A 72,089-nucleotide genomic window follows, 5' to 3' on the forward strand; every position below is an offset into this window, starting at 1 on the left:
TTTATTTATTTTTGAGAAAAAGAGACAGAGACAGAGCGTGAGAGGCGGAGGGGCAGAGAGAGAGAGAGAGGGAGACAGAGAATCCAAAGCAGGCTCCAGCCTCTGAGCTGTTAGCACACAGCTGGACATGGGGCTTGAACTCACAGACAGCAAGTTCATGACCCGAGCCAAAGATGGATGCCCAACCAACTGAGCCACCCAGGTACCCAAAAGACTTTCTTTTCTCTGATGGTAAAAAGGTTTGTGAGAGATGAGTTTGAATACAGTAAATGAAATTAGAGTTTGTCAATTCTGATAGAATGTTTGATAATCTACAGTTCATTATGACGTTGAGGCACATAATTCACTTGGTCAGCTCTTGTCACTGGGTAAGATATCCTTCTCCAATGCTAGTTTCTAAGGGTAAAATAATTTGCTTCAATTAGTTTAAAATTATTAAATAATAAATAACATAACAAGTTCCTCAACAGTTAAGATATATGCCCAGGCTCATCTCACACATTCAAAGCTAAATGCTGTGGATGCAAACAATGATTATTATTACCAGTATTGTAATAACAATCATAATAATCCCTTATATTTACAAAGTTCTCACTGTTTAAAAACTATTCCATATTAACTTTCTTATTTGAGCCACTCAGTATTCATATGAGGAACTATTCTTTAAGTGATCCTGCCTCATTTTACAGATAAGGCAATTCAGACCAAAAAAAGTTTAAGTGACTTGCCCCATGTCATAGGCACAGAGATAAAATTGCATGCAAGACAGACATAGTCCTTCCTCTGGCTAACCTCTATTCTAATCAGAAGTTAAAAGAAGTTGTGAGCTATCTTACTTAACGTGGTGTTAAGCTAGAGCAGTACTAGTCCCAAGAACTACAAAGAAAGACTTGGGGTCAAGGAGGTAGGTAGAGTCAGGGAAATTTTCCTGAAGTAAATAAAGTCTCATTTCAGACTTAACTTTGCTGAATCTGAGAAGAATATTAGTTTTTGCTCAGAATCTACCAAGTTGATTTTGGACTTGATAGAGTAAAACTTTAAAGTCAATACCTCGTAATTAACCTTAAGCCAATGTTTCTCACACTGTGGTTCTTGTACCAACTGCATCAGTTACCTGGTATGGTTGTTAAAAATACAGACTAGGGAAAAGGGGTTACTCTGGACTTTTCTTAAACTTCTTGGGGTGAGATCCAGGAAACTTGCTTTTTTAAGTATAAATACCTTGAGGATTTTGAAGTCAATAGCAAAATCAAGAAGATATTTTTGGTAGTGGCTCCAAATGGCTCCTGCTTCAATAAGGCCTTTTTTTTTTTTTTTTTTTTTTTTTTTTTTTTTTGGTGAGGCTATGGAAGAGTGTGTATTCGTGTATTCGGGTATTTGGGAGAAAATTGTACAAGATATAGTTGGAATAAGAGTGCTACACTGTAGACTGTCAGAAGCCCCCACCCCTTACAATGCAATGTAGTTGGCTTACAATAGGTGCTTGACAAATGTTTGTTGACCTATTGATCAGACACAGGTATTTATCGCTTCCATGAGTTTTGAAAGTGTTTTAGCATTCTGCTCCAATCTTCTAGTGTCCAAACAGCAGCAGCAGTATGGATATGTGGATTTGGGGGGGGGGGGGGGGGAAGACTGAATGAATTCAAACCCTGGATCATCAACAGTGGAGACGACCAAGTACCTTACTAAAGAAGAAATAGGAATAATACTTACATCTCAGCGTTTGGGGGAGTCTTAAATGGCCTAACAGGTAGCTTTTATAAATAGGTATCAATGAAAATATTATAAGTGCAAATGCTTAGCACTGTGCTTTACGCCCTGATGTAAATGCATTCTATAAATACTCATTCAAAACCAGGCAGTACTGTACTACTTATTGTCTGTATTAGGTCCCCTTAACAGGTCGCAACCTCGGAGCAATTATCAACAAAAAATAAAGAATAAATGAACAAACGAGAAACCTGAGGCGACCCGGCCCAGGGACCATGGGCTGCAGCCCGGCGTGTTCGAAGAGGCCGGAAGGGGTGCAAGAGTGGTCTCTCCCCGCCCGGTTCCCGGCACGTGGTCCGCTCGGGCGGGAGCTTCGCGACAGTGGGGGAGGGGAGCGGCGTGGGACGACGCGGAGGGGGTCTAGGCGGCCAAGGCTATGGTTGGGGAGGCGCGACTGCGCAGACTCCGAATAGGCGCAACCACTGTGCGAAGATTGTGAGGGAGAGAGCGCTCACCCGGCGCCACACTCCCTTTAGCTACTTGTGGAGTGATAGCCTGACTATTTTTGTCGTTTCACGACTGCATTTGGCGCCGCTCTCCACAAGTTATTCATCATTACCAGGCCTCTTATCTCAAGGCTGACAAGGTTTCTTTTTTAGTCGGACCCCTCTTTCCCCCCCGTGAAGGCCACAGTGGACGCGCCCCACCTCCCCTCGGCCTCCGGAGGTGGTTTGGCTGCCCCCTCCCCCTCCCCAGTGTCGCGAGTTGGCGCCGCTGCCACCCCCCGCTCCGCGCTCTCGGCCCCTCGGCCGGGCGGTACCGAGTCCTCCCGGCACCCCCTCCTCTCCTCCCTTCGGCTGGCCCTTCCCCGCGGGACTGCCACCCCCACCTTCGCCCCAGCCCTTTTCTTTCCCCGCCGAGCCGCGGCGGCAGCAGCAGCAGCAGGAGGAGGAGCCGGAGCCCGGAGGCGGCGGTGGCCGGGGAGCCCATGGCGTACAGTCAGGGAGGCGGCAAGAAGAAAGTCTGCTACTACTACGATGGTGAGAGGCCGGGACGGCGGCAGGGTGGGCGGGCAGGGCTGGGGAGCCAGGCCGGGAGCCGAGCCGGACTCCGCGGCCGCCGAAGCGAGTGGGCGCCGGTGCTGAGGGGTGGGAAGGAGGAGGGACCGACGTCTGGCCGCATCTTAACCCATTCCCGACCCGACGCCGTCAGGGGGAGCCCCTCCGCGGCGAGCGGCCCCCGCCGGCTCTGCGGCGGGTGCCAGGTGGACGCCCCCCTTTTCCCTCTTGCAGCTCTCCCTCCGGCTGTAAGGTCCGCCGCCCTGAAGGCGGCCGCCTGTAGGACGGCGCCGGCCTACCCTGCCTCGGTGGAGGTGGCCAAGGGGATGGTCCGGCCTCTCGCCTCTCCTGCCCGCCACTCGCGGGAACGGAGGTGTTGGGGGACCCTGCTCCGGCCCCCGACCCCTCCCCCCCGGGTCAAAATATCTACCCCGGCCCAGACTTCACACAAAGCCCCGCGGCCGCGAGAGCCCCGCCCCCAGTCCCCGTCCCTCCCCCCCCCCCCCCCCCATCGCGGCTCGCTCCCGCCCCGCCCCTCCCTTCCTCTTCGGTTCTGGCTGGCCGCAGTGTCTGCTCCTTTCTCCGTCTCCAGCTTCACCCCGGACCCCTCGACCGGGTCGCGGCTGGCGAGTAGTTACTGAGGGTGGGGGCCCATGGACGCCTTGGGGCACACTCACTCCTCCGTTTCGCCGGGGCTCCATCCCTCTCCTTTGTTCGCCCGGTGCTTTCAGCGCCACTTTCTCAGGATTCAAACGAAAAGGCTTCACTTCCTCGAAAAAAATCGGGGTTTTTCGAGTTTGAGGTAGTTAGTGTTCGCGGGAAATATGACGGTGCTAGGGAGACGTGGAACTGTTACTGCTTGTGTTCGTGGATCAGACTCGATGGGTCCTGGCTTGCCTCTGTGAGAGGCGGTTACCACCCACTTCTTTGTTGCTCTTTGTTCGATCAGGAAATACACCCTGCTTTGGAGGTTTAGGAGAGCATTGGCATCTTGCTTGTGAAAGCTGTTACTAGGTGGTGGGAGTTTGGGTGTAGGAAAACTTTGAGGAGTCGTGCGGAAAGTGCTGAATAATCAGGTAAGCTTGAGCTTGCGGCACAGTAAAATATGAAAATCAGATAGCTTAAATTTTAGGGGTTCTCCCATTTGAAATTTGAGCAGAGACGTTACACAAAGACATTAACGGCAAATAGTTTCTCCTGGATTATTCTCCACAGAAGGATTTTGAAAAGTTAACAAAGAAGCCAGGCTCCGTGACCTGCTGTTTGATGTGTCTCAAGCAGTACAAATCTTGAAAGTTGTTTCCTACAAGTGGTGTATTATTTGTATTACAAAATCTTAGGTGGAACCAGACCTTAGAGATCTGGTTCAGAATGAAGCTGATTTTAATTTGAAAATGGCCATACCATATTACTTCATTTAGCAAAGATGAATCTTTTAATGCCTGATCATATAAAATGACCATATAAAATGTGTCTTTGGGGGAAAACTTCAGATCATACAGAAGAAATCTAAATTGTTTGATGTTTGATGGCTAGTACTAAGTAGTTAACAGCTGTGGTATAAAACATTTTTTGAGAGCATTGCATATATGTGTAATACAAATTGAAATTATGCCATCCTGGAGGGATAGAGATAGGAGTACATTTTAATTTTAATATGAACTATATTTCTTAATGATCAGTCTTTAAAAATTTATGCATATTTTGAGTCACTGGCAGAGCCCTTGCTCTCCATTCCCTGATCAAATTGGAAAGTAAATAACCATATGTGCAAATTAATTTTTAAAATGATATTGTTTCTAAGGTTTAAAAAGCGGGGGAAACTAGTGCTAAGGCTCTTCCTGCAGCTTAGTTGCTATTGACAGTGATAGGCTCTAATGAAGCTGCTTATAACTTCTTGTCATCAGACTTGAATTGTAGAAGCAGGAAGTACACTTAAGGAGCAGTTTTCAGAACAGCTGTTTGTTTCTGGGTCCATTTGTGATGATCCTTTGCTGAGGGAATGGGATGCCAAGGGCAGGATGCGGGGCTTGATAGGTAGAGTGGAAATAATCAAGTCTCATGAGTATCACTTATTTACTGTATACCATTCAACTGCTTTACCTGATGACCAACACCAGTTGTGTAACTGAGTTTTTGGAAATCTAAGGCTCTTGCCTCATTTTTAGAATGGAATTTTTGGTTGCTTTCATTTGGAATTTTCTTTGGATTTTTGTCGGGGGTGGGGGGAGCTAATAAAATGTTTTGGAGAAACTATTAAGTTGGCTGGGTATCATTATGCTAATTATTAGTACGTGATAGCATATATACTAAGCTTTGAACAATTAATTCAAAAAGCTTACATTTTCATTATCCCCCAAATCCTATTTTGTCAGCTTATAAAGGTAGTGGTAATTTTTCTTTTTCTAATTGTGAGGAAAGAGAAAGGTAAAGTAGCTTCTGCACCAAAGAATGGGGAGACTTGGAGGTATACAACATGGATTGGATTGAAACGAAAAATCTGCTCGCCTAAATTAGCTGCTTTTAATGTGTTGGTAAAGAGAGTAGAAGACAGGAGTGAAGCGAATTCTAAACCATAGGAATCCTATGTTTAGGCTTAGTGGGACCATTAGGCACACTCTTTGCAACACAGAGAGAATATCTAGCAAATGAAAGAGACTTCTTGAAGACATGTATTTTTCTCTGTATGCTTTATAGTGTTCAGTATTATACCCTTTAGATGGCTGGAACGCTGGTTCCAGGTGAACCTTCAGGCATTGATGGATGAGGTATCCTTAAACCTTTGAGGAAACTGCAGCAATTGTTGACCCATGCCTCCAAAGTTTCCAAAAACTCCCTTCTAAATCTTGGTATTCTTGTATGTACTACAAGATTATCAATACTATGTAAAGTGACATAACTAGTTGCTGAGATCCCTTCTGACTTTAAAATGATGTGATTTCTGTACTTAAATGTAATTAGCAAACCAAGCTGTGTTAACGGCCTTGTCTGTGATACTCACATTTATTTTATTTTTTTAAGTTTACTTATTTATCTTGTGAGAGAGAGCCCACGCAAGCAGTGGTGGGGCAGAGAGAGAGGGAGAGGGAGAATCCCAAGCAGGGTCCCTGCTACAGAGCCAGATGTGGGCCGGATCATGACCTGAGCCAAATCAAGAGTCAGACACCTAACCACTGAGCCAACCAGGGGCCCCACAATGCATTTATAACACTTTATCTAGAAATGTTAAATGTGCTTTGTTTTGAATCAAGCTTTAGGCCAATCACATTTAGTGCCTATTTTACAATGTATGTGATATAATAGGGTTGTATATATATGTCATTTACATAATTGTCTGTATAGTGCTCTGTGCTCTGTTTTTTCCTCTTGATAGTGTGCATCAGAATTTTTGGAGACAAGTGGTTCAATGAAAAGCATGCACCACTATACAAAGATAGAATATAAAAGTTATCAAGATTGCACCTCCCAGGATACTCATAAGAATTCTGTTTGGCAGCCAACTATTCACAGATTTTTTTAGATTTTTATTTGTAACAGTGGTGCCAAAGCCTTTTGTTAGATAGATAGCCTTTAATAAAACGGCATGGGTTCTTTGCTGTAGTATAAATATTATCCGTAAAATAGGTAATTATTTTTTCTAAAACAGGTTATCAGCAAATCAGAGTACTGAATGAATTACAGCAGCAGTTCATAAATACCAGTAGTCCTAATTGCACATCACTATTTAGACCTAGTACTGTGTAACACTTAAATAAAACAGTTTTTCTTATACTTGGGTCCTCTTCCCCCAGCTATTCTTTACTACTCATTTCTTTAAAATTTCACCTTATGAGACTTTTCCCTATTACCTTAATCCTCATTACTGATTTTTTCCCTATTACACTCTCATGCTGTTTATATCACCTGAATTTTGTCCACCTCACTGAATACAAGCTTTGTGAGGACAGAGTCTTGTCTGTTTTGCTTATGTCTATGCCTCCATCATGTAAATAAAAGTTAAAGGTTTTTTAAATTATTGATGAATAAATGATCAGTACCTTATTTTTATGGATAGAGCACTTTCATATAACATTTTCTTTGCTTCTTAAAACCATTCTGAGTTATAGACAGGTAAAATGAGTGGCATTTTGTCTATATTACATTTGAACATAGATTCGTATCCCTGTTTGACCCAGTCCACTCCTTATCCTTTACCACATTGACTGGTTTTAATGTCCAAGAAGAGGTCAAAACCTGGTACCTAAAAGATTTTTCTTTTTTCCTTTGGTGACGCAACAGTGGACCTCCTTAGGCTCCTACAAAAAAAGGGTGGGCCGGGGGCTTCCTCTTACAAAACAGAAAGTATTAGTAATTATTTTTCTTAACAAAAACTTGTAAATGCTTCGGTTGATAAGTATTTAAGGAGATAGTTGGAATTGGTAATCTCTTAGAGAATGATAATAGCATTGAAATATGAATGAGATCAGATTTAAAAGTTTAATAAGGATATTTGTACTGGTTAATAAGTCCTGTTCCTCTCTATTTCCATAGCAGTTGGCTTATACTTGTTTATGAAAGCCCATAGAAATATCAAATGGGTTTAATATTTGTGTGCCAGGTAGACAAAAGATTATTTAAGTTCTAAGAAGGAAATAAAAGCTGTATACCTAAGTGTGGACCTTTGCAGGCTGTTCAGACAAGGAAGGCCTGAAGGAAGAGAATGGGCCAGTTTTAAAAGAGTTTTCCTATGAGGACACATGGGTGGCTTAGTGGCTTAAGCATCTGACTTCAGCTCAGGTCATGATCTCTTGGTTTGTGGTATTGAGCCCCCCGTCGGGCTCTGTGCTGAGCTCTGGAGCCTGCTTCGGATTCTGTGTCTCCCTCTCTCTCTGCCCTTCCCTGTTCATGCTCTGTCCCACTCTTTAAAAAATAAACATTAAAAAAAAAAACATTAAGGAAAAAAGTTTTCCTATGTAGTACATTGCAAACTACAAAGGCCAAGTTAAGTTAGGATTTGGCACACTAAACAAAAGGGAAGATGTAGGGGAACCATGGGATGCCAAGGCAAGGTAGTAAAGGGCCAGACCACGCAAGACATGTACTAAGAGATTTTAACTTTGTTCAGGGAATAGAAAACCACTGAAGGTTTTTAAATAGAACTTTTTTTTTTTTAATTTTTTTTTTTTTTAACGTTTATTTTATTTTTGAGACAGAGAGAGACAGAGCATGAACGGGGGAGGGTCACAGAGAGAAGGAGATACAGAATCTGAAACAGGCTCCAGGCTCTGAGCTGTCAGCCCAGAGCCCGACGCGGGGCTCGAACCCATGGACCGTGAGATCATGACCTGAGCCGAAGTCGGACGCTTAACCGACTGAGCCACCCAGGCGCCCCTAAATAGAACTCTTTAAGTGGAAAAAGGATGGTAAAGAGTGATGAATGGAAGACTGAAAGCAAGAATTGAATGTATGTTGGTCCACATAAAATATCATGGTTGTGGCTGACAGAAATGGACACATTTAAGAGAGGTTTTGAGAGTAAAAAAAACTTGTTGGTGGATTGGAAATGGAGCTGGAACTGGTTAATGGTGATACAGAATAAAGGATGGTTCCTAAGTTTCTATCTAGATGGAACAGATTAGGTGACTCATTCCTAAGAGAAGAAGGTTTTTAGAGCAGTCCTCTTGTTCACTGACTTGTCCAAGCACCTAGAAAAGTGCCTGGCACATGGTAGTCTCTTGATTTTGTTAAATGAATGAATGAACTTGAGAAGCTCCTGATACTTAAAGGTTGGTGGAGGAGTGGTTATGGGGTAGGAGTAAAGTCCAAGAGAGCAGTTTATGGAAGCCAGTGGCCAGTGTGTTAAAGATAGTGGATTAAGCAGTATGTGGAAGATGAAAAAATTAATATTTATAATCATTATTCTGCATATTGTGAATCTTCACATTTTTTTGCTGCAAAAGTATTAATGTTTGATTATAGGCTGCTGTGTAGATCCCAGGATATCACATAATATACAACAGATGTAACAACTACATTTATAAAACCTGAAAAAAAATCTTAAATACATCTAGTCTCAAGTACTTTAGGTGAGAGTGTAGATCTTAGTAGCCATTTTGTTCTGATAGCTTCTTTTGAAGAGTGAACAGTTGCTAAAATTTTGCAGATAAAATGAATTCTTTGTGAGGATTTCTTCATGTTGACGATTAAAATTTATTGTGTTCAGGGAACCACCTTGAGCTAATTTTTCTGATGTTTGCTTCATTGGTAAAGCATTTTTATGTATTTTGATGAAAATCAAGATAACATTTAAAACGTCCAAATTGCGGGGCACCTGGGTGGCTCGGTCGGTTAAGCATCCGACTTCAGCTCAGGTCACGATCTCACGGTTTGTGAGTTCGAGCCCCGCGTCGGGCTCTGGGCTGATGGCTCAGAGCCTGGAGCCTGCTTCCGATTCTGTGTCTCCCTCTCTCTCTGCCCCTCCCCCGTTCATGCTCTGTCTCTCTCTGTCCCAAAAATAAATAAACGTTAAAATAAAATGTCCAAGTTGCATTACTTCACCACTTAGATGAGTGGAATTTGTAGGTTCTTAAAACTAAGAAAAGGCATTTTATGTTTATTGAAAAGTGGATGGCTACAAAGCAGCCTTGAGAGAATTTTGAGATATGGGATTAAACCAGAAAGAATTGGGAGATGGTTCTTTTATTAACCCCTTACATTTTGGGGGAATTCTTGGTAAACCAGTTAATACTTATCTTTGGCTTGGTTGCCCTTGTGGACTTGTGTCATTTAGGTAGGGGGCACATATTTTTGATGGGTCTGGGGCGCCTAAATTGTAGCAGAGAAAACTTGTTGAAAGCTATGTATATTCATACAAAATTGGAGGACCCTATATTGGTAAAAAAGTGATGGATTAGATAGGTAGTTTCTTATATTCATTTTCTTGAAATTAGTGAAGACCCTAAACCTTTACCATATTATATCCTTTCCTAGCCAGGCTTTCCCCTACCATTTCTACTGACTGTAAATGTCGTTGCTCTCCTACTAGCTACTGCTTAAAGATGGTCTGCGTTGTTCTGCCCACATTTGACTCTAGCTCTTCTAGCTTGGCAATATTACCGGACTCAGCTGCATCTCACATTACTTCACTATAGGAACAATAGTAATAATAAATAGCTACATCATAGGGTTAATTGACAAGATTAACAGATAATAATGTGAAGTGCTTAGAATTGTACCTCCTAGTAAGCACTCAATAAATGTTCATTGCTGCTATCATTTTTTTTTCAAACATGCTTGCTGAGAAATTGCTACTGTAGTCACCCTTCTGTAGGTTATTGGCATCTTTCCTATTATTAGATTATTAGTGGCTTTCCATTGGACTCTCAGTATGTCTATAACTAGAGTTATTTGGTCTTAAAATATAATAGATGTTAGAGACATCTCATCTTAGTAAATCTAACCAAGTGTTTGGAAGTTCTCTGAAGACGAGTTTCTTTATTCTTATTCTCATGGTCTCTTGGTAGTGATAACTTAGAAGTAACCTTCCTTGCATTAATTTGGGTACGTGGTGCTTTGTGATTCTAGCGGGCTTTCCATACCTCAATTTCTTGAGACCAGGTTGCTTTCAAGGAAGTATGTGTGGTGCCAACCATGTAGAACTGAGCTTCATAGTATATCCTTGTAAAGGTAGTTTATTTCATACATGGCCTCTGAATTGTGATATATATACGCAGAGGAATGTTACATATCCCGATAGTCTTCCTTAGCTACTTGTCTGTATTGTCTTAGCTTTGTTGTTGGCTCTTGGTTTAAGAAAGGTGGCTTTCCCTTTAAATGACTGTGTATATGTTGTTTTCGGAAGAGAGTTTGTATTGAAAATGAGTTAAGTAAATTAGTGTTACAATACCAACAAAATAAAACAGTAGTAGTATTTAGAAATAGCTATGTTATGAAAATAGGCCCATTATAAAACAGGAATGTTTGTCCTGGAGTATTATCAAGTACATGGAAGAGAGAAATGCAAGTTTTTGAGTTCTCAGTTTACATTAAACCAAAAAAGGTGGGGGCACCTGGGTGACTCAGTCAGTTAAGCGGCTGTCTTCAGCTCAGGTCATGATCTCCTCATTTGTGGTATCGAGCCCCCCATTGGGCTCTGTCCTCAGAACCTGGAGCCTACTTCCAATTCTGTGTCTCTCTCTCTCTCTGCCCCTCCCCTGCTTGCTCTGTGTGTGTCTCTCTCTATCAAAAATAATAAACATTAAAAAAAATTTTTAACCAAATGTGTATATTAGGATTTTGGAAGATTTTTTTGATCCTGAAGATAGAGAGGGAAATGGTATTCTTTATCCCTAGCTTTTACATAAACTCATGTTGAAGTGATTAACTTCAAGCCATTAAAGTCAGCTTGACTGTCCTAACAAAATTTCGGAATTATTTATTTAAAGACTAGAATTGATACTAAAATAATTTCTAATTTAATACAGTCTGTTGCAGAAAGTGCTTGTTACATTAAAAAAATAGTATATTTTTAGAGGTTTCCTTAATATTTTTATTATAAAACCACTAGGTCTTTACCTAAAAGTATTGATTTTATTGAAATTTGATAGATGAAAATCTGGTTTTGCTGTTACCTGCTCATTTTAAAATAGACCTTATGTATAAGTTTTAAAACGTTGGTATATAAGATGTCATGGAAAGGTAGGCTGGCAGTTACAACTTTTAATCATTAAGAATGAGACAGAATACCCTTTCTACCTTAAAAAATGTCATGAGTATGTGTGTCTCATCAGAGCAAAATTTTATTTACGATCTAAATTTCATTTACCAAAAATTTCTCTTATAAACTGTGATAAGGATGTATGTGGAATGTTTTAACCCACATAATTCTAACTCTAAAGGATTTCTGGAATGCCAGTAAATATTCAGGAAGTAATTGCTGTAAAATCTTTAAATAATAACAGTGAAACTCCGCGAATTTACATTAGGCATCTGAACTTGCCAGTGAATATGAAAAGTAATTATCAATTTAAGTAACAAAAACCACTTTTTTAAGTCATTACGGAGTATTTTATTTGAACTAATCCTAAATAAGACATTTTGGTAAGCTGAAAATCAGAAAGCTTCCTTGCCTTAATCTATAAATAAGCATAACATATACTAATGGAGTTATCACATGTAAACGTGTACATAGTATCTTGGTTTTCTAATATAATTTGAAAGTTGAAAAATCCAAAATCATCATTTAAGGTTTTAAATCTTATTTGGGTGATAAATGCCTGCTACTGATAAACCTACATAAATTTAGATTGTGAAGATTCTCTTGTTCGTATTATTCAGTTGATGTTGTTTTTCTATTTTAGGTGATATTGGGAATTATTATTATGGACAGGGTCATCCCATGAAACCTCATAGAATCCGCATGACCCACAACTTGCTGCTAAATTATGGCTTATATAGAAAAATGGAAATATATGTGAGTATACCTTTTGGTAAATATTCAGCAGTGATTTTATTTTTTTAATCTACTGCCCTGAAACTTTATTACTCCCTTTGGAGGGCATTTAGCAGATGAAAAAGTCTGGAAGAAAACAGAAACTCCTTTTTGTTTTATTCTTCAGAGAAAACTGGGAGTGTGGGAACTGTAGCCTCTCTTTTCCCTGCTCCTCCACTACTTTTAAAAAGTTTCCCATATCCCACCTTTTCGCATTCTGGAGAACAACTCAGTTTAGCATACTAAATATTTTTGTTACTGTAGTGGTTGACCTGGCTGTGCTGCTGAAGAGTTGACCTGGGACTATTACGGAAGAATTATGTAGAAAATTCTAGAAAATTGGCATATGGAACAGTGTGTTAGTGGACGTGCAGAATATAAATAACATTTAAGATACAACTGCTTTAAATGTTTTTGCACTGATGGGAGTATATATAAACAAATGTAAGACACAATTCTTGCCTATCTGGGGAGAAAAGAAAGACTTGAAGCAGTTAACAGTGTTGGGGGTGTGTGTATGTATGTGTGTGTGTATATATATATATATATATGTGCGTGTGTGTGTGTGTGTGTATACGTGTATATGTATGTATGTACGTATGTATATATGTATATATATATATGTATGTATATACACGAGTTATTTTCTTTGAAATATAAACATTAGAGGAGAGGATTGGATAAGACTATCTGGAAGCCTTCTGGGCTTCTGGGAGAAGTGTGTCATAAATAAAATTGAGCTCTTGGGCACAAGGATAATTAAGATAGGCAAAGGAAAGGAAGAGAGATTCTGAACAAAGACTTAAAATTGAGATTGAGTCTCATTCTCACTGTATGCAGAGCAGGTTTATGATAGAAGGTTTGTGACGGAAAATGAAAGAAAGTGTTTCTGAACATGGATTCGGTAAGTGTTGAGCCATTTCCACTAAAATAAAAGGAGTGATTAATTTATAGTTGGGGCCAGACCTGTCTAATGCTTTTAAAGGAGTAGAAATTAGCTTCAGAATTGATACGGTTTCCTAAAAACACACATTTATAAATTTGGATTAGCTTTGAAATTTATTTTGTTCTGGCCAGCCTAATTTCTTTTAGAGGACGGTTAGGGGAAAATGTATATTTTGTGTTTGATAATTCTGATATAACCAGTTGTAATTCCACAATTCTGACATTTGGTTTTCTTCACAGAGGCCCCATAAAGCCACTGCTGAGGAAATGACAAAATACCACAGTGATGAGTACATCAAATTTCTACGTTCAATAAGACCCGATAATATGTCTGAGTATAGTAAGCAGATGCAGAGATGTACGTTTCTGTGCTAAAAATATATGCTAGTATTGATAAGTGTAAATGAGTATTTTTAGAAGCTTATAATTAGAGTTATCCAAATCTAGGTATTCTGCCTGATCTAAATATTATTTTAATTATTGGTTTGAGAAGTCAATGTAAAAATATTAAAGCTACTTTGTAAAAAACAAAAGCAAACTCTACTTGAAGCCTATTGATTTGCCAAACTGCCAAAGAGCTATTTGGTGTTCCTCTACTCTTTGTTTTGGTTAACTTTGGGAGAATGGGTATTAGTGGGAAGACTTTGTTCCCTTGCTGTTTAAAAAAAGTAATTATACTTTGATTGGTCTTAGCCTGGTATATATATCTCATTTTCTTTGTGTGCTTTAGTTAATCTGGATTGTAATATATAATCTGTTCCTTCCCATTGTTAGTGACACTTTTGATTTTCTTCTATAAAGCATTTTATAGATAAAAAGTATTTTATTAGTGATCGGTTGGCTTGAAAGTGTAATGCAAAGTGTCATCCTAGAATGATTGCCACAGTTTTTTAAACCTTGTTAACTGGAGTTCATTCTTATCAGTGTTTTTATTAATCAATTTTAGTGATGATGTTTTTTTAATGAACAATTTCAATAATGCTAAATTAAGTGTAGTTGTTAGGCATCTCATACATTTATAGAACTTTGTATACATTTCTACTATCGATTATTTATTCAGTAAAATGCTGTAATGTAAATAGAACATACTATTTATACATGTTTTTTTGATGGAGATGTAGGCTTAAGATTAAAAGTCATGAGTAGATGGGACAGATGAATTAACAGGATTGATTTATTAATACATAGTACTGAATTATATTATGATTATGATTATATCTGAGCAGTAAGAAACTAAAATTTATTCATTGTAGTGTTAGATTAAGGATATATATACAAAGCTATGTAAAACAATTACCCTTACTTTTGAAGAAGTTGTAATTTGAGAGGTGGGGAGAGACTTGAGAATGGGTTATATACATATATGTCCCTTTTATCCTGTCTGTACTAAGGAACTAAATATATTGCAGTGTGTCACATATCTGTAGGTGTTGTTTTCTCGTGCTTTATTTACTCCTTTCTTCTACACCCTGGCTGTTATGAACTTAGTTAATTCTTCTCCTTTGAGATGGGGTAGGCAACCTGCTGCTTTATCTTTTTAGTACTCGCTAAAATATAGTTCAAAGTTATGGATAGTCTGTGCATGTAAGGAATTGTAGAGAGAGTAAATTATAAAGGAATTAAAGTTGCTTCAATTTTGTAGAATCTTGATTAATTGAATATTTGAGGAGAAATGCCTAAATTTAAGTCTGTGTTTTAATTAAATCAAATACGTTTTATATTTTGATTGCTACTGATTTTTTGGTAATAGAGTAGAGATGTTCTACAAATAATCCTGGTAAGATTTGATGGTGGTGTTTCACATATAATGCTTTAATTACCTTGGATAAGTGATATATTTTTAAGTAACAAACTTTAGCTTTCTACCAAGATGTTTTATGATTGCATCAAATAAAGTTTTTATAAGAAAAGGTTTCATTAATTCACAGAAGGGCTTGTAACTGAAATCCATCTTTCACAGTTAATGTTGGAGAGGATTGTCCAGTGTTTGATGGACTCTTTGAGTTTTGTCAGCTCTCAACTGGTGGCTCAGTTGGTAAGTGTCCTGATTCAGATTTAAAAATTGGCTTAGGGTCACCTGGGTGGCTCAGTTGGTTAAGCGTCCAACTCTTGGTTTTGGCTCAGGTCAAGATCTCACAGTTTGTGGGTTCAAGCCTTGCGTCAGGCTCTGTGCTGGCATCACAGAGCCTGCTTGGGATCCTTTTTCCCCCTCACCTGCTTGTGCTCGCTCTCTCAAACTTAAAAAAAAATGACTTAAACTTAGTATGTATCTTTTGGGTTATTTGTTTAGAGCAAAAGTTTTAATGGTAGTGGATTTTAATAACAAAAAAGTAGTCTGTATGTTTATGGTAGAGTACAGTTGTCTTTAAAAACCCCTGTGTTTGGGGCACCTGGCTGACCCATTGGGTAGAGCATGTGACTCTTGATCTAGGAATCATGAATTCAAGCCCCACATTGGGTGTAGAGCTTACTTTGAAAAAAAAATAAGTAAAGGTAGTTACTTCTTTCTTTAAAAATCAGTCAATGAATTCCCCATGTTTTATGGTCATAATGATTTGAAGTTTTCAGTTTCTTACTGCTATTATATTTTCACTTAGAGATTTCTCTCTTCTGCCTCGCTAGTTACCAATTTCCATATATACCCTTATTTAATCAGATCACAGCTATAGGATAATATTTATCTAAGGAGGGGCGCCTGGGTGGCTCAGTCGGTTAAGCGTCTGACTTTGGCCTAGGTCATGATCTCACAGTTTGTGAGTTTGAGCCCCACGTCAGGCTCTGTGCTGACACCTTGGAGCCTGGAGCCTGCTTCGGATTCTGTGTCTTCCTCTCTCTTTCTGCTCCTTCCCAGCTCATGCTTGCACTTTGTCTCTGTCAAAAATAAATAAACTTAAAAAATATATATATTTATCTAAGAAAAAATTGGCTGTTTGTGCCCTAGACAATGATCCTTATATTTTTGTAATTTTAAGTTCTTTTATACATGGCATATTCTATATAGGGCTTTTGTCTAGTTCTACTGTTTTTTATTTTAAACACTTTCAAAGTCTACCCTGTCTGGTTTTTTAGCTGGAGCTGTGAAGTTAAACCGACAACAAACTGATATGGCTGTTAACTGGGCTGGAGGATTACATCATGCTAAGAAATCAGAAGCATCAGGATTCTGTTATGTTAATGATATTGTACTTGCCATCCTTGAGTTACTAAAGTAAGTTAATTTGTGTTATTTTTCTTATGAAAAAAGTTTAAAACAATATGAATCTATGGCTTTAAAAAACATATCAAGTAGGTTAAAAGTAGTTATGGTGAGTCTTCTATGGATTTTTTATAAACCATTGTAGAAATGCAGGACATTTTCCCATTCCTTGGATTAGTGAGAATGAGAAATGCCTATGTATATCTAAAACTCCCATTAAATATCCTTTTAAAAAATACTAGAAGTAGTGTAGCGATTTAGATTTGGGTTATAGTTTCAACTAATGAGAAATGACATGACCCTGAAGTTCATGTTCTAACATTTTGTAAGTTTTAACTCTTGAAGGCAAAAATATGAAACGTTGTGTTAAAGGAAATTTGTTTTTTGAATGAGTTTGTGTAGTTTTACGTGCAGTGGGGCTTTGTTCTCTACTAATGGATAAAATTATCTCTAAATTACTAGAACAGTTTTAAAGTTACCCTTGATGGCAGTTTGAGAGCGGTATCTATAGAGGAGGTACTTAAGAATTTGGAAATTTATAAAGTTTTGGTTTTTTTTAACCATTATCGGTTGTAACATGTCTTAGATTCCACTTGAGATTGTAGTGAATTAGTTTTTTCTCAGTACTGAAAATGTTGTCTCTAGTTGATTCCATGCATACAGTTCATAGAAGCTGATTTTTCAGTCATGTAAAATTTGGAATTGACTCCTCATATAAACAACTAAAATGTTTCAGTGAGCTCATTGAGAGCCAGGGAAAACCATTTGAAATTATTTGCCTTGGTTTTTAATTTACTATTGATGTTGGTTCTTGTGTCTTCATCTCTTGAGTAATAGTTCTTGCCCACATGCTTATATTCTTTTTTTTTTTTTAATTTTTTTTTTTTTTTTTTTACATTTATTTATTTTTGAGACAGAGAGAGACAGAGCATGAACGGGGAAGGGTCAGAGAGAGAGGGAGACACAGAATCTGAAACAGGCTCCAGGCTCTGAGCGGTTAGCACAGAGCCTGATACGGGGCTCGAACTCACGGACCGCGAGATCATGACCTGAGCTGAAGTCGGACACTTAACCGACTGAGCCACCCAGGCGCCCCCCACATGCTTATATTCTTAAACAAGTTTAACTTAATTTGTCTAGACATATTTCTTTAACTGATGTGATCAAACATTTAATTAGTCGACAGTTGATAAGCCACTTATGAACCACTTAGAAACTTGCTTTGCTCACAGCTTTATTATTTTTGTGAAGAGATTCTGCTATGATGAGACATTCTACTTTTATTTCATAACTTTGCTGAATGGTGCTTTCCTGTGAGTTGAGACTATTCCTAAGAGTGCTTAGTTTGATAATGTCAGTTTACATTATTTTCTTTTAACATAGCTGTGGTATCATCATGTAATAAATACTGTGCTGCCATTAAACTCAATAACAGAATAATCCTCACGTTATAGTGCCATAAAAGGATGACATTCAAAGTTCACCTTCCTTTTCTCTTGTTTTGACCTGGGTGCGTGCTAGTAATAAGATGTCACATTATGATGATACACATAGCTCTTAAAATGCATTCAAGTTATAACTGTATCGCTGCAATTTGCAGTGCTCCAATCAGCACTGTGAAGTGACGAGAGTACCGAATGTGGTTTCTGTCACAACTGCTCTATTCTGCAGTTGAAGCACAAAAGAAGCCGTAGACAATATGTAAACAAATAAACGTGGCCATGTTTCAGTAACACTTTATTTATGGACATTGAAATTTGAATTTCACTTAATTGTCACATATCCTGAACTGTTCCTGTTTTAATTTTATTTTTCAGCCATTTAAAAATGTAAAAATTATTCTTACATTAAAGCTTTAAAAAAGATCCCATTGGCCAAATTTGGACTATGAACCATAGATTGCTAACCACTGTTGTATAACCCTGAAAATGTACTAGAGAGATGTTTTAAAGTACCAGTTCTAAGTATGGTATAATCTTCAGTTGTTAATATATAGGAACATGTGCTATGTTTTTAAAACCTGTAGAATAGGACAGATTTCACAGAGAGAGTAAATACATTTTCTTACCTAGATTGGGGCTAAAGAGAAGATTTAAGGATCTAAGGCTCAAACTTGTAATTTCAGGTGTATGAATGGTCTCTTAAGCTGGAAGTAAAGTAAGAAAAGGGATTAAACATTCTGGAATGCAAGAGCTCAAAAATAGGTTTTCTGAATCCATGTGGTTCTTCCCCATCTTAAAACCCTTTGAAAACATACGGCTTTGTTTTCAGGTATCATCAAAGAGTCTTATATATTGATATTGATATCCATCATGGTGATGGTGTCGAAGAAGCTTTTTATACCACAGATCGTGTAATGACTGTATCATTCCATAAGTATGGGGAATACTTTCCCGGAACAGGAGATTTGCGGGTAAGACTGAATTCAGTCTGAATAAATAATTACGAGATAAATATTAGGAAAACTGAGGAAGCTAATAATTATATATCTAAACTAATATTGTTCTTGAGTCATTAATTTGAAATTTGTGTGCAGAATAGAGTCATTTTTTATATGTTATCTAACATATGCTAGAATTCACTTTCGTTGACTATACAAAAATTCTGAGAGGACTTCCTTTGGCTCGGTCACTTTCTTTGATTGAATAATTGTTTTTGAACATCCCTGAAGCACTAAGCAGTCTTCTTGATTGATGTTCATTTGAATCTTCAAAACCTACTTGATAGTAGTCAACATTGTCTTTGATTGTAAAGACTGGTGGAAGAAAATAAGAAAACAATAAAATCTTTTTTAGATTCTTGTACTGTTCTTTTTATGGTTAGTCTTGATTTAATAGGTCTAATTTTAATCTCTTTTTCCTTTGGGGAAAGAATACCATAGCTTATCCTGCCTGCCTGTTAAATTAAATGCAACTATTTCTTTTATATTTCTGTTATCTTCTTCCATTTGGTGGTCTTTAATGAATGTAAAAACCAGTGGTCAAATCTTGTTTCTACAAAGTTCCTGAAGTTTTTTTTTTTTTCTTTTTCTACACTAGTTTTTCTTGAACCAAACTATATGCATGTTGAAATTTATTAAAAAATTTAAATAGCTGTTTTTAATTCAGCCTGGATTATATAGGAAATTTCTCTTAGCATGGCATTCAACATTAGTTCTAAATTATTTTATTAAGATTATTTTTCATATCTGTGGTATGGAGTTTATTTTAGCAACCATGTTTTTCAAATATGTGAGTTTTCTTTATTTGACCACAAGGTGGTGCTCTTTCAGTAAGAGTTGTGATGGTGAAATCTTATAAATAGGTAGAGCGTCAGTGGTTTATTTCTGTTTAAATTATGTGGCTTTTAAAATTGAAAATTTACATTTTCACTTTCTTGCCTGTTAGCTCGTTCAGTGTCTTTCCTCACTTGGTCTTAACTTACATACTAGTGATTCTCAGAGTATGACCCTTAAACTGGCAGTATCAGTGTCTCCTGGGAACATATTGTCAGGCCTCAGAAATTCAGATTCTGTGCTGCACTGCTCTAAATCACTAGAATTCCTTTGCCTACAACCATTGCACTAGAAATTCAGCAAAAGCCTTCCTAAGTTTAAGTTTAAAAAAATTAAAGTCTCTTTTCAGTATGGTCCTAATTAATCTCAGAAATGGCAAAAGTCAGCCTGTGTTTTAATTTCTGACAGTATTCTTATGATTGAAGTTGGTGGAAAATATTGGAGAATGAATGTTTTTAAAAGATTTCAGTATGACTTTGAATATCTTCTACTCACTTAAGATTTTGCACACACTATATGAAATAGCCTCATAATATTTTTCCCTTTAGTTATTATAAAAGGTATCCCCAAAATTTTGCAAGGAACTCAAGATCAATCATATATGTTGTTATATTTGGAGTTTCATAAAACTTGTGTGTATCTTTAGATGTTAATTTGATGAACATTCCTTTTCCTTCGTGACAATTTATTCTAAATTAGAAAAGAAGGATACTTTGAGCGTTGATCATTGTTCAGAATTGTATGCATTTATTAGATCAGGAGCATAAGTAGAAGAAAAAGGGGTATGATACAGTAGTAGTTGAGGAATTAGAAATGGAAGGGATATAGCCTGGTGCTACAAGGGGAGCAGCTCTGAGTTGCCAGCCTTTGGCTGGAGTGAGAAGTGCTGACCAACTTTCTGTATTCTGAAATCTCGGTGTCAAGATATATTCCAGGAATTTGGTTTTTAATGAAGGAGTTTAGGAATTCACAGTGCTTTTAGTTTATCCACATCTGTATGGTTTGCATTTAGTTACATATAAACATTTAGAGTTCTTAAGAAAAATTTGGTTGGGAGGAGATGTGTAATCCCACTACTTGTCTTCGTTGGAAGTTGGCTCATAATAACTCTAATACTGAAGGATAAACTATGCTTTTTTAAAATGAATCAAGCTCAGATTATTATATGAGAGATCAGGGGAGAATTTACACACAAGTGTTAGTAATCCTAAGGATTCAAGTATATTGTATCATAATTTAAAACACCTGATTATCAGTCACCCCTAATCCTTTGGTGTGGCAGGTAAAGAAGTATTTTGTAGCAATTTTTTATACTGTACTGTTTCTTCAAGGAACATATATGTGTGCACATGCAGAGGTACATTTACACTCACGCATCTATGCGTGAAATGAGTATTTCAAATACTTATTTATACAAATAAGTATATGTTGTGTGTGTGTGTGTGTGTGTGTGTGTGTATCCTAAGTGTGTCTACATTGCTGAACCCAGCTCTCTGTTTCATTTGCTTCATTTGGAAGGTATTAATGCCTAGAGTGGTATTTATTCAACAAGTAGAAACATTTACTTCAAGCGCAATTAAAGAGCAGATTTTGGTGCTTTAGTCTGCAGTTGTCAAGACATCAGGACAGTCAGGGCTTATCTTTCATCATAAATAAACTTACACCAGATTATGAGCCACAAGGAGGATTCTGCATTATAGAGACAATTGTTCTGCAGGGTTTTTCTGCCCAGAATATTTATTTTCTGTAGCTTTATTCATAATGTTGTCTTACATATTCTGTTGATGATTATTTCTTGGTCTCCTGTAATATTGCCTTTAATTGTTTATGTTCAATTTCTGTTCTCCCAAGATAACCATTTCAGATTACTTGGAACTCATTCTTTTCAGCCTAATAATGCAATCCATTAATATTGGAATATGTACTTCTTCTGTATTATTTCCTTTCTTAACCTAAAAGCTGAATTCAGAATTGGATATTGTTACCTGTTTTTACAATCTTGCAGAAAAATATTTTAATAAACATGTCAAATATTTTCACTATGAAATACTCCCTAAGAGCTGTTTAATTATATATTTTAGGATATTGGTGCTGGAAAAGGCAAATACTATGCTGTCAATTTTCCAATGAGAGATGGTATAGATGATGAGTCCTATGGGCAGATTTTTAAGCCTGTAAGTATTACTATTTCAAAATCAAAATGGAGAGGCACCTTGCTGGCACAGTTAGGGCCTGTAACTCTTGATCTTGGAGTTAAGAGTTCGAGCCCCATGATGGGTATAAAGATACTTAATAAAATCTTTAAAAAAAACATAAAATCAAAATGGAATTTAAAAAGTATTTTTAGAGATAATAACTTTGGTTATCTTCATAGATTATCTCGAAAGTGATGGAAATGTATCAACCTAGTGCTGTGGTGCTACAGTGTGGTGCTGACTCACTATCTGGTGATAGGCTTGGTTGCTTCAATTTGACAGTCAAAGGTAAGCAATTTAATGGATGATAGTCCCAGGAGAATTTTTTTTTCTTCCAAGAACTTCCCATACTAGTTTTCATTACAATTTTTACACAGAGCTACATGCTCTGTAATTTTCATGGGTTTTGTTGAATGTATGTATGCATTAACTATAATTAATCTTGTTTCGGTAAATTAGGTTTTCTTTTGTTGATACATTCATCAGTGAATACTTCTATAAAGTTTCTTGCAGTCTCAACCAAAGCAGCCATTTTCAGTGTTTTTGGTTCCTCTCTTTGGTGTTTATCTTTTATTTTTTCTTTTAAGTTTATGTGTATTTTGAGAGAGAAAGAGAGGGCACACGTGTGTGTGTGCACAGGGGGGATGCAGGGAGTGAGGGAGAGGGAGGACCCCAAGCAGGCTCTGTGCCCCCAACACAGAGCCCGAGGGGGCTCCATCCCATAAACAAGATCGTGCCCTGAGCCGAAGTCAAGAGTCAAGACGCTCAACCGACTGAGCCACCCAGGCACCCCTGGTTTTTATCTTTCTAGAAATATAACATGCAAATTTTGTTACTTTCTATTTTAGCTTTGCGTATTCACTTCCTATCATGGAAGAAGAGGGATTTAGCTCTTTTTCACCACTTTGTCCCCAACACATGCACACACCCTTCCAGTGTCTTCATTTTTACAATTTAAATCTGGGTATGTATACTAGAATTTTGGTTGTGGCATTCAGTGTTTACAGTGTCATTAACGTTAAAGCACTTTTCAGTTACCAGATTTTTCTTTTTTGCATAACTTGTTTTTCTTGCCCAGTTTTTCAATTACTTAGCTTTCTCTTTACTCATTATTAAACTGCCAGTGTCTAAATAGCTTCAAATGTTCAGATGCATCAAATATTCCATCATTTTTACCTTCTTGAAGAATAGCCTTCTGATCTGTTACTGTTTGGTTGAGTATCTATCCCCTATAGATATGGTAGAACAAAGAGCTCTTTGCTTCTCTTGTGTGCCTCCCCTCCCCTATGGCTCTTTCCTCGGTCTTCCTCCTCACTTTTGTCTCATTTGGGTGGCGCACATTCTCAAGTAGCTTTCTGAGAAATGAGAAAAGATGTGGGAGATTAGTACTACACCAGAAATTTAAATTTGATCAAGTGTTGAAATTAACTTGTGATAGAAGTCCAGACCAAAGTAAAAGATCACCATCATGGAATTAACTCTAGAGTTTAAGAATAAATCTGAAACTTTATTTAATAAGGTCTTAAAATTTGTTATATGGGGATCAATAATGATGACTATCGTACATGATTTTGTAGTTGTTTTCCTTTTGAACTTTTAGGTAACAAATGGATGCTTTGAATTCCTTCGTAAGATGTGAAGAATTCTCAATAGAGCTTTTCCAGAATTACTGTTGGCTTAAATGGAATTAAATAACTAAATCCAGATATTAAAGGCTATTTTACTTAATGTTATGATTGCTTCTATACTAGTTAGCTTTAGAATTATGGTATAATCTATTTTGCTTTTATTAGGTTGAACCATACAAACTTGATTGCCCTTTTTCTTGGTAGGTCAGCAGTGGCCAAATAATAGTTTCATATGTTGGACTTAATGTGTTGATAACCATATGTTGGCCTCAAAATGGATATGTTCTTTTAAAAATGATCTACCTAATATTAGTACAAAATGGGTATTAACAGACCATTTTCCTGTCTTAGCTGTTTGAAAATGCTTTAATGCCTTCATACTGAAAAGTAATAGCATTCATAATCATAAACTATAGTGTTTTACTCTTACATTAATGTACATTTCAGCCAACTGTTACAATTTCCCTGGTATAAAGCATAAGGATATTTGCAATCCCAAATCTTAAACTTGATTCTAAGCTTTCTGCACTGCCAACTTCAATTTGTATTTCTTAAGTCTATTAGTCACCTCTTGTCCATCTCCTTTCTGCCCTCCTTTATGTTGTTACTATTGTGATCTCTGCCATTCATTTTTATCTGTTACAAGAAACACTCATTTTTCTAGTAGTGATAATAGAAATTGGGTTATGAATCATATGGTGCAACTATTGAAGAATACTTAATTAGAAATGCTCACAATATACAATTACATGAAAAAACTAATTAAACCTTATTAACTCAGAATTTGTAGGGAAATGTTTAAGGGGCACCTGGTGGTTCAGTTGGTTAAGCATCCATCTGACTCTTGGTTTCAGCTCAGGTCATGATCTCACGGTTCATGGGATCAAGCCCGATGTCAGGTTCTGTACTAACAGTGTGGAGCCTACTGAGGACTTTTCTCCCTCTCTCTCTGCCCCTCACCCACTTACACATGCACTCTCTTTCTCCCTCCCCCCAATAAAGTAAACTTTAAAAAAAGAAATATTTCAAATACTATCTTTGAATGATGGTGTTTTAGATAGGTTTTCCTTTGCACTGTTTTGATTTTTCCTGATAATCTCCAGTAAGCATGGTTTTCTTTTACAATTGAAGGGTTTTTTTCTTTAAAGATTGATTTGTATACCTAAGTAATATATCAAGAAATTACCGGTAATTAACTTATAATTGATTATTGAACTGGTACATGTATCCAAAGAAATACTTTGTTTTTATATTGGGTTTACTTTTTCCTCAAATTTCTACACACAGAAGTTTGTTGAAGTATTTCTTATACTAATAGATACTAATTTTATAATCTTAGATAAGTTAAAAAAATTATCCATAGTATTGCTGCCTGAAGATAACCCACAGTTAAACTTTGTTATATAGCTTTCCATAATTTGTATGAGTCTAGAGGGAAAATTTAGATTGTGTATGTTTCATTGTAACCTTTCCCCCCACCCCGCATAACCTCACAAGAACATAGAATCTTCATATCACAGAACTTTTTCATATGTTAATAAAAAATATTCATATTTTAATCTTAGTTGTATATTTGACTTTTCTATCAGGGATACTTGCTAAAGTAGCCAGTGTTTTAAAAATCATTGTGTGAAAGGCATATGATTGAAAAGTAAATTTTAGACTAGAGATTTCTTGAAATTTTTACATATTTTTTAAATACTTAGAAAAGCCATTTTGGTTGAGTAAAACTTTGCATTTATTATCTTTTTAAAACTTTTCAAACTGCTAAAATGTTTAGATTTGTATGTTACTCAGATCTTCTTTGTCTTAGGTCATGCTAAATGTGTAGAAGTTGTAAAAACTTTCAATTTACCGTTACTGATGCTTGGGGGAGGTGGATACACAATTCGTAATGTTGCTCGATGTTGGACATACGAGACTGCAGTTGCCCTTGATTGTGAGATTCCCAATGGTAAGTATTCTTATTATATCTTTATTGGTTGGAACTGTTTATATATACAGATGGATGGATGGATGGATGGATGGATGGATGGATGGATGGATGATTAGAGTAGATTCCAAAACCATGTATAAATAGAATAGTCACTTAATAAATTCCCTTTGTGTTCACTTTTAAATATTTTTTGGGGGAACATTTCACAACTTGAATCTGGATTTTGTGCATGGATTTGTGTGAAAACTGAACTTTTAATATGCCACTTTATTTCATTGTTTTTAATAGAATTGCCATATAATGATTACTTTGAGTATTTTGGCCCGGACTTCAAACTGCATATTAGTCCTTCAAACATGACAAACCAGAATACTCCCGAATATATGGAAAAGATAAAGTAAGAAATCATTGAATTGGTTTGGTAAACATTTCATCTTTGGCTTTATATATCAGATACTTCCTTTGTCTTATTCAAAAGCATTGAAACCTTAAGATTACTCATTTTTTTTTTCCTGAGATAATGAAAATGTATGGACCTCATAGCTCAAAAATATTTCCATTTTCTATTAAATATTTTTAAATCGCAAAGGTTCTCTAAATTGTATACTTCCTTGCCTTACATGAAAGTGAAATTTTCATTTTTGAAAACATTTTGATAAAGCTTTATTTCTAAGAACAAAGTGTTTAGAGGGTTATTGTAGTACACTGGCCTGAGTTTGTGTCCTCTTTCTTTGCCACACATTAGTTTTGTGACATGTGGCAGGTTCATTTGCCTTGAAGGCTTATATTTTCTCACCAGTGAAATGGGGGATGCAAGAGTACCTACATTATAAATTTTGAGGATTGAATGGGTTAATGACAGTCTGAGGTATCAGTGCTTTTATGTGTTACTAATTTAACTCACAGGTTAAGTCAGATAAAGATGAAATTTTTGCTTAATGTTTCCTGTTACATTTAAGAGGAACTTGAAAGAAAATGAATTTTGTCTAATACATTTGTACGTGTAATTTAGACAGCGCTTATTTGAAAATTTACGCATGTTACCTCATGCACCTGGCGTCCAGATGCAAGCTATTCCAGAAGATGCTGTTCATGAAGACAGCGGAGATGAAGATGGAGAAGATCCAGACAAGAGAATTTCTAGTAAGATAATGCCTTGATGTGTATTCTGTTACATTTTTCTGATTTGTTAAAAACATCACTACAAACTGAAGGTTTAATGGCCTGAGAACTTCACTTTGGGTCGTGTTTCCTGAGCACACCATTATTACTGGCCTTTTTTTCCATTGCTCATCTTCCATAGTTTTACTTTCATATGCCTTAAAGCCTGATTTGAGTGTCAACCTTTTCAGTTCATGTGACTGTACATAAGTGGTCAAATTTAATTATGTATATTTGGGAATTAATTAGTAATACCAATTGTCCAAAGTAGAATGGATTGAATAACATTAAGCACCTTCTGTTTGACTTTGCAGCTTCTCATTCTATTATTGATTGCTAGAGCAATAGCATAATAGTATGCTGTTGTGGTGTAGACATTCTAACGTACTTGATATTAATGATATTTTTAATGTTGTCTATCTAAAATCTTTGTATAATTAGTTCGAGCGTCTGACAAACGGATAGCTTGTGATGAAGAATTCTCAGACTCTGAGGATGAAGGAGAAGGAGGGCGTAGAAATGTGGCTGATCATAAGAAAGGAGCAAAGAAAGCTAGAATTGAAGAAGACAAGAAGGAAACAGAGGACAAAAAAGCAGGTCAGGTTTATTTTTTGGTAAAGGTGTTTTAACTCTAAATTTTAAAAATGAGCTTCAAAAAAAAAAAAATAAAAATAAAAATGAGCTTCACTGCAGTTTTTATGAGATCCTGAAGGCCATTACACAAGTAAGTATTAGAAGGGGTTGTGTGCTAGGTAGATGACTTTTTTTTCCCCAATGTAAATGGTGCTTAGCTCTAAAATCTTTTATTTAAGGCTCTGCTGATGTTACTGATCACATTTGCTCTATAATGTAGAAAACCTTATTACCTACTGTCTCTTGCTGACATAGGCATAAAATAGCAAACATTACACTATGATGATACAGACTGGGTGAGAAGACCAAGTGGTTATAGGTCCGTTTGTAGTCTGTAGGCAGAACTGAAATTCTAAGATAATCTTTAATTACCTAAAGTTTACTTGATGGGAATTAAACACAAAAGAAGAGTCATATTATCTTCAGACCAGTTTTTCACCATTGTGAAAAAGCTAGGAGAATAGACTTTGCTCAGAAGTTGTTGAATGAAAACATAAAAACTCTGAGGAAAGAGAAGGGATTTGGAAGCTGGGTTGGAGAGGAGGTATAATACTTCAATGCTTTAACTTTAAAAATGCTGTGTTAATAGCTTGTCTTTTGACAAAATGATGCTCTAAGTGGTGAATTCTACTACCAGAATTGGTTATCTTTTATCTGATTTCCCAGAGCACTTACACATACCTTGGTCATTTTGTTTAACACATTGTATTATAGTGCCTCGTTATAGGATTTTATGTATCTCCTTGCTAGATTGGGCTGCCGGAGGCTAGGGAACACCAGATCTTAAATATCTGTACTCTCAACACTTGATGCATTTCTTGATTGGATACCTGATGCCTGTATACAAGTAATGGTGATGAGCATGAGTTTAGCTGGCTGTTAATTTTAACCCTGTAGCATGCGGAAAACTGATAGAGATACTGGGCCAACATCCTTTTCCTTTTATCTATTATATCGAAGTTACATGAATAAGCTGGCTATCGTGTTCTTTTTTCTTTTTTACTAGAGAGGTTAGGATTCCACAGCATATCTGACACTTTTAGTTCTGTTCTTTTACTCATGATTCACTCCTCTGTAGGCTACCATTCTCTACCATTTTATAATTTTAACTTTGCAATGTATCACAATGATGGCTCCAGTCTGCTCTTATGTACTGATTGACATCCAGAAATTCCATCTATTTTTGAGGTAAGGAGGACTTTGCTTTAGCTGTAGGATTGTTCTAGTATTTTTGATTTCTCTCACTGTTATATATTCTTGTCATTTTTGAAGTTTCTTCTCATTTTAAAATCTTTATCTTTTTTGTGCTTTTTGTTTGTTTGTTTTCCAAACGGGAAAACACATTTACTAGAGTGCTGCTTGTCTTTAATTGCCTTTTTAGCTAAAAAGAGAGTACCTTTTGCTCTGACTTAGTAGCCTGGTAGTGGATTAATCTCTTAGTATTTAGCTCCTCAAAACTTTTGTTGCTGATAATGATAACTTAAAAAAAAAATTCCTTTGTGGTGGGGCTCTTCTTGTAAGACCTTCCGATTGTTAAAATCCCTTGTCCTACACATAAAGAAATATTACCATAGAAAACATTTTTAAAAATCTATAATCAAAACCTCTAAAGTGGGGGCCATTTCTTTTTCCTCCTCCCTTTCCCAGTTCCATTTTAGCAATTTGAATTATTAAGTTTACATATCCAAAATTAAGCCAGAAGTTGAAAGAAATGTCATCCTTATTGTCACACACGTTTGTATTGTAAGGCAGACCAGTTTCCTGAAATGTGTATGTAGAATGCTTAGTGATGATGTGTATAATCGCTGTATCTTTATTATTAGGTCATTATATCACAACTTTGGCTCATATGCTTCTTTAAAGAAGAAATTCACATTTAGGCTAATTTGTTTTAGTAATCTTGAGTTTGTAGTGGTAATGTTACTATTTTATTGATTTTTATTAAAATGGTAGAGTTTCAGTACTTAAACAGTGAGAGTTAAAGTGAATAAGCAGTAAGATTTAGCCTCTGTTGTGTCTTGGGTTTATCTTACCTGATTCTCTCTTCTCAGAATACTTCAGTCCCAGTGGTCTTTCATTTCTTCCTTCTAAACCTGCTAATTCCATCTTGCCTCAAAGTCCTTTTAAGGTTTCCCTCCGTTCAAGATACTTCATCCCTTTTCCCACCCAAAAGCTATTCATTCTTAAGACATCTCTCTCTCTCTTTTTTTTATCTATACAAGGTTATTTATTATGAAATTATTAATAAAGCAAAATACTTGGAAAAAAGCAAATATTGATTAACATAGGACCAGTTAAATGGATTATGGTACATAAGAATGAGGAAGATCTGGGGTGCCTGGGTGGCTCAGTCGGTTAAGCGTCCAACTCTTGATTTCGGCTCAGGTCATGATCCCATGGTTCGAACCCCACATTAGGCTCTGTGCTGACAGCATGAAGCCTACATGGGATTCTCCCTCTCTCTTTCTCTCTGCCCCTCCCCTGCTCATGTGCTCTTTCTCTCTCTCCCTCAAAATAAATAAGTAAATTTAATGGAAAAAAAAGAAAAAAGAATGAGGAAGATCTGTATGTACTGCTATATAATGGGATGGTTCTCTATTCTTTTTTTAAAGATTTTCTTTTCTTTCATTTCATTTTATTGTATGAATATAATTTATTATCAAATTGGCTTACATACAACACCCAGAGCTCATCCCAACAAGTGCCCTCAATGCCCATCACCCATTTTCCCTTCTCCCCCACCCCCCCATCCACCCTCAGTTTGTTCTCTGTATTTAAGAGTCTCCTGTGGTTTGCTTCCCTCCCTCTCTGTTTGTAACTATTTTTCCCCCTTCCCTTCCCCCAGGGTCTTCTGTTAAGTTACTCAAGATCCACATATGAGTGAAAACATATGATATCTGTCCTTCTCTGACTTATTTCACTCAGCGTAATGCCTTTTAGTTCCATCCACGTTGTTGCATATGACAGGATTTCATTCTTTCTCATTGCCAAGTGCCACATCTTCTTTAATTCTGAGGGCATCTCTTCAGAGGTCACTTTTTTGTGGTAGTTTTTCCCAACCTCCCTCAGTGCTGCTGTGCTCATGTCTGTAGGCTGAACTTCTCCACAGTGCATATCTCAGCTGTAATACTGTGGTGCAAGGAAAACAACTTCAGAGGGCAGGGTCTATGTGACATTAACTCCTTGAACCTCTCTCATTTAGCACAGCACCTAACAAAGCTTGTATGGTTATTGAATTCATGAATAGTAAAACTGTATAGGACAGCTTTTTTTTTAATTTTTTTAAATATTTGTTTATTTTGGGGGAGAGCCCAAGTGAGGGAGGGGAAGAGAGAGGAGACAGAGGATCCGAAGTTGGCTCTGCACGGACAGTCTTGACTGCAGCAAGCCCGATGTGGGATCTCAAACTGTGAGACATGACCTGAGCCAAAGTTGAACACTAAAACAGCTGAGCCACCCAGGTGCCCCTAAGACAGCTTTTTATATTTTAAGAAAGGTATATTTTAAAAGGTATACATTTTATATTTTAAAGTAAGTTTTAATCTCTTCCCAATTTTTGTTTTTAGATGTTAAGGAAGAAGATAAATCCAAGGACAGTAGTGGTGAAAAAACAGATACCAAAGGGTAAATTGTGTTTTTTATCTAATAATTTCTATATACTATAAAAATAATAAATACATTTACTTTAGGTGTGTTATGTGTGTATTCTTTTGAGAAGTGCTGGACCGAACTTGACTGAGAGCATCAGTAAGTTGAATGAGGTGTTCTAAATTTTACTCTGTATTGGTGGTGCACAAGATAATATATGCCGTCTTAACTATCAGTGTATGTGTTATCTGTTTCTTTTTTACTTATGTAGCTTTCCTTAAAAAATGCTGAAGACTAGTAATGTTGTGTAACTGAACGTTAAATCAGTTTGTATTGTACGTAATGTATCTGAGACCTTTTGCTATTAACTTTATGTGATCTTTTCATGGTGCTCTTATTTCTGTATACATGATTACTTTTTGTGTGTGTGTGGTGTTGGCAGATGGGTAAATTTAAAATTTTTTTTAATGTTTATTTATTTTTGAGAGAGACCAAGAGACAGAGAGCAAGCTGGGGAGGGGCAGAGAGAGGAAGACACAGAATCTGAAGCAGGCTCCAGGCTCTGAGCTGTCAGGACAGAGCCCAACACGGGGCTTGAACTCCACGAACCGTGAGATCATGACCTGAGAAGTCGGACACTTAACCGACTGAGCCACCCAGGCATCCCGAGATGGGTAAATTAAACGCTGGGCTGGTATAACATGATTCATAATTTAGTTATGTTTGGCAAAATCATAATTGAGGTGTTTATCATCAGAAAGCATACATTTGACCACATGTAATTTTGTGCTAGCCTTTATAGGATAACTTGAATAGATTGTAAAATCACTGGAAAGATTAAGGTAGTCAGTACTCTAAAAATTGACTCAAGGCATCATCAGTGTGTGTGTCTTGGCATGACCCTCCAGAACTTTAATATTTTATGTTGCCTCTTTTAACAGAGCCAAATCAGAACAGCTCAGCAACCCTTGAATTTGAGTGTCTCACCAATTTCAGAAACCATAAAAGAGTGAGAAAATATCGGGAAGAAAATTTTTTTCTTTTTGAAGACTTCTGGCTTCATTTTATACTACTTTGGCATGGACTGTATTTATTTTCAAAATGGCTTTTTTTGTTTTTGTTTTTCTTGGCAAGTTTTATTGTGAGTTTTCTAATTATGAAGCAAAATTTCTTTCTCCACCATGCTTTATGTGATAGTATTTAAAATTGATGTGAGTTATTATGTCAAAAAACTGATCTATTAAAGAAGTAATTGGCCTTTCTGAGCTGATTTTTCCATCTTTTGTAATTATCTTTATTAAAAAATTGTACTTGGATTGCCTTTTGTCTGTTTCTTACATGAAATCTTTTTTCAGAGGCAAATAACATGACTTTCTGTACAATTAGAATACACTAGAGGAACTGGTAACAGCTTCAAGGACATCCATTTACTATTCAAGAAAGAGTATTTTACAGTAAATATTTATTAATGCGCTAGGAATTCTACCATCTTGTTTTTTATACTTTGGCCAGTCAGTGTCAGTGAAGATTGACATCTCATTATAATAATTTAATCTCTGAATTAATATAAGCTATGCGACTAAGATCCAGGAATTATATTTGAGCTGAACCAAAGATTCCCAAAAATTGGAAAAAATGAAAATTCTGAATTGGAATAAAACCATAATCAGAGAAAGAAACTGTCTTCCATACTAGCAATATGTGACTTTGTTGCCAACCCCCACTATGTACCAAGTAGACAAGGAATTGTATGGTTGTGTCTGACCAGAATTTTCCTGTATTCATATTAAGTCTGTCTAAAATAAAACCTATTTAGACAAAACCTGGTCTAAGCTGCATTTACATAACATCCAGGTTCCACTCTTACACCTAAGTTTCCAAACCAAGGAAATAAACATTTAAAGAATTAGTTCATCTTTCAGTTTATAGAGTATATTCATTTTAATGCTTCGGGTATGCAACTGAACATAATGGTGGAAGAATGCCCGCAGCACCGCTTACATTCTGGTGGTAGGAGGCAGACATGTGGGCAGTTTGTACTTGAGGATGTGCAAGAGAAAATACATTTTAGGAACCTGTCAAAACCAGTGAAATCACCTTGCCAGGCCTAACATGATGGTTTTGAGATGAAAATCCTAAAATTCTAGAAGATAGATAAAACATGTTTGTTTCTGTGTAAGCCCCTGCTTTCAGATGTTCACAGGAACACCTGGATTTAGGTAACGAGCAGCCATGCACCCATTCAGGTTTAACATGTTTTTTCACTTTTGCCATATTTGCTTCAAGTGGTTTTGTTTTTTTTTTTCCCTTTAAGTAGATTCTATACAGTTTGAAGACTTGATACACTTTGCCATGTAATTCCCCTTTTCCCACTCTTTAGAGGTAACCACTAGTCTGAAGTTCATGCATATTTTACCCATATTTTTACTCTTGCAAATCTGTCGGCATCTAAGCCTGTATGACATTAGATATTAAAGAACTCAGTCCTTCATTAAAGGAGTAAGGAAATGTGTTTGTGTTCTGTAACTTGGTTCTTTTTATATTGTGATTTACCCCTGTTGCAAGTGTAGTTCATTTTATATATAATTGAAGCTTCAAGAGAGTTATGAAACAAATTCAGCCCAGGTCACTTGGTACAACATCCAAACGACAGAACTACTGAAAGAACAAAGACCCCGTTTACAATTGAAAATTTCTAGAGATAAAAGTGCAGAGAAACCACGGTTCTGGTCTTATAGTGAGAAAGATCAATGTAACAGGATGTCAAGATCAATAATACACATTTGGAAATTAATACTGGATAAAGATACTTGAGATGGTGAGGGAAGAGAGAGTTAACTGCTTTGGTGGGATAATGGATAGTCAAATGGAAGAAGTTTTACGCCTTCCACCAGAAAAATTTAAGTTGGAAAGCGGAAATGAAGCCCATAAGTACTAGAAACTTTAAGAAGAAAATAATTGGAGTAGAGAGCTTTCTGACTCCAAACCGTAGAAGAAACAATTGATACATTTGACTAAGGGTGGAAAAAAAATTGCAGGCTAATAAAACTAAGTTGAGGAAAAGACATGGCAGGGGGAGTTTGTAGAACCGCAACTTGTCACCGTTCAAAAGGCTAACATCTAAAGCTAGTGGAGAAAGACTAAAGTGCATGAAGGATGTGAAGTTAACTGGGAAAGAAATAACACATAGTTGTTAAATATGAAAAGGTCCTGAACCACTTTGAAATGCATATTAAAAAGATATTTTTTGGCCTGATTTTTTTAAACCTATCATAAATTTGAAAAGTGTTGGCAAGAGTTTGAGGAAATTGTCATATTGGAGTAGGGTGTGTGAGTCACTATAACCTTGAGCTTAATTTAACAAAATTACAAATAATCTAATTCAAAATTCCACTTTTGGAAAATTTAACATACTTGATGTGCAGATGACTTTCAGAGATCATTATGCAACAGTGTTTGAAAAAAAGATTAAAAATGACTATTCAGTAGAGGCAGAGTTGAATGATTGTTATGAAAGAATATGGCCATAGCAAATATGAAATATGGAAATACGGAATATGGAAAAAACTTCAAGGGCTACCATTAAGGGGGAAAAGGCAGATGTGGATCACATGACATACTACCTTATTTGTGTGTTAAGAAAATATCTAGGAAAGGTGATAATGAAATGGAGCATTGGAGCATCGGCTGCTTCCATGGGGATTTGAAGGTTGGACCATTACACAAAAATTGTAATTAAAAAATGCAAGAAGATAGTTTCCAGTCGAAGGGATAGGAATTTTGCACAGCGTTACAGCTTCCTTTTCCACGTCTCAAATTCTTGAGATGACTTTCAGATTCTTGCAGTCCATTTGTTGTGACAGTAGTGACTTAGTTTTACTTTTTCCCAGGAGGAGGAACATGTGCCATGTGGCTAAAAGCCCCAATGCCTAAGATGAGATATAAACCATCTGGAAGAATCATGTGGTCCTGATCAGGGTAAAGTAGCTATCAACTATCATTATTTTTTTTTTTTTTTTTTTTTTTAATGACACTTTACAACTAAGACCTCAACTCAGGGAAAAACAAAACGAAACAACGGTCCTTTAATGAAGATGTTGCTTTGTTCTTTTAAAAAAAAAAATTTTTTTTAATGTTTATTTTTTTTTTTTAACGTTTATTTATTTTTGAGACAGAGACAGAGCATGAACAGGGGAGGGGCAGAGAGAGAGGGAGACACAGAATCTGAAACGGGCTCCAGGCTCTGAGCTGTCAGCCCAGAGCCCGATGCAGGGCTCGAACCCACGAACCGTGAGATCATGACCTGAGCCAAAGTCGGACGCTTAACCGACTGAGCCACCCAGGCGCCCCAGATGTTGCTTTGTTCTTAGTTTTTCACATTTCTTCGTGACATGGGCGAATGCTTGTTCCAAGTCAGCATTGGTAATACAACGTAATGATATATAACTAACCTGCCCTTCTACCAAAGCTACTTAGCATCCTGTCGATAGGAGAGTTTTCAGAGTTTTCTTACATTGAAGTCATGTACTTGCATCTGCTTCCATTGCCTTCAGTAAAAATATTGCTGAAGCTTCTCTGTTCTCTGAGATTCATAACACTGCATTTCTATTGTGATATAAATGACATGGGTTTTCAAGGTTTAAGTGAAAACTTCGATTTGTGTGCTCTCACAAGTATACGTTTCAATAGTGTAAGATCCCTTTTTCTTCACCATAATCCTGTGTACATTACTAACTTCTCTGTGCTTCCATTCGTTTTTAGTTTAAAATGAGGAAGGTGATAATCATCCCTACCTCACAGGGTTGTCACAAGGTTTGAATAATGTTCAGTTAAGTGTTAGCTGCTATTGTTAGGGGGTTCTGGCTGGCTCAGTCGGTAGAGTATGTGACTTGATCTCAAGGCTATGAGTTCAAGCCCCGTGGTGGGTGTAGAGATTACTATTTAAAAAAAGAAGAAGAAAAAAGAAATACAGTGATCAGTAAGTATTTGCTGCCATTGGTTTTGTTAACATGTCAGGTAAAGTGTAATAGATGGGGCCAAAATGATTTCAGGGAGAAAGCCTGAAAGCTTCCCGTGTTCTTCAGACGTCACATGGATTGCATTTGAGCCTTTTGTTGCAATTTGGTGTCTACTAAAACTACTAGGTCATGGAGGTTAGAGAAGCAATCTTTTGAGAACTCAGTTTAGCAAGCAATCTAGTAAGATTTGGCAAATTTAGGAGGATCTTAATGCTGTTGCAATTGATTTGAGAATAATCTGTCAGGGAAGATTGTTGTGAATGGATTATGGACAAAATAAAACATTGTTATTGGCTAGTCACTTGAGTAGCAATATTAATGCGAAGAACTAATGCTCAGGAGAGTTCCAGTATTTAGGAGCTGCTCAACGATTGCTGCAATTTCCCCACCTCACCACAGGATGGCATATATTCCATTGTTTAAATATTTTTCTAGCTGCATTTTTCCTCTGTAGTCACTTGGTCTATTTAACAAGCAGAGTAACACTAACAGGTTCTTTTGGATGCAGGCTTGGATTCAATACTATTTGAATTAAGCTGCAATTTGGTGTACTTAGTTGGGATTTTCTGTAGGTAAAACAATTATAACACTAATTCCTGAGTTTATATCCATAAAATAAAATAGAGTGTATCTGGTAATAAATTGAGACTTTTCTAGTAAAAAGTCGAATATAAATTAATGCGAGAAGAAGAAGAATTGTCTATTTGTGCTGGGAGTTGTAATCATTTAATATATACAGTTAAACAGGAGAATTGTGATTTATTTCTAGGATATGTTGCTTAGTACAGTGAAGGTAATATGCAGGGGCGTTGGATTCTTGCTCCACAACTTCTGTCATTAAGCTACGTACCTAACCTCTTTGATCTTTGGCACTTCACAGAGTCATGATTAGGATTATTAATAAATACTTTTCTAGTGGAATAAATGACAAGGGAGAACATATTCCTTGGTTAGATTCTGTTTTTTTTTTTTTTTTTTTTTTTTTTTTTTTAAATACTTTTTGTTTTTGAGAGAGCTCAAGGGAGGGAGGGACAAAGAAAGAGATGACAGAGGATCCGAAGTGGGCTCTGCGCTGAGAGCAGCAAGCCTGATGTGAGGCTCCAACTCACAAACTAGCAGTTTATGACCTGGGCCGAAGTCAGACGCTCAACTGACTGAGCCACCCAGGCGCCCCAGTTAGATTGTGTTATTGATAGAGCTCTGAACTGGTAAAAAAAAAATTTTGGCGGGCTCACCTTGTGACAAGTGGTATGTGTGTAGGGGTGAGTTTAACAGTTATGATTGAAATCTAAAACTAATCCCTTTGGGTTGTGACGCTTCCAGCTTCTCTTGTGTATCGTCCAACAAATTACTTTTTTTTGTTTCTTCAGAAATCAACATTTCAAGGGTGACCTCCAGTCATGCGGTCTATACTCACTAGGCTGATGTACAGGTAAAACTTCAATGAGCAGGCAAGTATAGACAGGCATTCCTAAGTTAAAAGAGAAAACATTATCACAATTGCGTCTGCTTAACGATACCAACAAAAGGTCATCATGGTCTGGCAACCAATAAGCTGAATGTTTGAGTTGAAGGGACAAGAATTTCTCCTTTTGCCTTTTTCACCTGCACTTGTACTATGTCTTTCAATGGGAAAAACACTTGAAAAATCTCATTATTCTGCAGGATAGCAGGAAAGTTCAAACTCTGTTGCCTTTGACCAGATTTCAGGTGAGATCGACATGCTTGAGGGCACCCTTGTGTGCTCCAGGGGTGGGTACGAGCCTTCCAGATGCAAGAATGGGAGCACTAATCTCAGCATTTCAGAAGTTAGACTCTTCTAAATGGGCTGGATTTCTCATTTCCATAGGATCTGCCTGCAGTGGACATACAGTATTTTTCAGAAAAAGATTTTCTCTATGATCCACAGTCCAAACCATCATTGGCTATTATGCTGCCTATCAACCAAATGCAAAAGAAACTTCTTTTTGGTGCACTGAAAGGAGATACTCTTTTCAGACGCATTTATTTGTGTAGTTTAATGTTTACATGTAATAAACTTAGGTATAATTTCTATGCTATTCCCTTAAATGGTGAATACCCTTTCAAAATCTGTTTTAAAATCAAATTAACATAAATCTTTAAGCACATAGTAAAGCTCTTTTATCATCCTATTTCTAGAGTTAAGCAGAAAACTCTATAAGCTCATTTACTTCAGATCGATTTATGACCATGGTGGGCATAAATCTGATTTCCCATATACACATGCTGGACCCTAATGGTTATGTAAGGTAAGCAGCCTTATCTTAAACTTGCTTGGGCTTCTTACCCGACTTCCTCAAAACACCATCATCACGTAGAGTAGCGACAGACAAAGAGCCGTGGCCTGGAAATCATAAATATGAAGTTAGTCCCAGCCTTTGCATTGTATAGTTCTGCTTTGGCCAAGTCACTTCAATTGTCTATGCCTCAGTTTACTCATCTGTAAACCTGGGTAGGTAACAGCTGGCAAATAACCATGCTTTTCCACCATGTCCTCTCTGTTACCTATGGCAGATATCACAAACTGATAAGTACTTTGCTGGCCTTAAAATTCTTCTCCACACAGAAAAACCCTACAATGAATCAGAGTTGGCATTAAAGATGAAATGCTTTTGCCGTTCCTGTGCTGTGAGATGTTTAAAGCCCAAAGTCAACAGAGCGAGCCTTCATGTCTTTATGCATAAGCATGCAATATATTTCTTGGTTGTTGAATATGATATATTAGAAATTATTTTTACTGTCAATATTTTCCTCATAGCTAAACATTTGCCCATAGAGATTCATTTTTAAAATTTTAAATCAGTTCATTATACCAAGAAGTGCTATTGGAAAATTATAAAGGTCATAGAGACCAGAGTTTCCCTGCGTCAGAGTCAAATCAGGAAAGAGAAACCGTACTGTAATGTGAATGTGAAATTTTAATAACAATCATTAATTATAATAGGATTAGAGTATTGAGGGATTGCCTAGTAAAAATGAAGAGAATAAATTTTTAAAAACCACAGGAATAACATGTAAGGAGCAGCCACTACCCCTAGGGCTGTGAGCGTACCCAAAGAAGAGCCCAACTCCCCCACCCAAGCTTCTGGAGAGGGCACACTGATGGCTCACTGGATGGCACAGAAGTCACTGGGGGACCGCATTGGTGGAACTTGCTGGAAATCCACCCTCTAACCCCTGCCTGAAATCCTGTCTCCAGGGGGCTGGGGAAAGCTACTCCTAGAAAGGTGTCTTGTGAAAGGGACTCAGCCATGAAACTGCTTGAGCTGCCTGATGGGGGTACAGGTGAGACCCCGGCTGCTGGACACTGCCGATCACCCTACAGTGGGGCCAAGAGCTAGGGAAGCTGCCCATGCTCCAGGCAGTAGGTGCCAGGGAAGCCGTGGACCTGCGGTGGGCGACCTGCTAAGAGCACACCACGACCAGAGGAGCCACTTCACCCTCTGGCACCCTCTACTGACAGCTTCATATCGTGGCAGCTGGCAAAACAGAAACAGTTAAAAGATCGAACTCACACGCCGCGGTGCAGGCAATGGAAGATGCATTTGCAGCCGAGAGGCAAACTGATAACTGGTCTATTCCTCTTTCCAAAGGACTCTTTGGTGTTAGCTGTTGTGTGCAACGGAGAAGTAAATTCTCAACCCTTCTCTCTGTGGACTTAGCTTGGCTAGGCTTGGGTCACTTCTGCCTTGCCCTTAGAAGTAAATCCTGTTTTTTTTCTTTCTGCACAACTACCTAACATGTCTCTCAGCCACTGGCACCACCAATTGATGTCCTCTTTGCTGCCTTTTGACCCTTTGCTGGTAATTGCCTGACAGAATTCCTGTGACTAGGGGTATCGAGTGTAAGTGAAGGTAAAAATAATGAAGCTGTCTAGTCTCGGGGTATGAGCACTAGGAGGATAAACTTACTGAATGTTGAGTTTTACTCCAGACAACATAGGGAACTCTAAAACAACACTTGTTTGAGACACTTGCTGAAGCCAGATGGCATTGGAGCAAACTGTGTCTATGCTTAGTGAAACTATATAAGGTAGTCTAAGGGCCACTGAAACTGGGCTCCACCATTTGCTATCTTTGTGACTTTGGACAAGTTTCCTAAACTCTCTGAGCCTCAGTTTCATCATCTACAAAATGAGGATGATCTCAATTTCAGATAGATACAAAGATGAAATGAGAAACGACTTTATCTCTGGTTCTTCCCAAAGCTGTATGAGTATATTAACAAGAAGCAAAAATAAATCCAGAAGGAGAATGTAAGAGGATACAATAGCATGAAATGGAAGTGATCATTTTGGAAAGTCATAGGCAGGTGGTAACTGGAACTTACTCTTGCAATGATAAAAAGTCAGGAACCAGGCAGTTTCCTGCCAGAACTTGGAAAAGGCTTAGAACGGGATGCCTCACTAAAGGCTGCAGTGCTGATGGGAGGTGAAAATGGGAAGACTGGCTGATGTCTTTAAGAGGAGCGATTAGATCCCTAAATACCATTCCCTACCCTGAGAAGCCTGGCAGACACCCTTCCGCCCCAATTAGGAGAGATTTGCCTTCTGCAGAAATTGAGCCAGATTGGTTCTGGGCTCAGAGACATAGAAGATGAGATGACATATTGAGAAAATGAGCCTTCATACCAAACTGTGAGATTCTACTGAGTATAGGTCTCTTTGCGAACTCATAATTCTTTTTCTTTTTTTTAAGATTTGATTTTTAAGTAACCTCTACACCCAACATAGGGCTCAAACACACAACCCCAAGATCAAGAGTTACACACTCCACCAAGCGAGCCAGCCAGGCATTACGTGAACTCATAATTCTTGAGTTCGTTGAGCTTCATGGGTTTGTAGATATATTTAATCAAATTTGGGAAATTATTTGGAGAGATCACTAAAATTGACAAACTTTTATTTTAAGCTAAGAAAAGCAGGATACATAAATTAACTAAAATCAGCAATGGAAGTGGAGACATTACTACCAAACTTACAGAAATAAAGGTATTCAAGAGAATACTATGAAGAATTGTGTGCCAACAATTTGATAACTTAGATGACATGGAGAAATTCTTAGAAATACACAAATTATCAAAGCTGACTCAAAAAAAGAAAAATCTCAATAGACCTGTTATAAGTAAAGGGATTGAATATTTTTTAAAAATTTTTTTAGTGTTTATTTATTTTTGAGAGACAGAATGCAAGTGAGTTGGGACAGAGAGAGAGACACACACACAGAATCCGAAGCAGGCTCCAGGCTCTGAGCTGTCAGCACAGAGCCCGATGCAGGGCTCGAACTCAGGAACTGGAAGATCATGACCTGAGCTGAAGTCGGACGCTCAACCTCCTGAGCCACCCAGGCACCCCAGGGATTGAATCTTTAATTAAAAAAACCAAAAACAAAAAAAAACTCCCAATAAAGAAAAGTCCAGGACCAGATGGCTTCACTGGTGAATTCTATCAATCATTTAAAGGATTAACACCAGTCCTCAAATTCTTACAAAAAGTAGACGATGAAGGAACACTTCCCAACTCATTTTATGAGGCCAGTCTTTTCCTGGTACCAAAGCCAGATGAAGACCCCACCAGAAACAACTGAAGACCCATGTCTCTTATGTATATCTGATATATATTTAAGCCATAAAGAAGAGTGAAATACTGATACATGCTATAGCACAGACAAACCTTGAAAACATTACACCAAGGGTGCCTGAGCTCAGTCAAACACATGACTCGATTTCAGCTCAGGTCATGATCACACGGTTTGCAAGATTGAGCCCTGCACCAGAGCCAGCTGACAGTGTGGAGCCTGCCTGGGCTTCTCTCTCCCTCTCCCTCCCTCTCTCTCTCAGTAAATAAATAAATAAACTTTAAAAAATTACACTAAGTTAAAAGAAGCCCAACACAAAATGTCACCTGTTGTATGACTGCAGTTATACAGAGTATTCAGAACAGATCAATTCTTAACAAGAGAATTTAGATTGGCAGTTGCCAGAGGCTAGCACAGAGGGGTAAAATAATAACTAGTGCCTAATGGGTACAAGATTTCCTTTGGGATGATGGAAACGTTTTGGAACTAGATAGAGGTGGTGGTTGTACAACTGTGGATGCACTGAACGCCACTGAATGGTCACTTTAAAATGGTCGATTTTGTGTTCTATGAATTTCACCTCTAAAATAAATATTTGTGTTTATGTTAGGCCCTCTCCTAACTGATGCTTTTCTGGTGGTGCTGAGAGCATTGGCCCCAAATCTAATCTAATCTGTCTTCCAATATAAGGAAGGAGCTAGACATTCAACAAGCAGGTATGCAGGCAAATACAGTTACAGTTGTGATGAGTGTATACAGAGGAAAAAAAGGAGTTGTAGGAAGAGAACAGGGAGGGCAATTGAATTAGACGGGGCGGTGGGGGGAAGGGGTGAAGGGAGAAAGAGTGTCAGGAAGTTCTAGCTGAGGAAATGTCTTTTCAGCGGGATCTAAAGAATCAGAATTAGCCTAGTGGGGAACTGAGTATCTCATACCCCGGACATTGGGAGCAGCACGCCAAGTGTCCCGAGACGAGAGAGAGAGAGAGAGCAGTGTATTTGAGAAAAGGAAAGAGTTGGAACCCACCGAGCAAGGCACCGGAAGGAGCTGGAGAGAAGGGCAATCGAACGCTATTATCAACCGAGAAGGTAGAAACAGGAAGTAACATGACACGATTCACATTTTAAAATGCTGCTGTGTGGTGAACAAACTGTTGAGAGGCAGGAATGAAAGCAGCGAGATCAGTTAGGGGATGTGACATTTTACAAAACAGCCTGCAAGTTTGTGACCTTGCTCCCATCGAGAAGTGGTGTCTCCGTCCTCCCCCTTGGATCCGAGTGGGCTCATGGCTGCTTCAAACAAAATACAACAGAACTGACACCTAGAGGACTCTTAAGGCTGGGTCATAAAAGACCATTCAGCTTCTTCCTCATGTTCTAGGGATATGCACTGTGGGGAAACCCAGCTGCCATGTCTGACTGTCCTGTAACCGCCCAGCTCGAGAGGCTTATGTAGACACTTCTGTTGCTAGTCCTAGCTGAACCCAGTCTTTCAGGCACCCTCCGCACCCCCAAGGGACCAGAGAGGGGAGTCCAGCTATCTTGGACCCTCTGGCCCAGCCCATGTTCCAGTGAATGCCATTCAGTGACTTCAGTTGTTTCCTTGAGGAGAAGAGTGGCCCAGCTCAGCTCTATGGGCACCCCCAGACCCTTCTCAGATTCTGATAATCTACTTTGAGGCTCCTCCAGATGGGGGCTGGGGGACACACATCGGCCTACCTCACCTGATAGTTTTTTGGATCAATCTCTTCAGAAAGAAGGTGAAGGAAGGGAATAAGATGAGCAAAAAACCAAAATTGGAGTCTCATCGCTGCCACTGTTAGTAGTGCCTGATTTAAGGCACGTTATTTAACCTCATTACTCCTTGGTTACCTAATTCATAAAATGGGGATGATGATACAATGGTGCTGATCTCACGGGTCCATTGAGAGAATGACAGAAGAGAGTGCATACAAAGTGCTCAAAGAGTGCCTGGCATATTTTAAGTGCCTAGTTTATATTACTTATTATTAATGCCTAAATTCTATGCCATAGATCAGAACAAAATCTGGCAAGTGAGACTACTCCGTGGTTTCTGAGTTGGCTTAATTTCTCAATATTATACCAGTGTCAAGATTCACTGTTGCTAGAACTAATACTTTTAAAAATTAAGTATGTCATGGGGCGCCTGGGTGGCTCAGTCCGTTAAGCGTCCGACTTCAGCTCAGGTCACGATCTCGCGGTCCGTGAGTTCGAGCCCCGCGTCGGGCTCTGGGCTGATGGCTCAGAGCCTGGAGCCTGCTTCCGATGCTGTGTCTCCCGCTCTCTCTGCCCCTCCCCCGTTCATGCTCTCTCTCTGTCCCAAAAATAAATAAAACGTTAAAAAAAATTTAAAAAAAAATTAAGTATGTCATGATTTGGAAATTTGATATCACAGAAATATATCATGATAGGTTAAAATAACCTTGTCTCCAAACACTTTCCAGGTACAAAAATAAACAACTAGAACTATACATGGGAATGGAAGACAAGAGTTAGTGAATGAAGATATGAAAGTGCTTTGAAAGCAAGCTGGGAGGTTTTGATGACAACCTTTTGGCCATTCGGTATCACCATCCCCAAGGATACCGGCTCCAGCGTACCTTAAATATACATGACAAACACAGCTCAGGAGAAGGAAATGTCCCATCCCTTCTCCTTCTTTGGTCATGAGTGTGGAGACTAACTAATCTTCTTGTGTCATTCTCTCCAAGAGAGAATGGTGCTTGGAAATGTGAATAATGTGTGGAACTGTAAATTTTTATAGTGTTTTTGAGGCTGATTAAAAAAAAAAAATCATTGGCAAACATAAAAGACTTAGTTCCCAGATGTTCATTTTAGTATCGTTTATAGTAACAACCTAAATAGTTAGTCTTGCAAATTTCTGTAAGGAATTATAGTTTATTAACTCACTGGAATATTAATTATTCCGTAAACATGATGGTGTAAAACTATATTGTTGACATAGAAACATATTTAGGTATATTAATTTGTGAGGGAAAAGCAGGTTACATTGTTAACATTTTATAACTTTCAGATAATGGAGGGAAAGCTCGAGGTAAAAAAAAAAAGTCCCCACAAAGAAGCAAACTTTGAGATTCCCGGTGTTTTATGTTCGACTAGAATCTTAAAGAAATCCAGAAGGACACGTGCTGAAGATCTAGAACCTGTTGTGGGGCGGGCCCGATGAAGACTTGCCACAGAACAAAAGGAAATGGCGGGTTACTGACCTGCCCTTCGGAGAGGTTCCAGAGCAAACTTCAGGGATTGCCCTATGGTTAGTCAATCTGAATCTCCTTTAGAGTAAGCTGAAAACCCAGAACAAAGCACAGGATCAAAATCTAAACCTGTGTCTCCCATAGTCTGTTTTGCAAAACACTAGTTCCATGGTATATGCATAGTTGATAAAATAAGAAGCATGTTCCTTTCTCAAATAGTTTGGGGAAGCTTTTAGATTAAATGTTGACAAATGTATTTGCAGGAGCACCTGACCGGAACCTTGAATGTGAAGCTGTGCTTGGTGATCTCCCAAACAGAGGTACCACGTTCACACTTCTCTAACTAGTGTCCTCGGAGATTCCTCATGGAAAAAAAGTGTCCCATGGTCCATAAAGTAGAGAAATATGTGTCAATGGGCTAGACACCTTCTCATCTTTGAATATCTTTCTTTTTCATCTCCTGTATTCAGCCCACTGGCATTGATTTGTTTCTTCCATCATAATATTTTTCGAATGTGTCCATTTAAAATCATATATTATTTTAATGTATGCCTGGGTGCCACCTGGCTGGCTGTGGCACCTGTGTGGCTCAGTTGGTTAGGCATCCGACTCCTGGTTTAGGCTCAGGTCATGATCTCATTCACGATGGTGAGATGGTGCCCCACGTCAGGCTCCATGATGGGCAAGGAGCCTCAAGATTTTCTCTCTCTCTCTTCCTCTACCCTTCTCCCCAACCTGCACTCTCTCTCTCTCACAATAAATAAATAAATAAATAAATAAATAAATAAATAAATAAATAAAATCATATATTAACATTGAGCTTCTATTAAATACTAGGCATTTAAAAACATTTATCATTTAGTTTTTGAAAAATTATGGATGCTAATTTCACCTCTGTTTTCTAAGTAGAGACACTGAGGTGTAGAGAGATTGGGTACCTTGATCAGGGTCAAGGGACTCATAAGTGATTGAGCTTTGATTCAAGTCTTTGAAGTACATGCTTTCCCCAGTAGCACATTTTAATTCTACTTCAATAACCTTCCTTATTTTCACCATGCACCACAGCAACAGCCTCCTTAGTTTGTCTTCCTTCCCGGCAGTCTCTTTCTGCTTCGATCCGCCTAGCCCTGCTGTATTCCTGCTGCCATATATTCCTGCTATATTCCTAATTTCTCTTACATGCATGTATCCCAAAGATCAAGGGCCCCAAAAGCTCTTATTTGAATCTGGCAGGGGAGGGAGCTGTGAGGGTCCAGTGGCTTCATGGAAACTTCACCTATGGAAAAAATGTTTCTGCTGCCATTAACACTTCCAAAGAAAAAAGATTATAAATTATCAGAAGAAGGTGAGACAGTTATAACTTTCTAGAGCATTTGAATATGTGCCCTCAAGTCAGGTAGCATCTAGAGAGGAGCAGGATATGGAGAAGGAATGAGCTAATGGTCCGGTTATTGCCTGACTTCCCTCTTTGCCTGCTGCACACCATGGGGAGGTAGGTCCTTCTCCCCTGCACAGGAGACCAGGTCTGGGAAACGTACCAACAATCCATGATGGAAACTGGAAAGGGAAGCTGATGTTTTGATTAAGCGAATATTTGAAATTATTTCATTCCAAAGAAAAATATCCCAATTAAAGTGCCAAGCATTCAGTATTCACAAACAGAAAACAGATGCAACATGTGTTCAGTTTGAAACTGACTTGGGAATAACTCTCCCAAAACTGAATGTGGACATATTTAAACAATATAATTCATAACAGAGCTCTAGACGGGTTTCGAAGAGGAGACAAAGGAGTACTATACGCACATTTAGCTATCCCTAGAGTATGGGCATGTACCGAATGTAATAAATATATGTCTGCTATTTAGCTCTGCAATTTCCACATGCTTTTTACGTGACTGCATTACTGATTACATAAGACACTAAAATCTTTTTTAGGAATACATATAGTGGTAACGTTTTTAGAACCAAATTATAAAAATAATTAGCCAGTGGAAAAACTTTTTTTTCTACTTCTCAAGTTCAATATTTTCCTGAAAAAATTTTCTGCTTCCTGATTTGGAAAATGAACTTGGAGCCAAGATTTACTTTCTCTTAGAAAGGAAACTTCAATAAAGTTTTGTCATTCTTTGATCCTTTTAGAAAAACGAGGCTTATTACTCTTCAGAAAACAAAATTCTCCGATAACTTCTTGCATTCCTTTGGTATAAACGTGGGAGTAAAAGACAGGATCATAGTTAAAAAAAAATTATTCTCAGGACTGCTAAATTCTAGCCAATCTTCCACCCAAGTGAATAAAAAGTTTTAGCAGGTCCATAAAATGCTTCCACATATTTCTAACCAGAAAGTTGATGGTGGATATCAGGTTGTAATGTTTTGCAGTTAATATTGTCATCAGTATTTTCCATATGTTTTTTTGTTGTTTTCCTTGATTTACCAAATGAGATTTCTCAAATTTTTAATGTGTTGTTTTAGCTACAGTCCTCACATTCAAAATAAATTTACATAGAATCTATTCAACAAATATATATTGAATGCTTGCTATGTGCAAAACACTATATTGTGCTGTTTTGAACTTTCCATTTGAATTAAACTTTTATATTGGTTAACTTATGTGTTAATTTCATAGACTGATTTTAGAAGCAAATTTTCAGTTAGCTTTTCTTTATTCTAGTTCCTCACTAACCTACTTTACAATTGACTCTGTACCTGTGGCGTCGCAATTGATAAAAAAGAGTGGGTTTAATACGGTGTATTATGCATCCAATACAATTTTAAATTATTAATCTGATGCAAAAGTGGGGAATAAGACCAAAACGTTAAATAAAAGTGGAAATATATAGATATAGTATGTGACCTAAGACAATATAAACATATATGTGACCAGCTAAGATATTATGATAGATTTCATTATTTGCCCCAATTCCCCCCCCCCCCGCCCCACTTTCCCTCTATGCCATGCCATTTGGCAGTGCTCTCCCACAGTAGGCATACTTCTTATGGACTATTACTTAGGTTGTGTTTGATCTCTACTTTTGGTTTGGTCATGTGAATTGCCTTGGTCAATAGAATGAGGCAGAAGGGATAGCGTGCTAGCTCCAAAGTTAAGCCTCAAGGGATCTTGCATATTTCCACTTTCTCTCTTGTGTTCCTGCCACCCATGAGAAAGATAAGCCCAGGGCTAGCCAGGTGCCAGAAAAAGGAATTTAGACACATGGAAGTGTGTTGCCCCCGCTAAAGTAGTCGAACCAACCTATAGCTGGAGCCCAGCTCTTATCAGCTCTGTTAGTTTTCCAGGACTGCCATAATAGACTAGGGGGCTTCAACAACAGAAATTCGGTTTTTCACAGCCCTGAAGCCTGGAAGTCCGAGATCAAGGCTAGAAGTCTGGTAGGTTTGGTTTCTTCTGAGGCTTCTCTTCTTGGCTTGTAGCTTGTCTTTATGTTCACCTAGCATTCTCTTTCGAGGCATTCCTCTTGTAAGAACACCAATCATACTGGATTAGGCCCACCATAATGACCTAATTTTAACTTAGTTACTTCTTTAAAGAGCCTTTCTCCAAATACAATCACATTCTGAGGTACTGGGTGTTGGGACTTTGACATATCATTTTTGGGGGGATGCAAGTCAACCCGTGACATCAACCAAACTCAGCCTAGATCAGGCAATCCTCAGGTGTCAAAGAGATTCATCAGCTATAATAATAATAGATTAGCATTTTAAGGCAGTGAATTTTGGTGTGCTTTGTTTCAAAATGTTAGCTTATCAGGGGCGCCCGGGTGGCTCAGTTGGTTGAGCGTCCGACTTTGGATCAGGTCATGATCTCACAGTTTGTGAGTTTGAGTCCCACATCAGACTCTTGGCAGTCAGAGCAGAGCCCATCTTGAATCCTCTGTCTCCCTCTCTCTCTGCCCCCCCCCCCTTTCTCAAAAATAAATAAATACATTAAAAAAATTAGCTAACCAGTACAACTAGCATGAAAAAAAATTAAATAATTATTGGTCATGAGATATGGGGTAAATCAAAAATATTTTAAGATTGTTGGGTCACCTAGGTGGCTCAGTTGGTTAAGCGTCAGACTTCGGCTCAGGTCATGATTTCCCGAGTCTGAGATGTGCTGACAGCTCCGAGCCTGGAGCCTGCTTCAAATTCTATCTCCCTCTCTCTCTCTGCCCCTCCCCCACTTGTTCTCTCTCTCTCTCTCTCTCTCTCTCAAAAATAAACATTAAAAAACTTAAAAAAAAATGATTGTTGCTACATATTCTTTTAAATTGGCTGTATTTTTCTCTGTATATAAAGTAATACCTCTCCATTGTTAAAAAAACAGAAAATATAGTAATACATAAAATATAAAAACAAGAATCAGTTGTACTGTGTCCCCTTCCCCATCATGGTAGAAAACCAATGTTAAATACCTTTTAATTACTTTCCTATTTACAAACACAAACATATCCATACATATTTTTACACATACATCCACACATATTTTTACAAAATCGGGTATTGTATTATACATATTTTAAACTGCTTTTACTTTTTTTTTAATAAAATTTCCAAGGATAGTGTTCTGTTAATGTAAAGCTATATCATAATTTTAATGACTGCATAGTATACTCTTTTATCAATTACCAGAATTTGCTAACTTTTTATTGACTATTATTTAGATTGCATTCATTTAAAAAAAATTTTTTTTAATGTTTATTTATTTTTGAGAGAGACAGAGACAGAGTGTGAGGAGGGGAGGGGGCAGAGAAAGGGAGACAGATTCTGAAGCAGGCTCCAGGCTCTGAGCTGTCAGCACAGAGCTCGACGCGGGGCTCGAACTCACGGAGCACAAGATCATGACCTAAGCTGAAGTCGGGCACTTAACCGAGTGAGCCACCCAGGCGCCCCTAGATTGACATTCATTTTTTATCATTATTTTATTTTTTTCATTAAAAATAAAAGATGCAATAATGTTTCTTTCTAAAATGCCTTGAGATTTGGGGTTAAAAAAATAAAATACACGTGGAGACTATTACTACCTATAAGTTACTATATAGGTTTTTCTGCCAACTTTACATAGATGGCTTTAACAAAGTATAAAGATGAAAATGTATTTGGCCTTGGTATAAAGGTCAGTGAATTTAAATAAGGATGATGGTTACAGCAGAGCTGATAATTTCTTTAAAAATTTTTATAAATGTATACTTTAATAAGAATATAAGCAAATAGGTAAGTTTGTGGAGAAGCTGACCAAGATACATATATTAGGAGATATGTCCATCTAAATCTTCTATATTTCCTTTTTTTTTCCTTACAGAATATTTATTCAAGTTGTTTAATGTGTAATTTTTCATGTGCCATTTTGGAAGTCCTTTATTGTAAAGACCATTCTTTTGTCTGATTACAAACAGCAGCCACACCGTCAGTGATTATTCTGGACCTCCACGTTGGATAAATTCAATTTCTTCTCGAGACACAAGTTTCCTTCTGTATTTCTGACGTAATGTTTTTATTATTTCTGCAGTGTCTAGTGGACCCTGATGAATCAGCAAATCTGGTGATTTCCTGCCCTTAGAACGCTGTGAAATTGAAGAAGAGTGAGATGGGAGTCCTGCTGAGCTCAAAACTTTTGATACATTGAGTTTAGGATTGTCTCTTCTGTCAGGGAACCTTATTCATGGACTATGTGGTTTGACTACCTGAACAACTCTGCTGGCAGACGCCATCTTGATGCCCCTGATGGTTTCATTTTAAAACATTAATCCCACTGGTATCTACTGAATTACCTACGAAATGTGTGACACTTGCCTCCACACTACAGAAATGAAATGTGGCTTGAGATGTCTCCCTGCTGAAGAGGGAGCAGACAGGGATGGGTATAGGTGATCCTGAGGACTTGCCACCTGACATCCGCAAGGTTGCTTATGGGATGATGAAGGAAGTTCAATGTTAAGTGTTAGAAAGAAACATGTTTTCTACTTTTATAATTAAAAGACTGTTCTTAAGAGCAGGGCTTTTCTTCCTGGTGTTTCTTTCTGTGTAAGAAACAAGTAAAATTCTCACTTGCCTAACAGCAGGATACATTTAACAACCCTCAACATCCTTCTAAGGAAGAGCCTCCCAGGCAAATATTTTCTGTGAGGCTTCTGAGGTGGTTTCTTTCCCCCTTGGGCTTGGGCCAGCCATCTGTTAATTGTGGGTCTGGTTTCTTTCTTGCCTTCTGTCACACCCAACTCAGTGGGCCTGGCCACAAAAGGAAGTCAACATTGACCACACAAAGACACCCTCTGTCGTCAACTCCACCGAGGCTGGCTGCACTGCTGGTATCATTTGTTCTGTACTTCAGGGGACCCTACGTCGGTTGGGACTCAGTGCCAAAGAATCTCTACTTCTGGAGAATGTGGTGGTGATGTCCTTGTGTAATTTCTCCTCCGGAATACAAGACCACTCACTGTATCAAGTACTGTACTTCTCAGAGGCATCTTTCTCTGCAAAATTGGGAACCTCATGGGAGGAAACAATATTTTTAGCTGAACGAACTGTTTGAATCTAGGTTAGTGTGATCCAAAATTGTACGAAATCCACGCCAGCCTATTTTCTTTGCCTCCATCAATAAATTTAGAAAGTGCAGATTAGTGTAACCATATCAACTCCATTTTATTTAATGCTTTTAGCGGTGCTATGTGTTTTCCATATCAGGCTTCTGGGAAGCAAATATTCACACTGTCAGATAATGCAAATGACAAGTGCATTCGCCATATCCTTACCTCCGGATATACGCTTGGTCAAAAGTTTGAGATGAAGAAGAATGAGACTGGGGACCAACAGGCGTATATATTTTCAGTCAAAATGACAAAAATCTGGGCCAAGGTAGACATCAGATTTTATAGTGAATGATTTGTTAACAGATTAAATGTGGGAAGTAGAAGATAAGCTGGAGTCATAATAATATTAATATTATTAATGGTAATAATATTGGTAATTAGTATTGGTAATTTATTGGTAATAAAATTGGTAATAACAATGGTAATCACACACACAATGACTGCTAGAGTTTATTGGAAGCTTTCTGTTTTCCAGGGTCATGCTAAGCACATTATATACTTACCTTGTTTCTCTTCCACAACAACTGATCTAGGCAAATACTATTATTTTCATTATTATTTCTATTTTTGAGATGAGAAGATTGAGGTGCAAAGTGATTAATTAGCTTGTCCTATCACCTTAAGGGTAGAAAGTGACAGAGCTGAGATTTTTACCAGATCCTGGGCTCTTAATTACTGCACCATACTGCTTATGAGCACTTATCTTTCACTGTGCTTTTCTGCACTGTGCAGGCTATTATTACTATATAATAAGATACCCCTATAAAGACCTAAGGAAGGAAAAGGTTGCTCAGGGCTCCTTATCTGAAGAGAACCACCATTGCAGGGAGTTAAAACTCAGGCCAGCCAATCGGGTTTATTATACCCATTGCGGCCATTGCTACATTTCCATGTCTAGATCTTTCTAAGCTCATCATGACATAGGACTTTTAAGGAATTGCTTTGGGACCTTTGTACAGAGCTTCCTATCAGGGAAATGTACTCTGTGTGCAGTGTTTACTCTCTACAATGTAGGCCCTGGGCGTGGGGTGCTTGCGATGGTTTCTCTCTCCCTCTCTGTCTCTCTCAGAATCATTAATGACTTCACTATCCATTCCTTCTATATAAATACCCCCAACCACCGTTCTCCCTAGGCCCACTCCTAAAGCTCCCTTTCCTTTTTAGCTCATCTCCACCTGGCTCATTCTTCAGGTGTCACTGGTGCCGGCTGTGGCATCTTCCACCTGTGCATCCAGCCTTCTGGACAAGGGTCATCCCTTCGATCCAGATAATGCATGCTGTGATCCAGGCAGCCAGGGAGCTGGAGCGAGAGGACAAAGACACGCTGGCACTCTTTGGCCTGCTCTTTCAGGTCTGCAGAAGCTGCCTTAGGAACATAGCAAGATATCCAACTGGTCATGAGGGACTGCGTGGTTTCTGTCAGGGCTTTCATGAAACGTCAAAGTGATGAATAGCTTTGACATGTCTTATTGATGTCATGTCCACGCTCCACTATATCCATGTTGGCTCTTCCACGGTGTGAATCTAACAGAACATTTGGGGTAGGCCCAGCAATTAAATCCATCTCAGGCCTTCTCATTAAGGCCAGTGAGGTCTTCTGTTTTCATTAATTGTATTTTCATTAGTTGCGGGGGAGTCTTTCAAAATTCATCGTAATTTTGTCCTTCTGTGAATCTGGGGAGCAGGCAACTACAAGTACAAATTCTATGTTAATAACCCAAAGCTTTTAACAGTAATTGACTCTTCCTTTGTTGAGGGCCCCACAGGAAGATGGGCTTGGCTACCACACATTAGAACTAACATGGTGGTGTTGGGGCGCCTGGGTGGCTCAGTCGGTTAAGCGTCCGACTTCAGCTCAGGTCATGATCTCGCGGTCCGTGAGTTCGAGCCCCGCGTCGGGCTCTGTGCTGACAGCTCAGAGCCTGGAGCCTGTTTCAGATTCTGTGTCTCCCTCTCTCTGACCCTCCTCCGTTCTCTCTCTGTCTCAAAAAATAAAAAATAAACGTTGAAAAAAAAAGAACTAACATGGTGGATGAAAAGGGAATTTTGAAGGTATGACTTCTTGCCCTTGGCCTAAATTTGCAAGCATGTCTACAGTCACATGTGGAAGCTTCAAATTTAAAATATTGTAAGAGGGGGCGCCTGGGTGGCTCAGTCGGTTAAGCGTCCGACTTGGGCTCAGGTCACGATCTCGCGGTATGCGAGTTCGAGCCCCGCGTCGGGCTCTGTGCTGACCGCTCAGAGCCTGGAGCCTGTTTCAGATTCTGTGTCTCCCTCTCTCTCTGCCCCTCCCCCGTTCATGCTCTGTCTCTCTCTGTCTCAAAAATAAATAAACGTTAAAAAAATAAAATAAAATAAAATAAAATAAAATAAAATAAAATAAAATAAATTAAATATTGTAAGAGAAATCCTCTACTCTGAAGACACCGCAGTGTAATGGTTTCTTTCTCTCTCTCTCTCTTGCAGAATCATTAGTAACTATTCCCTTAATAAAATGTATAAGCTATTTTTCTATTGATCTCTAATACACGCCATTGTCCTAAATATGGGGCTTCATTTTTCTGTTAATAGGTTGATATACTACATAATACATTCATCTGGTTCAAAAATGAAAGATGTAAAACATGGTAACTTTCTTTCCTACTTTCGCTTCCCCAACTTTCTCTTACCATCATGGCTAATCACTATTTTCAGTCCTTTGAATTGTTGCAGGGTTTTTAATGTGTGCAAAGGCCTCTACTAATGCACGTGCACACACACACATAATCTTTAAGAACTAATAAGGCAGCATTCATATACCTAGTCATCCAACAAAGGGAGGCATCCTAATGTGTCTAAAAGCATGGACTTCAAGGTCAAACAGAAGACCCTGGTTTGAATTCTGGCCCCATTTCTTACTAGTCATTTAACTGATGAAGTTACACCTCTCAGTGCTTTCATCTCCACAGCACCACAGTGAGGACAAGAACACCTACTTACAGGTGGGTGACAATCAAATGCAAAGAAATATATAAAACAAATCTTAGTGCCCATTACATAATGAGTTTCCAGTCTTATTATCATATATTGACACGTAAGATGTGTAACTCACAACCCCTACCCTTATGGAGTTTACAAATAACAGGAAGGATGGACTTCATTCAATTTAATTTCTTTTTCGTGGAGAAAAACATCCAAGGAAACAAAAAGGCAAGCCACAGAGCAAGAGAAAATATGTGCAAAACCTATCCGACAAAGGACTTTTATCTGGAATTTATAAAGCATTCTTACAACTCAAGAACAACCCGATTTTAACCCTGGGCAAAACGCTTAGGCATTTCACCCAAGAAGAGATACAGATGGCTACTAAGCACCATGAAAAGTAACTCAACACAATTAGTCATTAGGGAAGCGCAAATGAAGAGTGTACTGAGACACCACAACGGTGACTAGTATGAAAAAATTAAAGACTGACGACCAAGGGCTAATGAGGATGGGGAGCAACTGAAACTCTCATGTGACGATGGTGGGAAACAGTCTGGTGTTTTCATCCGACCCAGCAATTTCACTCCTAGGTATTTGCCAAAGTAACATGAAAACACATGTCCGCACAAAGATCTGTTTGCAAATGTTCATAGCAGCACTATTCACTGGAATTAAAAATAGGAGCAATTCAAATGTCTGCCTACTAATAAATTTTGTGGTATATCTCTTTAAAAAGGAACAAAATATGTTCAAAAAACAGCATGGATGAACCTCAGAAACTTTATCCTAATTGAAAGTCATATATTAAAAAAAAAGACATATCCTCTATGGTTCCACTTATAGGAGAATCTAGAAAAGGCAAAACTATAATGACAAAAAGGAACAGAGTTTACCCAGAGTTTGGAGGAGGGGGTCAACTTCAAAGGGGCACAAAAAACCTTTATGGGGATTATAGAAGTGTTTTATATCTTGGTTGTGATGGTGATTATACAATTGTATGCAGCTGCCAAAATTCATCAACTATGCACTTTAAATGGGTGGATTTTAGTATGTGTAAATTATACCTCAACAAAAAAGACGGGGACAAAACAGTCTTCAAGGAGCTATGAAAGGAATAAGCGTTATGGAAATCGAGAAGAGAAAGTTGGATCAGATGATTTAAATAGTTATTACTGAGGAAGCAGCATATGTGAGCTACCTCTGGAAGGATGAGCAGAATGTAGACATGGTTTTGTTCTTATGGGAATATTCCATCTGATGGGAACAGTGTGAGCATGGACGAAGAGCATGGGGTAATGTTGAGAGAGTGCCTAAGACCCCAACTTGATTCAAATTCAAATTTGTGATTGAGGAGTAGAGGAGAAAAATGAGGTTGGAGACATAGGCCGGGACCCAAAATCTTGCTGTGCTTTGAATGGAAGGTAAGGAGATTGGACTTAATTTGGCAGAAAGAACAAATAAATAAAATAAAGGCTTTTGAGCAGGGTGTCATGGGTTGTTGACAACATAATTTTATCTGTGCTTTTGATCATGAGGAAACTAATTATGGTCTGTGGGCCAAATGCAGCCCACTGCCTATTGTTGTAAATAAAGCTGTATTGGAATCCAGCCATGCTCATTCTCTTATGTAATATCTATGGTTGCTTTTACTGTCTGGTTTTTTACAGAAAAAGTTTGCTGACCTCTACTTTGGATGAACCAACCTGTCAGACTCTTTGGAAAGTGCAAAACTCTTTTCTCTTCAAGACAGCTTGAATTAGCAGAGAATTAATACTTACATCTTCATGTCAAACTTCTTGTATGAATTTCTTTAAATTACACGTAGAAGCTTGTGGCCTGAAATATCGGCACAGATTGCTAATTTTAGTAGAATTATACTATATGTGTTCTTTTGTGACTAGTATTTTTTTGCTGAACAGTATGTTTATAAGATTCATTTAAGTTGGTGACTATATGTATAGTTTGTTCATTTTCATGGCATTGCAGTATTTCACTACACAAATATGTCAGAATTTGTTTATCCCTATCACCTTTATATAATATTTTATATATTTTTATATAATATTTATAATATTTTATATAATATTTTATATATGATATATTTATATAATGTATATAAATATATATATAAATATTTATATAATATTTATATGATATTGCTAAACATATTCTTACAGTCTGGTGCACGTAGGGATTGTGTCGCTAAGATATATATTTAAGAATGGAATTGCTTGCTAGTCTTAGCAATGTATGCATTCAACTCTATTAATAAATGTCGTATTGTTTTTTCCAAGTAATTTTTGTGGTTGGAATTTTGTCCCCCAAAGAGATATGTCGAAGTGCTAACACCTGATACCTGTGAATGTAACCATATTTGAAAATTGAGTCTTTGTAGATGTAATCAAGTTAAGATAAGGTCATACTAGATTAGGATAGATACTGAATCCACTGACTAGGATCCTTATAAGGAGAGAGTGATGTGGAGACCAGGAGACATACCCAGAGGAAAGATGGCCAAGTGAAGACCGGCAGAAATTGGAGTGATGTAGCTACATTTCTGGCAACCATAAGCATAGCAAGATTCTTCTCTAGAGCCTTCAGGAATGGTCTGGCCCTGCTGAAACCTTGATCTTGGACTTCTGGCCTCCAGAACTATGAGAAAATAATGTTATTTCAAGTCACTCAGCTATGGTAATTTGTTATGGCATCCTTAAGAAACAAAAACAGTGATCATACGGATTCTATTCTCAATAACATTTCTTTTCCTGTACATCCTCATTAGCAGTTGATATTATCAAACTTTTATTTGTAAATAAGAGCATATAGGATTATTTGGAATAATATTACAGGAATAAAAATTATACTAGTGGAACAGAATAGAGGGCAAGAATCAAATTCTCACATTTATAAACACTTGATTTATGATAAGAATATTCTTCATAGAAAGGGGGAAATAGAATTGACCTTTTAGAAAATAATGCTGACACAATTGGATATCCTTATGAGGAAAAAAATGCAACTGGATTCCAATATTACACCATAAACAAAAATCAATTCCAGGTAGATTAACTACTTAAACAGGAGAGGCCATGATATAAACCTTTCAGAAAATGATATAAAAGAATATCTTGGGATACTCAAGAAAAAAGCAACTTGGGATAAGCAAGAAAAAAATTAACAAATTGTACCATTTTAAAATTAATGGTTTCAGAATTTTACTTCTAGCTGAGATGATATAACAGGTACTGGATTTAACCTCTCTCCTGAAACAACTTAAAATTTGGGCAAAACATATGAAATAATAGTTTTGAGATATCAGACAGAGTAGTGATCCATGAGAGAAAGAAAACAAATGTTGTTCTGGGCTAAATTGTGCCCATTCACCCCCACAAATTCATATGTGGAAGTCTTAACCTGTAGGACTGGATTTGAAGATAAGGTCTTTAAAAGGGTGATTAGGTTAAAATGAAGCAATTAGAGTAGACCCTAATTTAATCTGATTTGTCCTTATAAGAAGAGTACATTTGGACACACAGAGAGACACCAGGGCCATGCATACACACAATAGAGAGAAAAGACTATCTGAGGTCACAGTGAGAAGGCAGCCATTTGTAATTGCTCCCACATACTTCCTAGAGTTTTTAGGTCACAGCACAGGTGAGGAAGAACACAAGTGAAGTTCACCAGTCTCCCTGAGTTGAGAAGATAGAGCTGGCAGTTAAGGGGAGTTCAGATGGTTAGAGTTCACAGGACAGAATATATATACGTATGTACATGTGTATAAAGAGAGAGCTTCAGATAGAAGCTCAGGTATGTTCTCACAAATTTCTGACAGCTGACAGAAAGAACTGTCCAAAAGAAGCAGAGAGAATACAACTTGGAGCTCAACACAGCCAGAAATAGTTTGTGTTTCCAGCAGCCACACTAGAAAACCGCATAATTCATGTAGCATCGGTTAAAGTTCTCAGAAGAGCATCACCTTAGTGATGGCACAAAATCAGCTCCAGACTAATGGCTGCTTGGTGTCATCTAACAAAACTGAAAAAACACCAGGCTTTTCCCATTAACTACATCTCAGAGCAAAGCTTAAGATTATTTATAGGAACAGAAAAAACTAGTCCCTAACAAAGTATAATTTATAATGTCTTGCAAGAAAAAAAGAAAGAAAGAAAGAAAGAAAGAAAGAAAGAAAGAAAGAAAAAGAAAAAAAAGAAAGAAAAATCAATCATTGAAGACAGACCTATAAACTATGCAGATGAGAAAATTAGATATGTACACAAGAGATTAAAATCTTTATTATAGCTATATTCCACATGTTTAAGATGATAGAAACAGGATTAAACATGTTATATAATGACATCAAAGATATGAAAAATACTCATATAGAACTTCCTTTTTTAAGTTTATTTATTTATTTTGAGAGAGAGTCTGTGAGCAGGGGGGAAGAGCAGAGAGAGAGAGAGAACCCCAAGCAGGCTCCATGAGGTCTGTGCAGAGCCCAATGTGGTGCTCAAACTCATGAAACAGATCATGACCTGAGCTGAAATCAAGAGTCAGATGCTTAAACCTACTGAGCCACCCAACCGTCTCCAAATAGAATTTCTAGACATGAAAAAATACAGTGACTTATTAAGAGAAAACACGGGCTGGGAGTAAGAGCAGATTAAACACTGCAGACGAAAAGATTAATAGACAAGCAATAGAAACTATTCAAAATGAGATACAGAGAAAGACTGGGAAAAACAGAATTCTACTGCACCACAGGACTGCATTAAGAGGCCTAATATACCTGTGATTCTAGTCTCTGAAGGAGAAAAGTAACAGTAGAAACAGTAAATGATGAAATAAAGACTAAAAACATTTTAAATTTGATAGAAACTATAAACCCACACATCCAAGAAGTTCAATAAACCTCTAGCACAAGAAACATGAAGAAAATGTCACCAAGGAATATAATAGATTGATCACAAGTGATAAAGATGAAAATCTTAAGAGCAACTACAGAAAGAAGACACATTGTATACAGAAAAAGATAAGAATGGCAGTAGATATCTCGTTTGAAGCAATGCAAACCAAGAGAGAGTGAAGCAGCATCTTTAAAACATGGAAAGAAAAACAGTCAAGCTAGAATTCTATACCCAGCAAAAATACCTTTTAAAACAAAAGCTAAATAAAGACTTGTTTCAGACATTAAATTAAAAATGTCTATTTCTTTAAAAGTTAGAAAGACAGAAGCAGAATGGTGAAAGTATTTAGAATACATATAACCAAAAACCAAACAAATAAAACAAAACAAACAAAAAAACTGGTATCCAGAATGTTAAATACTAGTACAAATCAATAAGCAAAATGACCAGAAGACCTGAATAGGCACTTCACAAAAGAAGAAATCAAATGGCTGATAAAGATATGAAAAATACCAAAATCTATAAGTAGCCTGAGAATTGCAAATTACAACCATACCATTAAACGCCTATCTGATTGGAGAAAAAATTAAAAGTCCATACATTATCATTCTTTTTCTGATTCATGTGAAGAGGAAAAAAAATCTATTTTTAATACCTTTCTATTCAATAAAAATAGATTCTTGTTTTTTTCCCCTGATATAGTGATAACAATGTATTGAAATGACAAAAGTGTTTAGATAAAAATGCCTCTAAACTGATTTCCTTATTAGTGAGTTGTCAGATATTCTTAATTAGAACAGATGAGCTAGAATATTGGATAAATTAAGCTATATTAACTTTTATTAATATTCTTAACAATCATGAAGCTAGAATACTGAAAAAACCCTTAATCTAGTCATTAAATTCAAAAGAATTGTTAGAGAAGTGCTAATTAACTTAACAATCAATAATTAATTTTATGATTAAGTATTAATTTAATTTAAGGAGCAGAGAGAAGCAGACTATGGTTTCACTGTATGAGTGCATCTTACTGAAGATAATTGCCTTTATGTTTAAAAAAGGGAAAAGGAAAGAAATATTCTCTTTAGGATCAGAGGACAATCTATTATTCATTTCTTTGTCCCCTGTTGTGTTTCAGCGAGTGCTTGGGACATAGAAAGTTTCTTGGGTAGAATTTTGATGTGCCATGTGTTTATAGTTACTTTAGAAAAGGCAGGGCTAAAGCCCTATTAGAGAGTTAGACTGCCTACCCTTTTTCTTACAGCATCTGATAACACTTATTGACACGGACCAGCTATATAATTAAAGAATTGTCCTCAAAATTCAAAGAAAGGGAGCTATAATTAAAGTCCATCACTTGAGACTGACTTTAGAAACCCCTGGTAGGCCCAATTATACTCAGGAAGACAGACAATCAATGCCCTAGGTTATGAAACTGATTTATATATGAGAGAACCGTCCATGAAATGCCAACCAGGAAGACAGGAAGAAGGTGACCAAATGCTTTTCCACCACTTCTCAAAGAATATGTGAGTATGAGCCCAAGAAAACCAAATTCAGATTTAAATCCAGCAAACATTATTGAGCGTCTATTACGTGGTAGTTAACGTGCAAGTTATAGTCCTATGTAACATCTGGTTGGATCTTTACAATGGCAACAAAGCATCTGTCCTAAACTGAAAGAATTGAATTAGAACAGTGAATAAAATAATATATGAAGGTGAAGAGGATTTATGTGAATACAGAATGAAATAAACTGTGCAGACAAGCAGGAATATTTAGAATTCTCCACTGATTGCCCCATTAACTGGGATTTGACAACTCTCTTAAAGGCAGAGTGGATTGAATAACCACACACCTGCATAAAGGCTCTAATTTTGTGCTCCTCATAGTTAGCTGAGTCGCTCTCTCACCTCATGGCACTGGGTTGTATATACATATCTGTGTTTATATGAGTCATTTTATGGCTTATTTAAGGGAGTTTCAAGGGTAATTTTGACTACACACAATCTTTAGCTTTTCTGTTCACTTTATGTCTTTGCTGTAAGATGCAGTTCCACTGAGTAATACGGCCAGGATGAGGCAGCTGTATCAGAACTTAAGGTCAGGATCTAAGGCTGGACACCCTTTGAGGGAAAAAGCCACCCACTCTTTCCACTCCTAACGCTAGCTGTATATTTTCATTATAGCTGTCTAGCAAACCACTTCTAATGTTTGCTTTTGCTTAAAACAAACAACTCTGGCCATTTTTAACCTCAAAGATGGAGGTATTTTCAGAGGTGGGCCGTAATTACTTACTTTGGCAATACTACGCTTGGCATTAGCCTTGATCAGTCAGGACTGTCATGTCCCCCCGGCCCCCCACCCCCCACCCCCACCGTAAAAAAGGGAGAGGTGAACGAGCAGGCAGTGATGCAGTCACTGAGGCCCCACTTTTGTCTTGGCAGGATTCTTAATTACCATTTCAGAGTGTCAAATAGGTCATCTGGAAAATGGGATATTAATCATTCACCCACTCCCTAAGTGTCAGCCAACCTGAACTAATGCCCCGTTCTGACTCCAGACCTTTAGACATACTGTCCCTCTGCCTGGCGGGCTCCTCAGCATCCTTCCAGATTGAACTTAGGAGCCCTTTCTCCGAGAAGGGAAGTCTTCCCTATTGTTCAGCAGCCCCCTCCCCACTTGGGGCCAAGAGCCACTCCTGAGGTTCCTCCAGTGCGTGGGCTTGTACCTGCCTGGTGAGCTCCACTCATCTCTTTCCTTGTCTGTGCCCCCAGCTTGGCCCTAAGCACCTTAAAGATGGAGATGATGTCTGCTTTACTTCTGTGCCTCGTTATGATGAGTAAGAGTTTGAAAATGTTATGTTGAATAGAAGAGAAACAGAACATCTCTGTAGGGCTTCAAATGAGATGGCAAATGTAAAGTAAAAAACCTAACTCCTGACACACAGTAGGCACTCAGTATTAGTCTTTCTTTTCTCTCTCCCCATCCCTTGCCACTGCTTTCTTCTCAGGGGCTTTGCGTGACCTCACTCCCTTGTGTGAGAGGTGACTTCAGTGGAATGCGCTGAGTGACCTCTTCCTAAAGGAATGATGGGATTCCAATGGGAAATGTATATTTTGGGAATGGTTTCAACTTGAACTGGTTTTAAGAGGATATGGGCTCCTCAATGAGGACATTTTACAGAGTGACAAATGATGACCTCACTGTCTTAGAAAATGTAGAAGAAATTAGTTTTACATTAATTAGGTGATAACTGTGTTTGGGTGTGGTGTGAAACAAAATAAACACGTTATTGAAAACTGATAGCTACAAGTTACAGCTCTAATAGTAGATGTTGAGATTCACCACGAATATTATGGATCGTGTTTAATACAAAGCAAAAAAAAATTTTAAAGTGCCGATTCAGTTCTAGAAGAAGTTAAACTTCGCTCAGGAAAATTATTTAAATATAAAAGCGTGGGGCACATTTGGTCAAGCGTAAAGAGTATTTTGGCCACTAGAGGGAGCTCATACTTTAAAGAATGTTTGGAGCAACCATATTTCCCCAACAACGGCCGCTGTGGGTTTTGAAATCAGTAACGGTATTGCCCTGATTTTCTTTTTTGGAGGGTGAGGGGAGAAGTGTTTTACACTACTAACGTTCCAGAGGGATGGATGAGTGACAAAAACTGTACATCAATGTAAATATATTAGAACTGGGCTGTAAGTGTTCAGACGTGTCATCTGTGATCACACATATTTTAAGTCATGGATTCAATTTACTTTTTTCTCACAGAACATAAAGTATTTTTTAAAGGTACTTTCTTTTAAAGAAAACACATTTCCTTCCAGAGTGAAAGCTGTGGGATCATTTTGTTTTCATTTATTCCAGGAATAGGGGAATCGATGTTAATAATTTTATCATTACATGGACGTGAAAAAAATAATGTTTCACAGTCATATCAACCTTTGGAATGTCTCTTAAATATATTCTCATCCCCCTGTTCTCACTACAACAGCCCTGGCTCGAGGATTCTTTGTTCTACCCTGGATTTTCATGATAGTTTCTTTACTGGTTTCTTTACCTCCATTGACCAACCCTGTCTGGTGTCTCCCAAATGCAATTGACTTCATGCATCATTTTCAGACTCATTTTCATGAACTGTATTTTTGATCACATCACCTTCCTGCTCAGAAACCTTTAGTAGCCCCCTGTTTCTATAAAATAAAGCCACAAATGGCCAATTGGCCTTCAAGATCCAATTCAATATTACCTCCTCCTCAGGCCTCCCAGGTTCAGGCCGCAGTAATTCTCTCCCTCTCTTTTCTGAGCTCTCATGGCACCCTTTTTTCTGTACCAATCTTTATTTTATAGGCACTTGTGAGCATATCTTACCTCTAAGACCAACTCCCTTAAAAGCATGGGTCCTTGCTCAGAAACCAGAAAGCAAGCTTTGCCTTAACAAATAAATGATGTTGAAGGTTCACCGAGAGAGCCAGATTTGAGAGACATTCTGGGGGAGAACTGATAGAACCTGGTATTCTGGTTGTCTATTGCTACCTCAAAATTTAGTTGTTTAAAGTAATGATTTATTATTATCGCTCAACATTCTGAAGGTGGGTGCACTGGACCCATCTGGGTGGTTCTTCCTTGGCGTCCTAAATGTGAAGGCAATCAGAAGGGAGCTGGGCTGGAGTCACCTGAATGTTCAACCAGGCTGGGCATCCAGGATGGCTTCCACATTTACGTGTCTGGCCACCAGACTAGGACGGCTGAAATCACTGGAAGCTAGCCAAACTTTTGCTCTCTTTTGCTGGTTCCTGCATGTGACTACATTCCTTAAAGCATGTTGGTCTTGGGTTAGATTCCTTATATGATGGCTGACTTTCCCCAGAATGAGCATTTCCAAAGACCTAGGTGGAAGCAGCCAGGCTTCTTAAGACCTAATCTTGGGGGGCACCTGGGTCGTTCAGTCGGTTAAGTGGCTGACCTGGGCTCAGGTCATGATCGCATGGTTCGTGAGTTCGAGTCCCACATCGGGCTCTGTGCTGACAGCTCAGAGCCTGGAGCCTGCCTGGGATTCTGTGCCTTCTTCTCTCTCTGCCCCTCCCCCATTCATCCTCCGTGTCTCTCTCTCTCAAAAATAAATAAACTTAAGAAAAGAAAAGAAGAAAAGAAAAGGAAAGAAAAGAAAAGAAAAGAAGACCTAACCTTGGAAGTCATACAGGATCACTTCCTCCACAGTGCCAGCCCAGACTCAGGGTGGGAAGGGACTGCACGAGAGCACAATACTGGGAGATGTGGTTCCTCAGGCAGCCACCTCTGAAGTCTAGCTACCTCACTTCCTAAAATTTTCAATGAGGAAATAGCCATTATTTGAGGCATGGAAGTTAGAAGCTGAAGATAGACCAATCAGAAGAATTGGAAAGATCAGGGTAGGGAAAAAAAAACCAAAAACCAAAAAACAACTTCACTGCAAGACAAAGAGGTTGTCAGTCAATATCGTGTAATACGTCCACAAATTTTTTCACACCCTTCTCATCAGGAGGAGCGTTTATGTTCCCTCCCCCTAAAACTGGGCAGGGTTTTCTGATTATTTGGTCTAACTGAGCATAGCAAGAATGATGCTGCGTAACTTCCAAACCAAAGTAAAAAAAAAAGATGGCAACGGTATTTCCGTTGCGCTTGCTAAAGTACCTGCTCTTAAAACCTTCAGATTCTGCATTGGCAGTCTCACTTCCTTAGGCCACCATACTGTGAGGAAGCCCATAGTCCGTGAGGGCCACTGAATATACTGTCATTCATTTATGGGCATCATTTAGATGCCATATGGAGTGCGGGGTGGGAATTACCATTCTACTTGCTCGGGAGAGATATCTGAATTCTCAGATGCCAAGGGCACTTGGATGACTCACTTGATTAAGCGTGGGGCCCTCGACTTCTGCTCAGGTCATGACTGAACGGTTCGTGAGGTCCAGTTCTGTGCTGAACGGTGCAAAGCAAAGCCTGCTTGGGATTCTCTCACCCCTTCTTTCTGCCCCTCGCCCACTTGCATGCCTACACACACAGGCATCCTCATGCATGCGTGTGTGCTCTCTAAATAAATAAATAAATAAATAAATAAATAAATTCTCAGAGGCTTAACACAGGGCCAACAAGAGTTGGTTGGGGGGCCTTAGGGCCCCCTAATGACCCTTTTTTTTTCTTTTTTAATTTTTTAATGTGTATTTATTTCAGAGAGAGAGAGAGAGAGACAGAGAGACAGAGACACAGCATAAGTGGGGAAGGGGTAGAGAGAGAGGGAGACACAGAATCCAAAACAGGCTCCAGGCTGTGAGCTGTCAGCACAGAGCCGGATGCGGGGCTCGAACTCATGGAGATCATGACCTAAGCTGAAGTCGGAGGCTTAACTGACTGAGCCACCCAGGCACCCCTCCCCCAATGGCCCTTTTAAAATGAGATTGAAGCTTGGCTTAAGACTTGGGGTGTGCAAGTATAAAGTTGTAAGCACGTGAGATACAGAACATCCATCAAATAACTGCAGACCTTCTCCTTTTTCACCACCATGGTTGGCTACGTGCTTCGTGCCCTGTTCTTTCTTTTAGTTCAGCCTTTGAGGTTTTTTATTTTTTTCAAAGCTCACTTAAAAGTCACAGACCTGTGACAGGCCATGCAAGTGTGAAAAGCCTGGAAGGAAATCGTATTGGCAGGTTTGGGTGACGCTAAGATTGGAGGGACACAAGTGCCATGGAACGTGCAGATTCCTTTCTTCTTTCTGCCCTGCTCCCTGTGTCTCTAGCACAGTAGAACATTCTCGGGGAAAACAACGTCCACTGACCTCATTCCAAAAAAACCAGCAACATCCAGTTGTCTTTGAGAAGGAAAGGAGGCAGCATTGAGAGACAGGACAGTTAGAAAGAGGGAGAACCACCGGTCACTCTTTCAGACTTCCCAGTGGGGACTTGGCGCCTGGCATGAACAAAGGCTGTGGCAGGAAGGACGGGCACATCAGTGGAGAGGCTGGCAGGCTGTGGCCAAGACAGGGGCAGAGGGAGGAGAGAGCCGGCCGGGATCCCTACTTCTCTCCTCCAACAACTTTTGGGTCCCCCTTTCTGAAACAAGGCTCAAGGAGGATGCCCTCTGGCCTGGGGAATGGGGGGTGATCCTGAAGCACCTCAGAAAGCAAAGGACGCAGGTTTTGCCCTTGCCGTCTGGGTGGGGAAGTGGGAGGCGCTGGAAGCGATTGAGGTTGGGGGTACAGAGACCTTCTTGCCAAACCCATTCCCAGGCTTTCTGACTCTCTAGGAACGGAGGGAGAGCGAGCATGCCCTGGCCAGTTTCCTGTAATTCATTTGGTGGAGCCAGGGCCCCGCAAGGGCTCGCTCTGAGAAAACACATGCACAAGAGAAAAGGATGAGAAGGAGGAAACGGCAAGCTAGGCAACTCCAAAGGGAGCAGTGGCTAAGCTCACGGGCAAACTGCTTCCGTGCAGGAAGCAAGTAAAGCGCAAACAGGATCTGAGCGAGGTCGTTTGTTTTGGAGGCGAGAGAGGGAGGCGGTGGGGGGGGGGGGGTAGTGGGGAGCAGTGGGAATGTGCAGAATCCCGGGAGCCTTCTCCCCTCCCAGGACGTCCTGCCTGCAGCGCCCTGCGAACAAACCCTCCCTGCCTGCAAGGCACCAAGCGCCTGCAGCCCTCCCTGAATTCTGCCTGGGGAATTACAAAATTAATATCCCCCCCCCCCCCACAGTTGCAAGACCAACACCAAGAGTCAGTCCTGGGGAACTGCCTGGGGGAGGAGCCAGTGTGAATTCCTGGGAGACCCTTTGTGATCTGCTCGGTATATTCTTGCCAGTTTTTAAATGTATTAAGTTTCCTTTTTATGAAAATACCATTCCCTGACCAGATTGTACTGTTTTGAAGTGCCCTTCTACTTTATGAACTTTAATAGCCAAATTTCTGTGTGATGGTATTCTGGCTGAACAATGGATAACAAGAACTTTCTCAGGGACTGTTTCACTCAACACTTGACTTTTCTAGAGACAATTTTTGGAGCTTTAGGTGTGAAAGAGTATCAGCATGGACCTATTACATGGTATCCAGTACCAAGGGATTAAAAAGTTTAGGTATTAGAATTAAAAATAGCATGGACCAAGAATCCAAAGTTATGTAGCTCACTCTTTTTCAAGAAATGGGGACTTTTTCGCTTGTAGGTCCCACAGTTTCATGAAAAGCAGTACTTTTCTTTTGACTTAACTCATTCTGTTCATTCTTTCCAGAACCCCAGTGTAAGAAGAACTCATTAACCAAAAATTGTTGAAGCGGGGTGGGGGGGGGTGGGGGGAGTGGGGGTGGGGGGTGGGGGGGGTGGAGTGGCATATCAAAATCAAATGCACTGATTAAAAAAAAAAAATAGCCTCTGGGGCTCCTGGCTGGCTCAGTCAGAAAAGCATGTGATTCTTGATCTCAGGGTCATGAGTTCAAGCCCCAGGTTGAGTGTAGAGATTCCTTTAAAATAAAATCTTTAAAAAAAAAGCTTCTTCTAAGGACTTTTTAGGCGGATCCAGCTGGTCTGTCTCAGCTAATAACTACTACCTTCTCTAGCACATTCTACTCCATGGGCTATGACAAGTCACACCGTCCCATTTCTGCACAGATGTCTCCTGTGTGGTCTTAGGAGAGACTTGGGAACACCTTTATGCAATAAAGGACCTGGGATGGGGGAGTAAAGGGAGTGGGCAGTTGGGCAAGTTAAACAGGTGATCTTGGATCCCAGGGACTACACATACAAGCTGCTTCTCAGTCTAAATAAGATGCAACACAATGATTTCCCCGTAGGGTCCCTGCTCATCCCACAGAGACAGAGACGGCCCAGATTGGGGCCAGCCTCTCTTGCCATTTTCCTTGACATGTTTCCCCACCCCCACCACTCGATACTCTAACCTAAGTTTCTTTTCCGGAAACAATCACCTGGCAAGAATTAGTCCCACATATCCCTAGGGAGGGAGTCACCCTAGACACAGCTGGATTCTTATGATGGTAGAAATGTGTCTTTTCAATGGAGTATCCTGAAATGATTCACGGGGAATTGGGTGAACTCTTTGCGGCAGAAGCCTTGGCTGCATGGCTGTTGGGCAAGGCAGTGCTTTTTCAGAGTGGTAAACGTGACAATTGACATTTGAGACAATGTAAGAGCCATCAGTGATAAGACAGTGTGCCCATACCTGCTTGCGGCAGCTGCACAAGAGAGAAGCAGTTTTAATGCACCAAATGTGACCGCATTCCCTTTTTAAAACGCTGATACCCGGCTCCATTGGGATCTCCTAATACAGCTCTTCCTCCACTTACGATGAGGTTCATTCTGATAAAACCACAGTAAGTCGACACTGCTGGTAGGTCGAAAATGCATTGAATACACCTAACACCTTGAACATCAGAGCTTATAGCCCGGCAGAACTTAAACATGCACAAAACACCTAACATTTGCCTACAGTGAGGCAGAATCATCTAACACAAAATCATCTAGAATGGTACTTTGGTAATAAGTTTTCTAATCTGCAAAGACGCCCTGGCAATTATGGAAAGATGTGTGCATGAGGCTCTTCATGCAACCCTGTTTGTTTGTTAGAAACAACTCAAGTGTCAGTCAAAAGGGGAGCATCAGGTAGGGTTCCATCCGCACCGTGGAATAGTACACACGTGTCAAAATAAATAAAGAATAATGTCTCTAGACACTTCTTTGGGAAGATCGATGGGATATATCGCTCATGAACTAAACGTTAAAACACAATCACTAAAAGAACAAAAAGAAAAGCTGAACCTAACTATAGATTGAATTGATGGCACATCCCCTCAGGGAGGAAGTATTTCAAGTGACTTTAGAACATGGGAATTGACTGTAGATCCCAAGTGGGATATATCCTTAGAACGAAAGGAACTGACCAAAAACAAAATCTTCAAACGTTTCCAGTAATTATATTGTTGCTATTGTTATTCTGAGATTGTCGTATGTGTTCTTTGGGGTAAAAACAAGTAATTATGTAGGTGTTGTTGGGAACCAGGATTTAGAGTGTGAAAGGAGATATAGATGTCAGATTGGCACGATCTTACATCTTGTGTGGGTGTCATAAAAGCCGGGTAGTCACGTGCTAGAATGTGCATGTAGAAACTAGTGATGCTTGGGGCGCCTGGGTGGCGCATTCGGTTAAGCGTCCGACTTCAGCCAGGTCAGGATCTCGTGGTCCGTGAGTTCGAGCCCCGCGTCAGGCTCTGTGCTGACAGCTCAGAGCCTGGAGCCTGTTTCCGATCTCTCTCTGCCCCTCCCCCGTTCATGCTCTATCTCTCTCTGTCCCAAAAAAAAAAAAAAAAAAAAAAAAAAAAAAAGAAAGAAACTAGTGATGCTTGCTAACTATCTAGCTAGGTTTCCATCCATTCATCTATCTACCTACCTACCTACCTACCTACCTATCTATCATCGGTTACCATCTATCTCTAATCCCCTAGCTTTGCTCCCTGAAGAGGCCTGGAAACAATGAGCAACCCATTAGGAATGAGCATCTCTCACATACAGATTCTGATCTCCTAAGAACTGGGGCTCCGCTCTAGGTCTGGGTCAAGAAGTTCTCGAGGTGAATCTCTAAGTTCTGGTCACGCCTGAAAACACTATTGACGACTACTCTGTGCCAAAAGGAGTCAGGAGCCAACTTGCACGATCTTCCATTGGAATAGCAATAAAAATAATACTTGCAGTGAGTTGAAGCACATCAACTCTATTTAAATCTATGAGTTTATAATGAGTTCATCAAAAAAGAAGCTCCTGGGAACTGATGTCAGAGTGGCAGTGACAAATCCCGAGGGCAGGTAAAGGATGGCCCAGGTGGGTGAGGGCGATGGGGCGACCATACCAATGACAGCCACAAGGCAGCAGAGCAGGGATCAATGATCAGCACCTGCACAGCAGCAGGGGCCCCCAGAGGCAAGAGGCCTTAAGGAGAATGAGTGTGCCAAGCTACGAGCTGGCCAGGGGACAGCAGGCTGAGAAGGGTGCCATGGGATGGTGGTCCAGAGCAGACTGATGAGGACAGGAAGCCACGGGTAACTCTCACCATCACATTCGCCTCCACGTTGTCTCGTTCCTGACAGCAAGACCCAAGAGATTATATTTGGGAGTTGTTGACGTGTAGGAAATTGAAGTCAGTTACCCCAAGAATCTCATATTGTTGTAGAAAAATCTAAACACAGAGTTTTGTTATTAAAAATCAATCCGTTTTATTAGAAATGAAAACGGGTTCTTTTGCTCTTTTATTTCAAGTAGAAAATTCGTCTGAAAACTAACATCCTCTGCAGCCATCCTGCTGGGACTCCTATCCGAGAAGGGGTTCTGACTCTCAATTGAAACTCTCCACAGTCACCAATAATTCCTCTTTACTTCTGCTCTCCAAGAGCTAAGTAAGTGACTCAGCTCAGTTTGGCTTTAAATTGTAGACACTATCAGTCTTTCTGTGGGGGCTATGTTTGAACAGAGACTGGGGCTAAACTTGTTTGGCTCACAAAGCCTGGTGCTTTTCCTGGCTGAAGTGCTATGATTGAATTTATATGTTTTTTGACTGCAGGCTTATTTCCTGGTTGTTCAGATTTAAAGAAACTATTGGAAATAATAAACTTCTTTCTTCTCGTGATTAAATCTATGGTGGTAATAAACAACAACAACAACGACAAAACAACAACACTGTCTCTCCCTCTTCCTCCTCTCTCCAGGTATACCCCCAGACTCCTAATGAAGTAAATCTTCTAATAACTGGCCTCACCTCAGACCGAAAACAGGAGAGAGTTGAACACCAACTTAAAGAAAAAGTATATAGAGTCCTTATCTTATGCAGGGGAATGTAAAGCGCATAAAAACATTCTTATTATTTGATGAAAATGCTCAATTTGCCTTGCATCTGGTGGTGTGCTTTATTATTATACTTGTACCTGAGTCTTAAAAAAAAAAAAACTTCTGGAATGTCATTTTGGCAAACATGTTTGACTCCGTGAACAGTGTCTGGGAACTGAAATTCTGGCTCATTTCCCCTAAACTTGCACTGGTTATACATGGTTTTCTGAAATTGAGCAGGGTCAATTTTTGATGCCTACAAATGGCTCGTATTTACCCAGGGGCTGAGGAGATTGCTGAAATGGTTGTACTCTGGGAAAGCTTTGTAAGAAAGATGATTTATGAGAAGTGTTTGATGAAAGAGGAGGACACACAGGTGAAGAGAAGAGGCCAGAGGGAAGTTTGGAGGAGAGCACAGGGCTAAGCATTGCAAGAATAGGTGTCCAGTGATGGAGAGGGAGGGACAAGTGGAATTGGCTAGCTCTAACGGAGACATCTAGTCTATGCAGTTAGGCGGAGGGATGTCGTTGGGAAGTGGCATTTGATAACTAGCCTTAAACTCATGATTAAAGGCTCTAATTTAAAGCAGTGGCAAATTCACAACTTGAATCTGTGGGATGATTCAGTGGTAGCTGTTGGGAAGTTTCTGAGTGAGGAATGATGTCATTAAAGAGGACATGAGAATGATGGCTCTTAGCATCTATAATCTGGAAGGAAGGACCCTAGAGGAGTTTGAAGAGTCTACAGTGGGGGACAATGGGCCATGATTTGAGTCAGGGGGTAGCAAGGGAGGGGTTCAAAGCACTGTGTGTGGGGAAAGAACCATTGCGAGAGAGGAGCTCCAGCTTTAGAGATGAAGCAGAGATATATTTTGGTTGAAGGGAAACCCGAGGTAACAAGTCAGGAAAATGGGAGGAAAGTAATGGCCTCAACAACAATGGAGGCCGTGGGAAGGAAGAGGGGTTGCTGTAGTACAACGAATGATCTCTGCATGTAGAATATGGCACATGGCAACATTCCGAGAGGTAAAAGTTGGCAGAAAGTTGAATCATGTTGTTGATGTCTAGAGACCATGGCTGAATTCTATGTGGATTATTTCAAAGACTTCTCAGGACGATGTTCGTTTTGGT

At 38.8% G+C, this 72,089-nt stretch overlaps 1 protein-coding gene and 1 pseudogene across 2 annotated transcripts; one reads left to right on the forward strand and one right to left on the reverse strand.

The window, feature by feature from the left end:
- Window positions 1-2,443: 2,443 nt before the first annotated feature.
- HDAC2 (histone deacetylase 2) lies at window positions 2,444-32,112 on the forward strand. 2 transcript variants are annotated; one of them, XM_019443138.2, is made up of 14 exons: window positions 2,444-2,753; window positions 12,110-12,222; window positions 13,426-13,543; window positions 15,146-15,220; window positions 16,255-16,393; window positions 18,653-18,794; window positions 21,737-21,829; window positions 22,030-22,138; window positions 25,292-25,432; window positions 25,703-25,811; window positions 26,427-26,557; window positions 27,017-27,172; window positions 30,775-30,832; window positions 31,738-32,112. In XM_019443138.2, exons 1-14 carry the CDS (start codon window positions 2,702-2,704, stop codon window positions 31,766-31,768), a joined length of 1,467 nt encoding a protein of 488 aa, XP_019298683.1. In that variant the 5' UTR covers window positions 2,444-2,701; the 3' UTR covers window positions 31,769-32,112. The 2 variants fall into 2 exon arrangements, with proteins under 2 accessions (XP_019298683.1, XP_053760529.1); XM_053904554.1 differs by lacking the exon at window positions 2,444-2,753 and adding an exon at window positions 3,740-3,847.
- A 17,944-nt stretch (window positions 32,113-50,056) lies between these two features.
- Window positions 50,057-52,664, reverse strand: LOC128777772 (alpha-ketoglutarate dehydrogenase component 4-like; annotated as a pseudogene).
- Window positions 52,665-72,089: the final 19,425 nt, after the last annotated feature.

The sequence above is a fragment of the Panthera pardus genome, unplaced genomic scaffold, assembly GCF_024362965.1.
Source record: "Panthera pardus isolate Hobbes unplaced genomic scaffold, ASM2436296v1 HiC_scaffold_17, whole genome shotgun sequence".
NCBI classification, from domain to species: Eukaryota; Metazoa; Chordata; class Mammalia; order Carnivora; family Felidae; genus Panthera; species Panthera pardus.

Excerpts from the sequence above, each read along its gene's own strand:
- HDAC2 (XM_019443138.2), top strand. The coding sequence starts at position 2,702 with ATGGCGTACAGTCAGGGAGGCGGCAAGAAGAAAGTCTGCTACTACTAC. Across the intron at positions 13,544-15,145 it reads TAGTAAGCAGATGCAGAGAT|TTAATGTTGGAGAGGATTGT; the intron begins GTACGTTTCTGT and ends CATCTTTCACAG. Across the intron at positions 25,433-25,702 it reads TGATTGTGAGATTCCCAATG|AATTGCCATATAATGATTAC; the intron begins GTAAGTATTCTT and ends TGTTTTTAATAG.